We start from the raw sequence: 72,089 nt of genomic DNA on the forward strand, positions 1-72,089 counted from the left end.
ACCTCACCTCTGGAATTCAGCTCTTTTGTCCATGTTTGGACCAAGGCTGTAATGAGGTCTGGAGCCGAGTGGTCCTGGTGGAACCCAAACTGAGCATCGTTGAGCAGGTTATTTGTGAGTAAGTGCCGCTTGATAGCACTGTCGATGACACCTTCCATTACTTTGCTGATGATGAGAGTAGACTGATGGGGCGGTAATTGGCTGGATTGGATTTGTCCTGCTTTTTGTGGACAGGACATACCTGGGCAATTTTCCACATTGTCGGGTAGATGCCAGTGTTGTAGCTGTTTTGGAACAGCTTGGCTAGAGGTGCAGCTAGTTCTGGAGCACAAGTCTTCAGCACTACAGCTGGGATGTTGTCAGGGCCCTTAGCCTTTGCTGTATCCAGTGCACTCATCCGTTTCTTGATATCACGTGGAGTGAATCGAATTGGCCGAAGACTGGCTTCTGTGATGGTGGGGATGTCGGGAGGAGGCAGAGATGGATCATCCACTCAGCACTTCTGGCTGAAGATGGTTGCAAATGCTTCAGCCTTGTCTTTTGCACTCATGTGCTGGACTCCAGCATCATTGAGCCTCCTCCTCTCGTTAGTTGTTTAATTGTCCACCACCATTCACGACTGGATGTGACAGGACTGCAGAGCTTTGATTTGATCAGTTGGTTGTGGAATCGCTTAGCTGTCTATAGCATGTTCCTTCCACTGTTTAGCATGCATGCGGTCCTGAGTTGTAGCTTCACCAGGTTGGTACCTCATTTTTAGGTGCACCTGGTGCTCTTCTGCACTCCTCATTGAACCAGGGTTGATCCCCTGGTTTGTTGGTAATGGTAGAGTGAGGAATATGTCAGACCATGAGGTTACAGATTGTGCTGGAATACAATTCTGTTGTTGCTGGTGGCCCACAGCACCTCATGGATGCCCAGTTTTGAGCTGCTAGATCTGTTCTGAATCTATCCCATTTAGCATGGTGGATGGTGTCCTCAGTGCGAAGACGGGACTTCTGCGCCACGAGGACTGTGCGGTGGTCACTCCTACCAATACGGTCATGGACAGATGCATTTGCGACAGGTAGATTGGTGAGGACGAGGTCAAGTAAGTTTTTCCCCTCACCACCTGCCGCAGGCTCAGTCTGGCAGCTATGTTCTTTAGGACTCGGCCAGCTCGGTCAGTAGTGGTGCTACCGAGCCACTCTTGGTGATGGACATTGAAGTCCCCCACCTAGAGTACATTCTGTGCCCTTGCTACCCTCAGTGCTTCCTCCAAGTGGTGTTCAACATGGAGGAGGACTGATTCATCAGCTGAAGGAGGGCAGCAGGTGGTATTCAGCAGGAGGTTTCCTTGCCCATGTTTGACCTGATGCCATGAGATTTCATGGGGTCCAGAGTCAATGTTGAGGACTCCCAGGGCCACTCCCTCTTGACTATATATCACTGTACCGCCACCTCTGGTGGGTCTGTCCTGCCCGTGGGACAGGACATACCCAGGGATGGTGATGGAAGAGTCTGGGACATTGGCTGAAAGGTATGATTCTATGTCAGGCTGTTGCTTGACTAGTCTGTGGGACAGCTCTCCCAATTTTGTCAGAAGTCCCCAGATGTTAGTGAGGAGGACTTTGCAGGGTCGACTGGGCTTGGTTTGCCGTTGTTGTGTCCGGTGCCTAGTGGTCCGATGCCAGGTGGTTTGTCCGGTTTTATTCTTATGAACTTTTTTTAAGCGAGATTGTACAACCGAGTGGCTTGCTGGGCTATTTCAGAGGGAAATTAAGAATCAACAACATTGCTGTGGGTCTGGAGTCACACATAGGCCAGACCGGGTAAGGACGGCAGGTTTCCTTCCCTAAAAGGACATTTGTGAGCCAGATGGGTTTTTACGACAATCCCGTAGTTTCATGGCCACCATTACTGATATATATTTCTTGCCAATTAAAATACTAGCAAGAGGTATTTCTATGGAGGGCCAAGTCAGATGCCCGTGAATAAGTAACTTGTAGCAACAATTCGGCCTGATAGAATCGGACTGGTTGGGTTAAGTAGCCTGTTACCAAGTTGTAACTTCTATGTATTTCTTGCTATCACCTAGTTATTTAATGACCAATTCCTACTTGAAAGGCAATGCTGGTAGAGTCTTCAAAAGCATATGAACAGCACCCAGAAGAAATGCAATGTCTAGTAAAGTGCTCTGCCACCTTCATTTCACAAGATAGGGTAATCTACCTGAAGCTCAGAGTACCCACCACATTTACTCTCAGACTGCTCAGAACCATCGTGGCAAATACGTCAAGGTAATTCCTAATATCCCCTGGCTGCCACCAGTGCCAAAAGCCAACTGAAGGCCAATGAGACACTACAATTGGCCGTTTATAGCCAAAAGGCACAATGCAGAAAGAATCCTTAAAAAATTGATGACTACAGAACTGCTTATTTTCTGAAGAGAAGAGGAGTTAACATTCCAGGAGTCGACCCTCTCAGAACGGACAGGTTAATGTTCCTACATAGACTCTCTCTGTTCTCTCCACAGATATTAACTGATCTCCTGAGTGCTTCCAACACTTTCTACTTTTATTTCAGATTTCCAGTATCTGCAGTTTTTTGCTCTTCATTTGGATTTTCTCATGTGGCTTAATGGCTAAAGGCACGTACTCGGGCCAAGTTTCTGTCACCATTATCTTAATTGAAGCCACTACTGAACTCAAAATAATCATTATGGATGATGTTGAAGGCTGTGTCAACAGTAGCAACAGAATCTCTAGCATAGATGGTAGATTGTCTGGCAATTTACTGGAGTCAGCCTGCTAAACCCAGAGACTGACTATGTTTGAGGCCAATGGTGTAGCAAGTTGTGAATACCCTGAGAGGCCTGGACATCTCCTCCCTAGTTATATATGAGTTGGCACAGAACATTACTCAAATAGGGGAATCAAATGCAGTGCTTGTCTGACTAGAGTCTGGAGGTATGCTTTTTAGCATAACCAAAACCAAAGATTTCTCCACACCTGGAGGAATCAAGCTAAGCCACCTTAGGTAGACTTTTCAATTGAGGTAAAATGGGCCGAAATGCTAAGCTTAAATTTTTGTAAGTTGTAATACCGAAGACGGTCTGTAAAGGATGTTAATGCATCAGTTGCCAGTAAGGATCCATGCCACTTCATACAAATTTTGAGAACAGGAGCTGTCTAGTCCAAGGGAGAATCAACCAAGATTGAACCAATCAAGCTAAAGTCTGATGCAGGAATAGTAAGACATGCAGTAGTGGCAATCACAAAATAGCATGAGTGATAAAATGGAACTGTCCAAAATTTATAGAACTATTGCTACACTGCAGATAACTGAGCTACATTGAATTACAATGAGCAATTGCCAAATAACAAATGGTGTAAACAGGTAACAATCAAAGAACAAGAGCAAAGAGCTAAGTGTGTAGTTCAGTGATGACATGCATACATATAAATAAATGACAGAATGGGAAATATCACCATGATAAAGATAACTTTATGTAAAGTTGTTAAAAGGATCTTATCAGTTCAAGAGATCATCTGTGGAGGGAAAAAGGTTACTTTATGTGGAAGCTGAACAAATGAAGAATGGGATATTATACATTTAACACCAGTATTTAGGCTTTTAAGAAGTACTAAGTGACTTTTAAGACCTGAACAAAGATACTGCCACTGCACTGCAGAACGTATCAAGTAATAGAGGCAAAAAGAGAAACGATTTACTCGGAATAGCAACTGGACAAAGTTTTAGGTTAATATGAAGGTTTGGCCTTGCCATGCTCACTAGTTTGAAATATGAAATGCAACAGTAAAAGCATGCTAATGTATTCAACTAGCCTCTTTTGAGCTGCTAAAACTGGAAAGTACAATTTATTCATTTTTGTCTGCTCTTTTTTGGAAGAGAGAAGGGAGGCTACAAAACAAGCCAATATAAACCAATGACTGACTGTACACTACATTAAGACTTCATTTGTTTTATTTAGTAAGTTGTTAATTGCCAAACACAGCCAAAATACACTTAAAGTGGCACATTAAAATGGTTCAGTGGAATTAACAAATACTATGAATGAGAGAGGCTCATTAATTTCTAGGTATTATATAAATGAACACTATTTCTACAATATTACAAACGTGACAGTTTTTAACCTTAATTGCACGTGTACCAGTGTATGCATTTAAAAACTCAGTAAATACATATAATTGTCACATGACTGTAAACACACGGCACGTTATTGTTGAAGTGTCATGGAGTGGTAAGAATCGTGCGCATTCTCCACTGGGGAATGTGGCGGGGGTGGGGGGGGGGAAGAGAAGACAGACAGCAACCCCCAAATAAATGTATCCTTATGCCATTGCCTAATTCAGCATCAGATCAGGAATCTACATGGAAGCATGAAAACCACACGGAATGTTGGAGAAAAAGGAATATTACTTGGCGAGTGAGGGGGAAGAAGTGTACTACGAAAGGAACAATTAAAAAAATCAAATTAAGATGGAGGCATATGCTGCAACTTTAAAATGTCACCTTCAAATATGTCATCAGTGCCCTAGAATTTTGGAGAATACTTGCATTAAAATTCAGAAGCAAGTTGTATATGAAGTTGGAATTACAAATGCATGGGAAAAAAAAAAGTGAAGCGATTTCAAATCTTAGCATTTTCAAGAAGGCAGAATAGCAATTTATGTTGTATATAGTTAACAGTTGTGTCTATCCACGCTGGTCAAAGTTTAGTAAAACTAAATTTTTTAAATAGTGCCAAGTTGTCAGTCTTAAATCTTTATGCTGAGAGCTTGAAATATCTGGTACAATAGGATCAGAATATAATAAGCCTCAATATTTCATGCTGCACTTAACAGTGAAGTACTTAAGTCTAAGGGTAACCAGTTAGGTTGTGAGCCAGTCTTTTAAAAAGTTTATTTGGAGTTACAAAAGTAAAATATCCCTTTTCTAATGCAGAAATATTAAACTTTGTCCTTATAGATCTTAAACAAGATTGTAAAAATCAAAGTTTATATTAGCACAATATTCGGCTTGTGGGATATTAACAAAACATTAGGAATTCAGAGGCTACCTGTAAGCATTTACAACACCAATATTAACTGCCACAAAAAAAATGTAAAGAACCACTAAGGTGTCAAGAGCAGATAGTGTGATATCTATGCAAGTAATTCAATCATGAACCAGACATCAATAGTAAACAATTTAATTACAATAGATCTTATTTGTAATTAAGAAAATAATTCCAGTTAATACAGTTCAAGCACTTTCCTGCTTACAAGTTTAGACTTTAGTTATCAAAACCAAACAGGTAACCACAATAATGAAGACTAATGGGTTTCATCTTAATTAACGTACAAAAATTACAAAAATCGCAATTTGCAAAGTTTACTATGAAACTACAATTGAAGAGAATTAGCATTATTTTTAACACTGCATTCTAGCAAAACACAAACGGGGGCAATTTTCAACTTCAGCGGCAGCAAAAAACTGGCAGTCCGTTATTTAGATTGATTTTTAGTTCCATTGAAGTTAATGAAAAGAAGAAAAAAAGTCAGGCAGGGTGTAGAATGGACACTTGATCCACTACTGCTAGTTTTTTTACCCCTGAAGTTAAAAATTACCCCCATGCCTCCACATCCCCCTAATTCTGGTTTAGCGATAAAGGTGGGAAGCGGAAGGACACCTTAAACAATACAGCAAAAAGAAAGAGTGAATGAAACTCCACCTGTTTTCATTATTACATTTATCTGTCTATAAGTAAACCAAATACACCAAACCACTTAGATGGCTGGTTTTATTTTTATGTAGTCTAAGCATCAATAACTTACAGCTTACTAATTTTGTCAGAAGTACCACAGATACCAGCAAAACTTCTGTACTTTCTGCTATTCAGATTTACAGTTCTCCCCAGGATCTAACAACTAGAGTTCTATACATTAAAGGGTATAATGGCTAAGTAATATCACTGGACATTGCTTACTGTATTTAGAAATAACAGTAAATGTTACTTATACAAATAAGATCCAATGACCATTATACTCAACTGCATGCTCTGTTGTAGCAAGTCATGGGAGTATGCTTCCACCATACTATTAGAATAGGACAGGCAAGTTAATTTCCATTACCAAAAGGAACATTTGAACAGGTTTCAATGAAATTATAAATTTCTCATTTATTTAGTTGTTCTAGATGACTGGTCAATAAATTACAGGTAATGAAAGGCAAGCAAGAGCTCAATTAAAATAATAGAACTATGTACTTTTGTCTGGTAAACAATAAATGCAATAGCTAGTCAGGGCATAAATTAAACACCAGCTGATGCATGACTTTGCTCAATGAACTTTTGTACAACCAGTCTAACATTGATTTTACTCATTCTAATTCTTACCTAATATTTAGGATATCAAATCACATCATCTGTCTAATATGACTAATTAGAGACCTGTGATTCAGACATCAGGACAATCTTAATATTATGAATTATTCTTGTATGGAATCCATGTAGCAATATTTGAAGGTGAAACTTTCCTCAATGATAGCATGATCACATTCGTAAGGACAAAAAAAAGTGAGAAATAACGTTTGCACGATGCATTTTAAAGTAATTCTTCAGTTAGAATTACGAATTAAATGTGAAAACGACTGTTGGTACCCCCATGCATATGTACACTGAATTGAACCACAGCAGCTTTTTTAACTTCTTCCTTCATTATCTCTTAATGTGCTAATTAAAATAATGAGTCAATATATAGAGTTCATTCAGCAAAATAGGGATCAATGCAGAAAAGCATAGCCCACCTGATAAAAACCTGTTTAAGTATTTCCTTTTAAAAAACAATACGACAACTAACTTTAAATGTGGAGAATAAAATAACCATAGTTTACCTTAATCTTGTTAATATATACTGGGCCATCATGCACCTGTTTTTACAGTTACATTAGTCATTATTTTTCAGTTACAAATCAAAATCACTTCACACGTACAATGTAGAACACCTAGTGTGCCCGATTTTTATATTAATGGTTTGTCAGTTACTGACTGCTTTTGTATCCTAAGCACTCAGACAAGGAGAGTTATGTAGCTGTGCAAGGTTGAGATTTTCTGATCTTTTGTAATGATAGGTGGTGTTCCTTCCACAATCCACATACTGATACCTTTCAAGTGAAACCTGCTCTGTATGTCCAAAGTAGGATGTAGTAACAGTTGCTCTGAAAGGAAGAGAAATAATTGGTGAAACAATGTAATCCATAATTTAAAAAAAATAGGAATGTCATTTATACCGATTTTAGTTAATGGTACTTAGATTACCAATACTTTTTATGGTCAACTTTCATTTCCTGGTTTCTCTTTGCACACATTAGTTTCTGTTCACTTTTAGACTTCAAGTCAGTTGTTCTGTACAAGAACATGACTCATTGAAGAATTAAAGAGGGCGCGAGAGTGTGCAAAAAAGAATCTCCTTTTCTTGGTTTCTAGGTTGGACCCACTCTTTAGGACTGTGGGCAATTTGCATATGACTCATTGTTCAATTAAACTAGAATAGCTAGCTTGAAACAATCAATTTGTTGATTTCCTAAAATGTACATCAATGAACAATTATTTCAAGTCAATGGCCTCCTGGGGTTTTTCCATTGTTTCACAGCTACAACCACCTTCATAAATAAGCTGTATGGTGCTGCATAGCTTCATCTGTGACCACCTCACAGCAGCTAATTAATATTTCAACTTACCACAGTAGCCAGCCTGGCTTTACCTTTGCTGTCTTAAATGTTGTGTTTACCGCCACAGAAATATTAATTTTAAAAATCTACTTCTAGCAATTTCCATTTTCAATATCAGCCATGGCTCAGCAGTAGTACTATCACCTTGAGTATAAATGATGTGGAGATGCCGGTGATGGACTGGGGTTGACAATTGTAAACAATTTTACAACACCAAGTTATAGTCCAGCAATTTTATTTTAAATTCACAAGCTTTCGGAGGCTTCCTCCTTCGTCAGGTGAACGATGTGAACGTTCACCTGACGAAGGAGGAAGCCTCCGAAAGCTTGTGAATTTAAAATAAAATTGCTGGACTATAACTTGGTGTTGTAAAATTGTTTACAATTGAGTATAAAGGTTGTGGGCTCAAGCCCAACTCAAGACTTCAGCAGGTAATCTAGGCTGATACTTCAATGTAGTAGTGAGGGAGTGCTGCATTGTTGGAGGTGCTTTTGGATGAGATGTTAAACCAAAGCCTCATCTGTTCTCTTAAGTTGTAGTAAAAGATCCTATGACACTATTTGAAAAGGAGAGTTCCCCTGGTGTCATTAATCTCATTGCTGTTTATGGTGCTTTGCCATGCATAAATTGGCTGCCACGTTTCCCTACAACAGTGACTACACTTCAAAAATGTTTCATTGGCTGTGAAGCACTTAAAAGACATCTTGAGTTCATAAAAGGCACTGTATTAATGCAAGTTCTTTCTATCTACGTTGGCAACTGTCGAGTCATAGATCATAGAAAATTTACGGCACAGAAGGAGGTAATTTGGCCCGTTGTGTCCGCGCCGGCCGAAAATGAGCCACCCAGCTTAATCCCACTTTCCAGCATTTGGTCCGTAGCCATGTAGGTTACGGCACTTCAGGTGCACATCCAAGTACTTTTTAAATGAGTTGAGGGTTTCTGCCTCTACCACCCTTTCAGGCAGTGAGTTCCAGATCCCCACCACCCTCTGGGTGAAAAAAATTTCCTCTGCACCCCTCTAATCCTTCTATCAATCACTTTAAATCTATGCCCCCTGGTCATTGACCCCTTTGCTAAGGGAAATAAGTCTTCCCTATCCACTCTATCTAGTCCTCAATTTTATATACCTCAATTAAATCTCCCCTCAGCCTCCTCTGTTCCAAGGAAAACAAGCCCAGCCTATCCAATCTTTCCTCATAGCTAAAATTCTCCAGTCCTGGCAACATCCTCGTAAATCTCCTCTGCACCCTCTCTAGTGCAATTACATCCTTCCTGTAATGTGGTGACCAGAACTGTACGCAGTACTCAAGCCATGGCCCAGTGTTTTGTACAGTTCTAGCATAACCTCTCTGCTCTTATATTCTATGCCTCGGCTAATAAAGGAAAGTATTCCATATGCCTTCTTAACCACCTGTCCTGCTACCTTCAGGGATCTGTGGACATGCACTCCAAGGTCCCTCTGCTCCTCTACACCTCAGTATCCTCCCATTTATTGTGTAATTCCTTGCCTTGTTTGCCCTCGCCAAATGCATTCTCACATTTCTCTGGATTAAATTCCATTTGCCACTTTTCTGCCCACCTGACCAGTCCATTGATATCTTCCTGCAGTCTACAGCTTTCCTTCTCACCATCAACCACACGGCCAATTTTTGTATCATCTGCAAATTTCTTAATCATGCCCCCTACATTTAAGTCCAAATCATTTATAACACAAAAAGCAAGGGACCTAGTACTGAGCCCTGTGGAACCCCACTGGAAACAGCATTCCAGTCATAAAAACTGGAATGCTGTTTCCAGTGGGGTTCATCCCGACCATTATCCTTTGCTTCCTGCCACTGAGCTAATTTTGGATCCAACTTGCCACTCTCCCTTGGATCCCATAGGCTTGTACCTTTTTGACGTGCCTGCCATGTGGGACCTCGTCAAAAGCCTTGCTAAAATCCATGTAGATATCAAATGCACTACCCTCATCGACCCTCCTTGTTACCTCCTCAAAAAATTGAATCATGTTAGATGGTCAGACACAACCTTCCCTTAACAAATCCATACTGACTATCCTCGATTACTCTGTGCCTTTCAAAGTGACGGTTTATCCTGTCCCTCAGAATTGATTGCAATAATTTGCCCACCAACGTTAGACTGACTGGCCTGTAATTACTCGGTCTATCCCTCGCTCCCTTTTTAAGCAACGGTACAACATTAGCAGTCCTCCAAACATAAAAACATAAGGAATAGGAGCAGGAGTAGGCCAATCGGCCCCTTGAGCCTGCTCCGCCATTCAATAAGATAATGGCTGATCTGATCCTAACCTCAAATCTAAAGAACACAAGTAGGAGCAGGACCCAGCCACTCAGCCCCTGGGCCCGCTCCGCCACCCACAGGGCCTTGACCGATCCGAACTCAGCTTCATGTCCAATTTCCTGCCCACTCCCCGTAACCCCTAATTCCCTTTACTTCTAGGAAACTGTCTATTTCTGTTTTAAATTTATTTAATGATGTAGCTTCCACAGCTTCCTGGGGCAGCAAATTCCACAGACCTACTACCCTCTGAGTGAAGAAGTTTCTCCTCATCTCAGTTTTGAAAGAGCAGCCCCTTATTCTAAGATTATGCCCCCTAGTTCTAGTTTCACCCATCCTTGGGAACATCCTTACGCATCCACCCGATCAAGCCCCTTCACAATCTTATGTTTCAATAATTGTAAACAATTTTACAACACCAAGTTATAGTCCAACAATTTTTATTTGAAATCTACAAGCTTTCGGAGGCTTCCTCCTTCCTCAGGTAAATGTTCAGGAGCTCCTCGAAGCCTACGCATTTATACATATAGAATACATGGTGTTTACAGACTGCCCCTGCAACTGCCCGTTGCCAAGGCAATCACCGTGTTCAGACAGAGAGGTGTCACCTACAGAACCCCCGAATACACATTCAACAAAAAAACAAACAGGAAAAAAAGAGAGGCAGAAACATCCGGAAGGCAGAGAAAGCCAGCAAATGACCCATTATATTAAAAACAAATAGCTTTTGTTCACTGGTGGGGTAACGTGTAGCGTGACATGAACCCAAGATCCCGGTTGAGGCCGTCCTCATGGGTGCGGAACTTGGCTATCAATTTCTGCAGGGTTGTGTGGTTACCCTGCCACGGTAACCGCTGCAAGACATGCCAGATCATCGACACAGATACCACCATCACACGAGAGGACACCACCCACCAGGTGCATGGTTCATACTCCTGTGACTCGGCCAACGTTGTCTACCTCATACGTTGCAGGAAAGGATGCCCCGGAGCATGGTACATTGGCGAGACCATGCAGACACTGCGACAACGGATGAACGGACACCGCGCAACAATCGCCAGACAGGAGAGTTCCCTCCCAGTCGGGGAACACTTCAGCAGTCAGGGACATTCAGCCACCGATCTTCGGGTAAGCGTTCTCCAAGGCGGCCTTTGAGACACACGACAACGCAAAATCGTCGAGCAGAAATTGATAGCCAAGTTCCGCACCCATGAGGACGGCCTCAACCGGGATCTTGGGTTCATGTCACGCTACACGTTACCCCACCAGTGAACAAAAGCTATCTGTTTTTAATATAATGGGTCATTTGCTGGCTTTCTCTGCCTTCCGGATGTTTCTGCCTCTCTTTTTTTTCCTGTTTGTTTTTTTGTTGAATGTGTATTCGGGGGTTCTGTAGGTGACACCTCTCTGTCTGAACACGGTGATTGCCTTGGCAACGGGCAGTTGCAGGGGCAGTCTGTAAACACCATGTATTGTTCTATATGTATAAATGCATAGGCTTCGAGGAGCTCCTGAACATTTACCCGAGGAAGGAGGAAGCCTCCGAAAGCTTGTAGATTTCAAATAAAAATTGTTGGACTATAACTTGGTGTTGTAAAATTGTTTACAATTGTCAACCCCAGTCCATCACCAGCATCTCCACATTGTGTTTCAATAAGATCGCCTCTCATTCTTCTGAACTCCAATGAGTAGAGTCCCAATCTACTCAACCTCTCCTCATATGTCCACCCCCTCATCCCCGGGATTAACACAGTGAACCTTCTTTGTACTGCCTCGAGAGCAAGTATGTCTTTTCTTAAGTATGGACACCAAAACTGTATGCAGTATTCCAGGTGCGGTCTCACCAATACATTATATAATTGCAGCAATACCTCCCTGTTTTTATATTCTATCCCCCTAGCAATAAAAGCCAACATTCCGACACCACGCCTGTATCCAGTGAGGATTGGAAAATGATGCTGAGCCTCTGCTATTTACTTCCTTGCTTCTTTTAACAGCCTGGGATACATTTTATCCAGCCCTGGTGATTTATCTACTTTCAAAAGAAGCAAATCCCCTTAATACTTCCTCTCACTATGTTTATCCCATACAACATTTCACACTCCTCCTCAACTACAATGTCTGCCTCGTCCCTCTCGTTTCTGAAGACAGACACAAAATATTCATTAAGAACCATACCAACATCTTCTGCCTCCAGACATCGGTTAGCTTTTGGGTGTCTAATAGGCCCCACTCTTGCTTTAGTTATCCTCTTGCTCTTAATGGATTTATAAAACATCTTTGGGTTTTCTTTGATTTTATTTGCCAATATTTTTTCATGCCTGCTCTTTGCTTTCCTAATTTCTTTTGAATTTCACCACTGCACTGTCTACACCCCTCTAGGCTTTCTGCAGTATTGAGTTCTCGGTGTCTGACATAAGCCTTCCTTTTCTGCCTCATCCTACCCTGTATCCTCCTTGATATGCAGGGGGCTCTAGAATTGGCAGTCCCACCTTTTTTTCTTTGTGGGAACATGTTTACTCTGAACCCCTTGAATGCCTCCCACTGCTCTGACATTGATTTACCTTCAAGTAGCTCCTTCCAGTCCATTTTTGCTAAATCACTTCTCACCTTAGTAAAATTGGCCTTTCCCCAATTGAGAACTTTTGGTCTATCTTTGTCCTTTTCCATAACTATGCTAAAACTAACTGAATTATGATCACTACCACCAAAATGCTCTCCCGCTGCTACTCCTTCCACCTGCCCAGCTTTATTGCCTAAAACTAAATCCAGAACTGCTCCCTCTCCTGTTGGGCTTGCTATGTACTGGCTAAAAAAGTTCTCCTGAATGCAATTTAAGAATTTTGTGCCCGCTATGCCCTTCACACTGTTTGTATCCCAGTTAATATCAGGGTAGTTGAAATCCCATACTATTACTGCCCTATTGTTTTTGCACTTCTGAGATTTGCCTCCATATTCGCTCTGGTACAACGTCCATATCCAAGAATAGGATGAAAAATTGTGGCGCTGCCTTTGCTATTTCCTCTCTGACTTCCCTCAACATTCGAAGATATGTGCCATCAAGTCTTGTGCCCTTTTAACCAATAATAAACGTCTTATGTTCAATTTCTGTGTTTCAGCACTTTTACAATATGGATATTTTTCTTCACATTTTAACAGGAGTATAAAGCACATTTTAAATCAAACTCATGCATTTAATATTTTACTGGCTTTCCAACATACTTACTGCATCATAATCACAATGTTATGTACTTTGATTGATGTCAGTGTGCAGTAGTCACTGTAACAATGAAGAAATACCAGTGAGTTTAAGAGTTAACAGCCACAATGGAAAGGCATTTTCAGCTAAAACGTCAATGTAATTTGCAAAACATTGCAATAAAAATCATGTACATTTGTTCTGGCTCCTCTCCCTCTTTGGCATTTAAGAGCATTAAATCCACTTGCCTCAGTTGGATCAGCTTCATCAATTTTCAGTTAAGTCCACAGCTGTAGTTATGGTTTTAAGTTCCATCAGTAGCAAGCACGAGTTCATATTCTACTATGTATTGAGTTTTTAGTTGGGGCTGTCAGTCATTGAAAATTACTATCTTGGAACTAAAACACATTAAGAGTCAGCTCTTCATTAATCCCACACGGGTGGGATTATGGCAGGTAGGCTTGTTGGGCCTGGAGGAAACACTCCTGCTCCTCCAGGCCCACAGGTAGTGCAATAGAGGCACTTACCTGCTGATTCGAGCCTTCTTGCCTCCTCTTATGTGGTGAGATTCAGAAGGCCTGGGAATCCCGGCCCCCAAGAGTTAAAAATAAAAACCTGTCAAAATGGAGGCAGCCTCCTTAAAAGATTTCACTGACCCACCCGCCTGAGAGTGGATTGGCCGCCTGCCCCTCGATCCTCCTCCGTTAAAACCGGAAGTGGGCGGGTTGGAGTCGGGTTTTACTTCTTCACGATTTTTTACCTTCCCACCCGCCCCCAACCCACCCGTTCGTGGGGTTAAAATTTGCCCCCATGTGCCTCCTCAATGCAGAACAGCAATCAACAAATCTAACAGAATGTTTAACCATATAGTCAAAACAGTAGAATACATGTCAAGATAAGTTGTGATCAAACTGTACAGTGATCTGATCAGACCATACCTTGAATACAATGTTCAGTTCTAGTCACTAAGAAACAAGGGAGATATTCAAGTGCAGAGAAGAGTCACAAGGCTGATCCCCAGTGTCAGGGTCTAAATTATGAGGAAAGACTGAAGAACTAGGGCTTTTCAGCCTGGAAAGGAGCCATCCAAGAAGTGATTTTATAGTGAATTATATGTAAGAAGTTAACCCAGAATACTACTTTAAAATTGTGCAAGTAGGATAAAGGGACACAGGTTCAAAACTATTAAAATGTAATTTTAGGATGGATATCAGGAAGTTATTCTTTATGCAGGCAACGATCAACACTTGAAATGGATTACTGGGTACAGTGGAGACAAAAACCCTAGAACCCCAAGAGCTCTAGGAAGTCACACCACTAGCAGTACAACAAATTCCTTTAACGAACTTAGTATTTTGCAGACTTAACTAATCACGAATTGACTGGAAAAGTAATTTTCTTCATGAAAATTTGTTTTACATACACATCACCTGCATCAGTGCTTCAAGTACACAGCATTCAGATCTCATTCATCAGACTTTAGTCTGAGCAAAATCTATGCTTCTGTTTGTCAAATTACATAAATACTTTCATTTGAAATAAGTCGATTGAAACAAGACAAGTTTTAGTGATTGTTTATTTGAAATGTTACTTACTACATGTAGTTCATTTGATCTCCTATTACAGTATGAACGGAATAGTCAATCTGCAAAAGAAAGTAAATTACTTTTATAATAGCAAATTACTAAGGGGAAAAGCACAGGTTAGATGCAGCATAAATCTCTTCTACACTATGCTTGATACAGAAGTAAAAATATTCTATTCTTCCATACTTAAGCACAGATCTTCATATTAGAAGATTACTTTAGGCAATGGGTTCAAACAGAGCAGCAATAGATCCCACGTTACTAATGTAGTTAATTCAATCTTCTTACAAAAGAAAAAATATATATAGGAAAGGATAGTGGTCAGCTTTGTTGATATGCAAATGAATATCCACTCAGAAAACACAGTAGATCAAAGAGAATTCCTGATACATCAGTAAACTCAGATCTCATTTGGGGAAATTTTCACACAAATTCAATTTAATCAATCTTTGGTTCCAAAAGGGAAGATTATGCTGAAGCAAATTTTAAAAGCAGAAATAGTCCATTATCACTAAAGATTACCTGCTTCATATCTAGAGGTCCAATTTTTGTAATATTGCTTATCCGTGATTTCCCAATAACTGTTTTCGAAAACTGCACTTGAGCACTAATGTTGGTCACATCCACTGAATAGAAGTTGTTATTAGTGATATTTAAAGTGCTCTGCAAAGGACAGAACAATGGTCGGAATGAAAAGCAATTTCACTGTAACACATTCATGTAATATACAAAATGGTTATAACACAGAACTTTGCACTTTTGTGACAGATAAACACTTAGTATTTCCTCATAACAGTTTCAACCTTTCACATGCTATTCAGAGAAGATTTTGAATTGCACAACTTTAATTACGGAATTACAATTTCAGAAACTGTAAAGGGCGCGGTGGGGGGGGGGTGAAGAGGGGAGGAGAGGAGAGAAAAAAAAGACAAGCTAGGATTCCACACAGCTTGCTTCAGAGACCCTGGGCTTGGGATGAAGAGGAAAAAATATCAACCCAAAAATACCACTCCTGATTACTATTTGGTGACCTCTGTTGTAAGTGTAAAGAAAGTTTATTCTCAGTAATGGGTCATAGGGGGTGAAAGAAATCAAAGAACACAAGAGAAGTAACTCCAGGGATAACAGACAATAATACTAAAATTGATGGTATTTAGATAGTATACTCATTATCTACAAGTAGGGATTAAGCTACAAATTCCAGAAAATCCTCATGCTCTTCCCTCCTTAAACAAAGATTTCAAGACCACCAAATACAACCAGGCAGAACTAACAACCAAAGTATGTACACAGTTAAATTTCCGAGTGCCAATAACAAAGGTTATGATGGGACACAAGCCAGGGCTAGTACCAATACCAATTAAGAAGTTACTGATTTCAAGATAGGCCATCAAACTGTTACCAAAATGTATCAACTACATTCTTCAGGCAGATATTCCCACCCACCTCATTTTTTTTCCTTGGGAGTGAGGGAAGAAGAGAAAGAAAAGGAGATCAGGGGTGAGGCGATGTTTGGAAACTTCAGGTATCCTGGGTGAAGGTAGGCCATTCAACGAGATCATGGCTGATCTGTGACCTAACTCCATCTACCCACCGTAGCCCCATATCACTTAATATCTTTGGGTGACAAAAATTAATCTCAGATTTAAAATTAACGATTGAGCTAGCATCAATTGCTGTTTGAGGAAGATAGTTCCACACTTCTACTACATTTTACATGTAGAAGTATTTCCTAACTTCACTCCTGTAAGTCCTGGCTCTAATTTTTAGGCAATGTCCTAGTCCTAGACTCCCCAACCAGCAGAAATAAATAGTTTCTCTCTATCTACCCTATCGATTCCCCTTAATATCTTGAAAACTTCAATCAAATCACCAATTAATCATCTAAATTCCAGGGAATACAACTCTAGTTTGACAACAGTGATGTATGCTGACAAATCAAGGACATGTTGTTTTGAAACAAATACCAGCCGAGACAACTACAGCACCATGATCAGGTTTGTCAGTTGGTAAATTCCTGACCAAGGTGCAGGTTATAACAATTTTGGAAGAAGTCCAAGACAACATCTTTGTCCTTGAACGTAAAAGACAGTGCTCTAGCATTTCACTACACTGGAGTCATCACAACCTAGGTCAAAGGGAAAGATCTGGAAAAAAAAACAGGACAGTGATTAAGAGCTAATTCTGCCAACCAATAACACAAAAAGATACAGATCCCATCTCAACTAGTACACAAGACAAATTGGATTATGATGTTTCCCTGTACTAAGGAAACCAAGAAGGACCGCAGACCCAATTAAAAGGTGTATCGAGTGAAGCTATCCCATCCTCAATGAAAAGCTTCGGAGATAGTAGGAGCAAAATGTTTTGGCATGTATCTTCAGAATGTTAAGTTTTCATTATCTAATAAGGAATCGGCCAGAAATTTAAGAGCACGCAGTAAAGGCTCAATCATGGGGATCTTTTCTTGAAATTGCATAGATGAGTTAAGATACTTTCTCATTTATTGAGAATTACCTGTATTAACAGCAAAAAAAAAATGTACCAAAGTACCTTATATACAGTCATCTTAAAAAAGATTTTATTTGTTAATCAACTTTTACCAATTTAACAGTTCAAGGCTTACCGTGATGTTGAGATAAACCACCCGGTGGACTTGGTCATAACTGACATAAATGGACTTTACACCAACATAACTCACATCAATAGATCGTGGGAAGAGGAAGAATACTGCTAGTCCAGAAAGCAGCAAACAAAGAATTACTGATGAGGTCACATACAGTTTCCTGCAAAATACAAGAATTTAAATATTAAGAAAACAGCATATATGTTGTGATGTTCAACAATTGGATTAAATTAAGTGAAAGTTCAGTATTCTGCAAGCTTTGATGATTGCTGATTGATAATGACAGCACACACATTTTGGATCCATCAGTCACTGCTCAATTGTTGATGGCTTCCACCGTTCTTTTTTCCATGCACTTATCTATAATCCATTATATATTAAATTTGGTTTGTATGTTTCATTGAAAACTCAAAGACCTGCAGTATCTGCTATCCTACGATTACACAATCTGGCCACTGGATTCCCACAAACTACTCAATATGCTTTCAGAAATCTTTTTCTTCACCCATTTATTTCTCCTCAGCAAGTGAAATTTCTAATGTTCAAAATACAGATTTAAACAACATTTTAAAAAAGTTATTAAAAAAATAACACGAGTAAATCTATCCACTTGCCTTTTGTATCTTTTAATGCCTTCTTTAAGTTTTTACTTGAATGCCTCAGTCTCTCCCAAAAGCCCAGGCTTTGACTTGGTATTTTTGCCTAGAGTGGTGACTGAGTTGAATGTGTATTTTGCAGTCTTAGCATGTGCAATGTGCCTAATTTCCCTGAATGCACAGTACTGGTCAGTCAACTATACTGATGGAATATTTTTCTCCATCTTCTAGCACTTCCTATTTAGTAACTTTTCTTCAATTAATTGTGAAAAACAAGAGAATAAATTTCAAAAGCATTATGGAAGTAAAAAAAGATAAGGAGATAGTGGGAAGGTGAAGTGGTAGGGGACATGATGGGAATGAGGGCGTTTGGGGAAGGAAGCCACTGAGGAACACTTTTTCCTCACTACTCCATCTCAAGTGCAGCCTGCAACTAATGGTGGCTCCTTTCACCAGGTGCTTCCTTAAATCACTGTGAAAAACAGTCAGAATACAAAAAGACACCTTTCCCACCTGATGTCGCACAAGGATGTTACCAGAAAACATGTAAGCACCCATGGCACATTGCTCCTCTCCCCCTTTATCCAAGGTCTAGTACTGAGTGCGACATTGTTCCTGCCATATGCCCAGAAAACCGTCCCAACAGCCTAGTCAATCAAACCTCCATGCAAGCTGGCAAAATCAGAAAACAACAGCTAATCTACCAGTTCTCACCACCCCCTCCCACTTCAAATACCAACAAAATCCCCAGTTGTGTCAGCAGGTCCGTGACTGAAGTGCTAATTCTACTCACTGATAAAAGATTTGCATTTATATAGTGCCTTTCAAGACCTCAGGACATCCCACGCTTTACAGCCAATAAAGTACCTTTGAAGTGTAGTCACTGTTATAATGTAGGAAACATGGCAGCCAATTTGCACACAGCAAGCTCCCACAAACAGCAATGTGACAATGACCAGATAATCTGTTTTAGTGATGTTGGTTGAGGGATAAATATTGGCCAGAACTCTGGAGAATTCCCTGCGCTTCTTTGAAATAGCGTCATGGGATCTTCTACTTCCACCTGAGGGCAGACAAGGCCTCGGTTTAACGCCTCATCTGAAAGACGGCACCTCTAATACAGCACTCCCTCAGGACTGCGCTAGAGTGTCAACCTAGATTTTGTGCTCAAGTCTGGAGTGGGACTCGAACCCACAACCTTCTGACTCAGAGGCGAGAGTGCTACCAACTGAGCCATAGCTGATGCACCTGCTGCAGCAGTGATCCACAATGGGACGCCCCAGCTTTGGAGGTGGGCACCACTGCCGAAAGCACTCACCTGTCCAAATCCTGCTAACAGCCCCAGTGACTCTTCCTTACTACATCTCACCAACCACACCCCACCCACCCCCCCCCAGCCGATTGCTCTGATCACTCACAAGACCATCAACAGCTCAACATGCATGCCTGCCTCCCCACGAAGATAAGATAGAAGTGCTGCTTCTAATAGCAACTTTGTCCTCTGGAAAATAAAACTTAGCCCAAGCACAAGACTCCTCAAAATAAACGCCATAGAGAATTCAGACTCGAGCAACCTCTTCCCATGCCTAAACAACCAACTAAAGCCCAACTGCCTGATGTCCCACAAAGCAACTATAGCAACACAAACCTCAATGCCACCTAGAGGACCATGACTTACAACTTCCGAGAACATGGAACCATTATAGGGTGGCTCCCAGCCACAAAGTGGCCACCTGGTCCCCAACCCAAAGACACCACAGAAATTTCTTGTCTACTGTTGTACCATCCAGGCCCGAGGCACAGAGTTCCTAAAACTCCAAATTACAAACTCCCTGGTGAAACACTAGATAGAAAGTAGAAAGCCACTCCTAGAAGGTGATGAAAAGATAGCAGCATTGTAAGGCAAAATGACCCATTTACAAAGGAATAAGGCAATAACTACAATCAGATAAGGTAGGGATCTTGCCTAACAGGGGTACTGTAATCATTTTCATTTATCTTTGTGGCTATTTCCTGACCCTTCCCAATAAGTCAGTCATTTGGTCAATATCATGCCATTTCATATATGCTCTCCCAAACACTTTTCTCCAATTGGTGGTAAGAGTCTTCAACTGTCTTGGTCCCACACTGAATGTTCTTTCTAAAGCTCGGTTTTGCTACCACTCTCCCCTCCAATAGATTCTTCAAAATGTATCTCTGACCATGCCTTCAGTCACCTCACTTTTCCTACAACTACTCAGCAGCCAGTTTCACCTCTGTGAAGTACTTCAGACTTATTACATTAAAAAGTGCTATAAAAATGTAAGACATTAGATAAAATTTAAGAAATGCACAGCTAGTCAATCAATGTCCGTAAAGAGAATACAGGTTAACATAGCATCATAGAATGATACGGCACAGAATAAGGCCATTCGGTCCATCGTGCCTGCTCTTTAGTAGAGCAATCCAATTAGTCCGACTCCCCTGCTTTTTCCTCATAACAATATAATTTTTTTTTCCTTTAAGTACTCATCCAATTTCCTTTTGAAAGTTATTATTGAATCTGCTGCCATCACCCTTTCAGGCAGTGCATTCCCGATCATTACAACTGGTTACCTAAAAAAGCGTTTCTTTATGTTGCCTCTGGTTCTTTTGCCAATCACCTTCAATCCGTGTCCTATATCCATTAACATGTAGCTTATAACTAAATTTTAAAAACTAAACTTAATTTAATTAATCTAATTAAACAAGGTAAACAATTTGCTGAACACTAAATTAATTAATTAATTAAATAAATGGGAGATCAGGAGATGTGCTGCAGCTGCAATGTGTGGGAACTTGGACATTTTTGTCCAGGGCAACTACATCTGCAGTAAGCGTTTGCAGCTCGAGGAACTTCGGCTCGGAGTTGAGGAGCTGGAGTCCGAGCTGCGGACACTGCAAAACATCAGGGAGGGAGAAAGCTACCTGGACTTTTGCTCCAGGAGGCAGCCACACCCCTTAGATGAATTGACACGTGGTCAGGGACAGGGGTGTGTGACTGCGAGTGAGGCAGGTACGGGGATCCAGGAGGTAGTATTGCAGGAGCCTCAGTCCCTGCGTTTGTCCAATAGCAACATTCGTGCCAGACAATGACCATCTCCAACAAGAGAGTCTTACCACCTCCCCTTGACATTCAACGGCATTACCATCGCCGAATCCCCCACCATCAACATCCTGGGGGTCACCACTGACCAGAAACCTAACTGGACCAGCCATATAAATACTGTGGCTACAAGAGCAGGTCAGAGGCTGGGTATTCTGTGGCGAGTGACTCACCTCCTGACTCCCCAAAGCCTTTCCACCATCTACAAGGCACAAGTTAGGAGTATGATGGAATACTCTCCACTTGCCTGGATGAGTGCAGCTCCAACAACACTCTAGAAGCTCAACACCATCCAGGACAAAGCAGCCTAAACATTCACTCCCTTCACCACTGGCGCACTGTGGCTGCAGTGTGTACCATCCACAGGATGCGCTGTAGCAACTCGCCAAGGCTTCTTCGACAGCACCTCCCAAACCTGCGACCTCTACCACCTAGAAGGACAAGGGCAGCAGGCACATGGGAACACCACCACCTGCACGATCCTTCAAGTCACACACCATCCCGTCTTGGAAATATATCACCGTTCCTTTATCGTCGCTGGGTCAAAATCCTGGAACTCCCTTCCTAACAGCACTGTGGGAGAACCTTCACCACACGGACTGCAGCGGTTCAAGGCGGCGGCTCACCACCACCTTCTCAAGGGCAATTAGGGATGGGCAATAAATGCTGGCCTCGCCAGCGACGCCCACATCTCATGAACGAATAAAAAAAAAGATTTGAGGTTCTTGCAACCTTTGTGGATAAGTGCTGGGACTGCAGGAGGATGAGCAAACTGGCCACGGCACTGTGGTACAGGAAGTCGTTCAAGTGGAGGGTGTAAAAAGGAAGGTGGTTGTAGTAGGCAACAGTATATTTAGGGAGATAGACACTGTTCTCTGCAGCCAAGTGCATGAGTCCCAAAGGCTATGTTGCCTACCCGGTGCCAGGGTTAAGGACATCTCCTCGGGCTGCAGAAGAACTTGGAGTGGGAGGGGGAGGATCCAGTTGTCGTGATCCACGTAGGTACCAACGATATAGGTAGGACCAAGAAAAAAGGTTCTGCTGATAGTCCCTAGCAGCTCAAACCCTAAATTAAAAAGCAGAACCACAAAGGTAATAATCTCTGATTATCTGAGCCACAAGCAAATTGGCATAGGGTCAATAAAATCAGAGAGATGAATGCGTGGCTCAAAGATTGGTGTGGGAGGAGTGGGTTTCGATTCGTGGGTTACTGGCACCAGTACTGGGGAAAGAGAGCTGTTCCGTTGGGACGGACTACACCTGAACTATGCTGGGACTAGAGTTCTAGCGAATCGAATAACTAAGGAGGTAGATAGGGCTTTAAACTAAATGTGTGTGGCGCGGGGTGGGGGTGGTGTAGAAAAATCTAGACTGCTAAAAGAGAAAAGACAAAGAAGAAGTGCAGGAAAGTGAATGAGGTAAGGATAACCAGATTGTGTCAGGAAGGGACAGAGCGTACAAACAAAAGACAACAAATATAGGGTCCGGAGAAGAAAAAAATGGTAATAAGACAAATAGGGTCAAAGCGCAAAAAATGTCTAAAAATGTTAAAAAGAAAAATCTAATGGCACTGTATCTGAATTCACAAAGCATTCATAATAAGGTAGATGAATTAACAGCACAAATAGATGTAAACGGATATGATCTAATAGCAATTACAGAGACATGGCTGCAGGGTGACCAAGGCTGGGAGCTGAATATCCAAGGGTATTCGATATTTAGGAAAGACAAGCAAAAAGTAAAAGGAGGTGGGGTGGCATTGTTGAGAGTAAACTTGCAAGGTACATAAAAGTGGACTGTAAAAGCTTCAACAAGTATGTAAAAAGAAAAATGAAACAGAGAAAGATTAGTGAAGACAAATGTAGGTCCCTTACAGTCAGAAATGGGAGAATTTATAAATGGGGAAAAAGGGAAATGGCAGAACAATTAAACAAATACATTGGTTCTGTCTTCACAGAAGAGGACACAAATAACTTCCCAGAAATACTAGGGAACCAAGGGACTAGTGAGAAGGAGGAATTAAAGGAAATTAGTATTAGTAAAAAAAAAGTACTGGAGAAATTAACGGGACTGAAAACCGATAAATCCCTAGGACCTGATAATCTGCATCCCAAAGTACTAAAAGAGGTAGCCATGGAAATAGTGGATGTATTTAGTTATCATCTTCAAAAATTCTACAGATTATGGAACAGTTCCTGCAGATTGGAGGGTGGCAAATGTATCCCCACTATTTAAAAAAGGGAGAGAAAACAGGGAACTATAGACCAGTTAGCCTAACATCAGTAGTACGGAAAAAAAAAGGATGTGATAACAGGACATTTAGAAAATATCAACGGGATTAGACAAAGTCAACATGGATTTATAAAAGGGAAATCATGTTTGACAAACCTACTGGAGCTTTTTGAGGATGTAACTGGTAGAATAGATAAGGGAGAATCAGTGGATGTGGTTTATTTGGATTTTCAGAAGGCCTTTGATAAACTCCCACATAAGAGGTTAGTGTGCAAAATTAAAGCACATGGGATTGGTGGTAATATACTGGCATGGATTGAAAATTGGTTAACAGACAGGAAACAGAGTAGGAATAAATGGGTCTTTTTCAGGATGGCAGGCAGTGACTAGTGGGGTACCACAGGAATCAGTGCTTGGGCCCCAGCTAGTCACAATATATATCAGTGATTTGGAGGAGGAAACCAAATGTAATATTTCCAAGTTAACGACACAAAACTAGGTGGGATCATGAGTTGTGAGAAGGATGCAAAGAGGCTTCAAGGCGATTTAGACAAGTTGAGTGAGTGGGCAAATACATGGCAGATGCAGTATAATGTGGATAAATGTGAAGTTACACACTTCGGAAGGAAAAACAGAAAGGCAGAGTATTATTTAAATGGTGATAGATTAGGGAATGTTGATGGACAAAGGGACTTGGGTGTCCTTGCACACCAGTCACTGAAAGCAAACACGCAGGTGCAGAAAGCAGTTAGGAAGGCAAATGGTTTTGTTGGCCTTCATTGCAAGAGGATTTGGGTATAGGAGCAAGGATGACTTGCTGCAATTATACAGGGCCTTGGTGAGACTACACCTGGAGTATTGTGTGCAGTTTTGGTCTCTTTACCCAAGAAAGGATATACTTGCCACAGAGGGAGTGCAGCAAAGGTTCACCAGACTGATCCCTGGGATGGCAGGACTGTCATATGAGGAGAGATTGGGTCGACTCGGCCTGTATTCACTCGAGTTTAGAAGAATTAGAGGGGATCTCATTGAACCTGTACTCCTAGATCTCTTTGTTCTATAACTCTCCCCAACGCCCGATTCAATCTACCAAAATGCATCCCCTCACATTTATCTAAATTAAACTCCATCTGCCATTCATCGGCCCACTGGCCCAATTTATCAAGATCCCGTTGCAATCCTAGATAACCTTCTTCACTGTCCACAATGCTACCAATCTTGGTATCATCTGCAAACTTACTAACCATGCCTCCTAAATTCTCATCCAAATCATTAATATAAACAACAAATAACAGCGGACCCAGCACCGATCCCTGAGGCACACCGCTGGTCACAGGCCTCCAGTTTGAAAAACAACCCTCTACAACCACCCTTTGTCTTCTGTCGTCAAGCCAATTTTGTATCCAATTGGCCACCTCACCTTGGATCCCATGAGATTTAACCTTATGTAACAACCTACCATGCGGTACCTTGTCAAAGGCTTTGCTAAAGTCCATGTAGACCACGTCTACTGCACAGCCCTCATCTATCTTCTTGGTTACCCCTTCAAACAACTCAATCAAATTCGTGAGACATGATTTTCCTCTCACAAAACCATGCTGACTGTTCCTAATCAGTCCCTGCCTCTCCAAATGCCTGTAGATCCTGTCTCTCAGAATACCCTCGAACAACTTACCCACTACAGATGTCTGGCTCACCGGTCTGTAGTTCCCAGGCTTTTCCCTGCCGCCCTTCTTAAACAAAGGCACAACATTTGCTACCCTCCAATCTTCAGGCACCTCACCTGTAGCTGTCGATAATTCAAATATCTCTGCTCGGGGACCCGCAATTTCCTCCCTAACCTCCCATAACGTCCTGGGATACATTTCATCAGGTCCTGGAGATTTATCTACCTTGATGCGCGTTAAGACTTCCAGCACCTCCCCTTCTGTAATATGTACACTCCTCAAGACATCACTATTTATTTCCCCAAGTTCCCTAACATCCATGCCTTTCTCAACCGTAAATACCGATGTGAAATATTCATTCAGGATCTCACCCATCTCTTGTGGTTCCGCACATAGATGACCTTGTTGATCCTTAAGAGGCCCTACTCTCTCCCTAGTTACTCTTTTGCCCTTTATGTATTTGTAGAAGCTCTTTGGGTTCTCCTTTGCCTTATCTGCCAAAGCAATCTCATGTCCCCTTTTTGCCCTTCTGATTTCTCTCTTAACTCTACTCCGGCAATCTCTATACACTTCAAGGGATCCACTTGATCCCAGCTGTCTATGCACGTCATATGCCTCCTTCTTTTTGACTAGGACCTCAATCTCCCTAGTCATCCAAGGTTCCCTACTTCTACCAGCTTTGCCCTTCACTTTATAAGGAATGTGTTTACCCTGAACCCTGGTTAACACACTTTTGAAAGCCTCCCACTTACCAGACATCCCTTTGCCTGCCACTAATATAGATTGTAAATAGCTAAGGCCCAAGTGCTGATCCTTGCGGTATCCACCAGTTACAGCCTGCCAACCTGAAAATGACCTGTTTATCCCTACTGTTTTCTGTCCATTAACCAATCCTCTATCCATGCTAATATATGTTACTCCCAACCCCATGAGCCCTTATCTTGCGTAACAACCTTATATGTGGCACTTTATCGAATGCCTTTTGAAAATCCAGATATACTACATCCACTGGTTCCCCTTTATCTACCCTACCAGTTACATCCTCAAAAAACTAATAAATTTGTCAAACACGATTTCTCTTTCATAAAACCATGCTGACTCTGCCTGTTCTAAGTGCCCCGTTACCACTTCTTAATAATGGATTCCAGCATTTTTCCCAACGACTGAGGTCGGGCTAACTGGCCTGTAGTTCCCTGTTTTCTCTCTCCCTCCTTTCTTGCGGGGTTACATTTACTACCTTCCAATCTGCTGGGACCATTCTAGAATCTAGGGAATTTTCAAAGAACGTAACCAATGCATCCACTAACGACAAATCAAGTTTTAAAAGAAAGCAGTTTTCAGAATAATTCAGCAAACTCGTAACCTAACTAGACACCAGCACACAGCTCATGTAGTCCAGATCCCTTCCATCAAAAATGGTAGTGAATTCCACATAATGTTTTGTTTTACTTTTTTTTTTAAAAAAAGAAAAAAGTTGAAAAATAATCAGCTCCATACAGACCAGCAGCTCTCAAGTTCATTCACTGGTCTGTGCTGAGCTAGCTAACCTTGGCCAAAGCAGCAGTGAAGACACTACAATTGGCTTCAATGCCATTCGGTTTGAGGAGAAATTTGCTTATGATTGTCACAAGATCATGGTACAGTAAGCCCTGCTGGAGTCAGCAGTGATGCCCCCATGATAGAATAGCCTGTTAACACACACTAGTTATAAATGAATGATGTGAGATGGTGGGGACAATTGGCACCCATGTCACCGTACTCCAGTAAAGACTTAACTCCTCCAATTGCGTGAGCGAGGCGAGAAAATTGGCAAGAAAAGAAATTAGCTTTTTGGCAGTGCGCCAGGCATTGTGATTCTACTCTGAGGCACTTATTGGGTGACAGGTCATTGTGTTTGCTGACAAAGTAGTGCAAATCAGAAATCCTCTCAGTCGAAAACATGAGTATTGGTCTTAAATGATGGGACTTAGCAAGAAGGTATACTGCTTGATGAACTGCCTGAAAGGGTTGTGGAGGCAGGAACCCTCACAACATTCAAGAAGCATTTGGATGAGCACTTGAAATGCCATAGCATACAAGGCTACGGACCAAATGCTGGAATATGGGATTAGAGTAGACAGGGCTGATGGCCGGCGCGGACACGATGGGCCGAAGGGCCTCTATCCGTGCTGTATAACTCTAAAAGACAATGATGTCGGACAGGCCTTTAAAATCCTATTTGGTAACTTATAATTCAAAATAGAGCTTTACACAATTTTGCACATTATTCCATGACAAGTCAACATACCACAAGCTCTATTGTTCCTTAAAATTTTAAGGAGAACTTACGTTCGTCTTGGTCTCAGCCGCTGATCACTATAAGGAATCAAGGCCACAAGCTGGTTTTCTTGATCTAAATGAAAAAACAAAATTAATTCTGGCCAGAACTACAATAAATAGATTTGTTTCTTTAAATACCAATAAAACCTGTTCAAAAGGAGGAAAGGCTGGTTAGAGCACTTTCCTATCAATTTATTATTTTTTAAAAAAGATATTATTTCCAATTAACAGCAGTTTCATAAACTTCTTTGGAGAGCAATTTGGACGTTCCCAAGCTGGGAAATGTTAATATAAGTTGGATACTAAAATTTCTCAGATCAGTCCTCCAGGTTCAGTCTGAAGCATTTTATGATTGTGTTTTTCAAGTATCAAATATCAGATTATCTGTTCCAATTTGCTGTTTTAATATAGTAAAATCAATTTCTCTATTACAACATGTATAGAAAACCCCAACTGACAAACAGAAAATTTACCAAGTTAATTTGTAATACCAGGAAAACGGCCACGAAGTCCGCCGGATTATCATAAAAGCTCAACTGGTTCACTAATGTCCTTCAGGAATGCACCTGCCACCCCAACCCAATCATATGACTCTAGTACCACATGACATGGTTGACTCAATGCCCTCAGGGGCAACCAGGGATGGACAATAAATACTGCCTTGTCTGTATTGCCCACAGCCCAAGAATTAAAATACTTTAGATTAGTGCATCATGTCCTAGGACGTCCCAAAGCACTTCAAAATCATTTAAAGTCCAATCACTGTTGGCACACACAGCATCCAATTTCCACCCAGCTTAGTTCACAAACAGCAAGATATAGAGATGTCTAGTTAATCTATTTTTTGGTTGCATTGTTGAGGGGGAATGCTTGTTGGCCAGGACACCAGCAGAACTCCCTGCTCTTCTTTCTTTGGGATCTTTTACATCTATCCGAGCAAGCAGATACATTTTCCGTTTAATGTCATCCAAAAGGCTGCACCTCAGACATTGCAGCACTCCCTCCACAGCTAATATTGTATGCAGTACAGCATCTATTAATATATTAAAAATATATCTGTAAGCACTTCCCGTCTTACCTCTAGCTGTCATATTCCATTATAAATTCATATGGCCAGAGTTGTAATGGTAACTGCCTATGTAAACTTGTCACATTAATTACACCCTTCCTGCCAGCCTAGTATTTATAGTACCAAAGTTTTGGGTCACCCCGTTCCTCAGCCAGAGAAATTCCTACGCTCCAACCAGTTCTATTTCTTGCTATTCAAAATGCTGTTAAGCTTGATTTTTAACTATAAATAATATTTCAAAGTATTTTATAAAAATGAGGACAGAACTGATTACTTTCAAATGGGCACTAAATTACATCTGCACACCCAGCTCCAATTATTCCCCACTTCAGGTAAACACCACACATGGTCTCCACTCCAAGTGCAAAAGCATGGCAGATCGGCTAATATATTAAAAAAGTCTTACGCCCGTGCGCACTTCCTGTCAACTTTTACCATTATAAATTCCTTTGTCCATATTTATAATGGAAACTATGTAAACTTGTTATGTAACTCCACCCATCTGCCAGTGGTGGCACTGTAACACCACGGTTTTGCATCTCCCAGCTCCTCAGCCTGTACTGCAGACGAACTCATACAATCCAACCAACTTTATTTCTCTGCTTCCCAAGCTGCTGTAAGTTTAATGTAACTATGAAAAATATGAAATTAAAATATTATACAAAAAAGGGACAGAATGTATGACTTTAAAATGGGCACAAAATCCACATCTGGTCCAATTATCCCCAACCTCTAATGCCATTCCACCTGAAGACTACACTTGACTCCCCATGTGAAACGCCAGGTGAGACTGACTAATAAAAACAATTTTCCTATTGTTTTACAGGTTTATTACAACTAGTGAAAAAGTGCAAAATTTTGCTCGGTTAGGGAAAAATATCCATCAGAAAAGCTTTTTTCCCTCATTATTGTTTTTCCACAGGGTAAAGAAATCCCAGGAATTAATGTTTTTAAAATCTACAAAGAATCTGATTTCGTTAGTGGTAATGAAAGAAAAAAGCCTGTCACAATGCAATTTTAATCATGATCTTTCAGTATTGCTCAGGCAAGCAAAAAGCAACTTCATTATAAATACCAAAAAACAACCTTTGTGCGAAACAGCTCAACAAAAATCCTAACTTGCCCAGGAGGCACATTTCCAGCTACTTCTTGTAGAAGAAGGAGTCAGATTAGAGTATTCCTAGATTCTTCTCCAACAATGCAGTATGCCCAATTCTCACAAACTCACTCACTACGAGTATTTGTTTTTTTTTAAATATAAAAGTGATTGCTAGAAAGGCTTACCTTGTTTGGCATCCAATCAAGTAAAGTTTTACAAGTATTGTTGGAAATTGTTTGACACAAACATTGCACATCCAACATTTTTATTGTATTAGTTCCTTCACAAGACCCTAATAAATTTATTGCGCATAGAATCATAGAAAATTATGGCACAGAAGGAGGCTATTCGGCCCATCGTGTCCCGTGCCAGCCGAAAGAGCTATCTTGCTTAATCCCACTTTCCAGCACTTGGTCTGTAGCCCTGTAAGTTACGGCACTTCAAGTGCTCATCCAAGTACTTTTTAAATTGGTTGAGAGTTTCTGCCTCTACCACCCTTTCAGGCAGTGAGTTCCAGACACCCACCACCCTCTGGGTGAAAAAAATTATCCTCAGCTCCCCTTTAATCCTTCTACCAATCCATTCTACTTTTAAATCTATGTCCCTTCGTCACTGACTCCGCTGCTAAGGGAAATAGGTCCTCCCTATCCACTCTATCTAGTCCAGTCATAATTTTATAAACCTCAATTAAATCTCCCCTCAGCCTCCTTTGTTCCAAAGGAAACAACCCCAGCCTGTCCAATCTTTTCTCATAGCTAAAATTTTCCAGCCCTGGCAACATGCTTGTAAATCTCCTCTATACCCTCTCTAGTGCAATCATATCTTTCCTGTAATGTGGTGACCAGAACTGTATGCAGTACTCAAGCTGTGGCCTAACCAATGTTTTATACAGTTCTAGCATAACCTCCCTGCTCTTATACTCTCTGCCTCAGCTAATAAAGGAAAGTATCCCATATGCCTTTTTAACCACCTTAATTTACCCATCCTGCTACCTTCAGGGATCTGTGGACACTCCAAGGTCCCTCTGTTCCTCTACACCGCTCAGTATCCTCCCATTTATTGTGTACTCCCTTGCCTTGTTCGCCCTCCCCAAATACATTACCTAATAGTTCTCTGGATCGAATTCCATTTGCCACTTTTCTGTCCACCTGACCAGTCCATTGATATCTTCCTGCAGTCTACAGCTTTCCTCCTCATTAACAACCACATGGCCAATTTTTGTATCATCTGCAAGCTTCCTGATCAAACATGCACTCAGCAATGTACACAGGTTTTATGTTACAACCACTAAGCTCATTTCAAAAAATGACCATAAATACCTGTAAAAATAACATTTTTTTTAATAGATCCAGTTATTAAAATCATACGGTTTGTATTTTGGAAAACATGCCAACAAGAAGAGGTTTAGAGGCTGAGTTTCTAGTTTCAGAGCTAAACCAGAAAATATGAGCAACATGTGTAGTATAATTTCAGTCTAGCCTCGAAGAGGAAAGAACTCAAAAGAGGAACGATGACACAGCAGGTTTCTCCCAACATATTGACACTGGGTATCCTAAATGTTAAACTTAAAACTCATTTACTATTGCAGCTTTATACAAACCCTTTCAAATTTTATCCAACTTCATAGATTATAGCAAAATTCCCCGAACCATTTACATTATAGCCGGAAAACCATGAATAAAATGTAAATATGCATGTTCAATATTTTTATTTGCCCCCATCTCCCTTTTCATGAGCCTTAAATAAGTATGCTTTGAAACTTTGGACTGAACTTTCTTCCCTTTCACTATTTAGTTGCTCTATGACCAAGGTTTTTCATGCCAAAGCCTTATAAACTGTGCATACTTAAATCGCTGTAATCTACAGGGCTTTGAAACATTCATCACCTAACTACTACATTGGAACCTATCTTAATATATTTATCTTTTGTTTAAAGCAATTGCACATGTGTAAATACTGCACGTGCGGTTACTGTTGGCCAGGACATTCCCCAATTCTGGGTGAAGGTACGTACAAACCACCAATGCCAAAGCAGATTGGTGGTTGTACAGGCAGGAGGACAGAGATCCATCTGTCCACCGTTACACCCAAAAATAAAGTCAGGCTTCACATGGTGTGGGTCCTGCGTCCCCATTACAAGTTTAATACTGCCATTAACATTTTAAAATTAACAGAATCAATAGATAAAATACACACAGAATAGACCTGAAATTACCAAAAGAAAGTGCTTCTGTATTAGCAAGTCTGGCCATTAACATTTTAAAATGTTAATGGCAGTTTCAACATAAATAACTCACTTAATCTGTTACCCTGAAAAGGTAATGGTTTATTCATTATATCTGCATGATGTTTCACAAGTTGTCAAAATACATCTTAAGCTTCAGTAGGAAATGGTGTTCAATGGAGCTGTTTTTACATTTGAAATGAAAATTGTTAAGCATGGTCAATTATATGGCTGGATATAGTCTTGTTGACTTCAAAAGGACATTCAGTGGATAACTGAACTTTGTCGCAGTTGTCCAGTTTCTCCCCAAATCCTAAGATTGGGATCTGAGAGAATGGACTGGAGATCATAGGCTTATGTCAAATGCATGACAGTTTGATTTCAAAATGACAGATAGTTTTGGAGACTGCAAAAGGAGAAAGCGGTTGCAGTGTAATTAAAGATTCATTATTCAAAAAGGAATTGACTTTTACTGTATTCCAGCAGACATTATTGGAACGGTTAAATTAGCACCTTACAGGCTTTGCTCATCAGGTTTATGTTGAACTTTATTGGATTGACAGCATCTAGCCTCTTAAGTCAGAAGGTTGTAGGTTCAAGACCCACTGCAGGATTTGAGCACATAATCTAGGCTGACACCTCCAAGTCAGTACTGAAGAAGTGCTAAATCATCAGAAGTGCTGCTTTTGGATGAGATAATAAACCTAGGCCTCATCTGTCTGTTCAGGTTGACATAAATGATCCCATAGCACAATTCGAAGAGGAGTGGGGAGTTCTCAGTGTCCTGGCCAAGACTCATCCCTCAATCAACACCACCAAAAAAAGATTAACTGGTCATTTATCTCATTAGCTTGCTGTAGGATCTTGCTGTGTGAAAAATGGCTGTTGTGTATGCCTACAAAATAACAGTGACTACAACTCAAAACTAATTTGCTGGCTGTGAAAGGCGTTATATAAATGACAGTTCTTTTCAAAGAAAACCAGACATTTGAAGTTTTAAATGTGATATTTCCTACCTTGAGTGACTTAAACACAATGTGCATGTTAAACCACACAGTGACTGCTGGCTGTGATATTCTCCAATGTCTGATAAAGGTCTGCACAAACCAGCAAAAACCAAAGCACACTGGGCCAGACTTGCTAATACAGAAGCACTTTCTTTTGGTAATTTCAGGTCTATTCTGTGTGTATTTTATCTATTGATTCTGTTAATTTTCCAGCCAAAAGGATTAACTGGAGAACACCTTCAAATTGACACCAAGTTAAAAAATCTCAAATCGAATCCAAATTTACAATGGATTGAACCTATACAAACCAACAACATCTTAAGAACATACCCAAATGTAAAATGTCAGAGTGATATACCTTAAATACTGTGCAAAAGAGATTTACCATTAACATATAGAGGGAGCCCTGAAAAATAAACATCTGTGGGAAAGCAGGACGACAATAATAGTATTCTTCCAAGTTTATAACATTTTTAAACTAGGTTTACAATAGATGCCATTACAATATGACAAGTGAATGCCAAGACTGCATGTTGAGATGCTCAATTCTATCCCAACCTGCAGTTCGTAAGCTTAAATGTCTACTACAGGAATGTAGTATTAAGTTCCTCAGACAGGTATGCATTAGCAACCACCAAACAGTACAATTAAAACCCTTAGTAGCTGCTAAAGTGAACTTGTCCACTTTATAAAATACTTCAGATGTAGTCATGCAATTTTCTTTTATAGGTCAATAGGCAAATTGTACAGTAGGTACATGAAAGTTTCTAAAGTGAGTGACAATATTCACCTCTTGGAATTCTTCCTGTTCCTTGACATGTTGGACAGGTAACACTGTCTCGACCTGTGAATTCCACATACGGAAACTGTGAAACATCCCCATTTCTACCAGAGTCTTCACTGTGATTGGTTGAAATATCCAGTTTATCCCTGTCCGTAATTGATGTGCAGGACTCCCGGCTTTCACTCATGTGTTTGTGCAGTGGTAAGCGAGATAAATTTTTCCCCATGGTTCAATAATCACTTGAGGGAAAAAGATTAAAAGCAAGTTGTTAACTTAAGTACACATGGGACCCAGAAACTCTACCAATAAATCCAGTAGCAAACATAATCTTCATTTGTATATCTCTAATTGAAACTCCAACTGAAACAGGATTGATACATCAAGAAGAATTTGTAAAACCATGATAGCAGAGGCATCATTACCATGGGTTAAAACCATCAAGACAGCTGTTTCACTAAAGCGATGTTAGCAAACTGTTGACCATCAATCTAATTTATACGGGGCTCCATATTTACATATGGGACAATCAAACTGCTCGTTTATTGGTTTCAAACATTCATAAACTTTAGCCAGAACAGAGTAATTAGACAAAGAGTCATAGAATTTAGTAACTTCTGCAGAAATTTTTCCTTGTCACCTTTTCTTCCCGTTTTCTTTCCCCAGTGTAACTGTATTAGAATCAACGAGCGGGTATGAGTGCCTGGCGTTTTGATGTCAGCAACCAATCTTCCATCCTCTTTATATACACTTCTATAAGGCCATAAGAGATAGAAGCAATAGGTGGTCATTCGGCCCCTCGAGCCTGCTCTGCCATTCAATGAGATCGTGGCTGATCTGATTTTTACCTCAACTCCACTTTCCTGCCTTTTCCCCATATCCTTTGACTCCCTTGCTGATCAAAAATTTGTCTAACTCAGCCTTGAATGTATTTAACGACTCAGCCTCCACAGCTTTTTGGGGTAAAGAATTCCAAAGATTCACAAACCTCTGGGAGAAGAAATTCCTCCTCATTTCCGTCTTAAACGGGCGACCCCTTATTCTGAGACTATGCCCCCTAGTTTTAGATTCCCCCACGAGGGGTAACGTCCTCTCAGCATCTACCCTATCGAGTCCCCTCAGAATCTTGTATGTTTCGATAAAATCTCCTCTCATTCTTCTAAACTCCAATGAGTATAGACCCAACCTATTCAATCTTTCCTCATAAGACAACCCTTCCATACCCGGAATCAACCGAGTGAACCTTCTCTGAACTGCCTCCAATGCAAGTATGTCCTTCCTTAAATAAAAGGGCACCAGAACTGTACACAGTACTCCAGGTGTGGTCTCACCAGCACCCTGTACAGTTGTAGCATGACTTCCCTGCATCCATCCCCCTAGAAATAAAGGCCAATATTCCGTTTGCCTTCCGGATTACCTGCTGCACCTGTATGTTGACTTTTTATGTTTCATATACCAGGACACCCAGATCCCTCTGTACCGCAGCATTTTGTAGTATTCCTCCATTCAAATAATATTTTGCTTTTTTATTTTTCCTCCCAAAGTGGACGACTTCACATTTTCCCACATTATATTCCATCTGCCAAATTTTTGCCCACTTAACCTGTCAATATCCCTTTGCAGGCACTGTCCTCGTCGCAACTTGCTTTTCTACCCATCTTTGTATCATCAGCAAATTTGGCCACAAGACACGCTGTTCCTTCATCCAAGTCATTGATATATATTGTAAATAGTTGAGGCCCCAGCACTGAGCCCTGCGGCACCCCACTAGTTACAGATTTCCATTTTGAAAATGACCCTTTTATCCCGACTCTTTGTTTTCAGTTAGTCAATCCTCTATCCATGCCAGTATATTACCTCCCAACACCATGAGCTCTTATCTTGTGCAGTAATCTTTTATGTGGCATCTTATCGAATGCCTTTTGGAAATCCAAATATACTGCATCCATTGGTTCCCCTTTATGCACTCTGCCCGTTACTTCCGCAAAGAACTCTAATAAATTTGTCAGACATGATTTTCCCTTCATAAAACCATGTTGTCTCTCCTTGATTGTATTATGAGTCTCCAAATGTCCTGCTACTACTTCCTTAATAATGCATTTTCCCAATGACAGATGTTAGCCTAACTGGTCTATAGTTACCTGCTCTGTCTCATTCCCTTCTTGAATAGGGGTGTTTCGTTTGCGGTTTTCCAATCTGCTGGGACCTTTCCAAAATCTATTGAATTCTGGAAGATTACAACCAATGCATCCACTATCTCGGAGGCCACTTCCTTCAAGACCCTTGCATGCTAGCCATCAGGTCCAGGGGACTTGTCAGCCTTTAGACCCATTAGTTTACCTAGTACTTTTTCTCTAGTTATAGTGATTGTTTTTAGTTCCTCCCTCCCCTTTGCCCCTTGATTTTTTACTATTATTGGTATATTATTAGTGTCTTCTACTGTGAAGACAGATACAAAATATATTTTCAATTCCTCTGCCATTTCCTTGTTTTCCATTATTATTTCCCCAGTCTCATCCTCTAAGGGACCAATGTTTAATTTAGTTACCCTCTTCCTTTTTATATACTTGTAGAAGCTTTTACTGTCAGTTTTTATATTTCTTGCTAGTTTACTCTCAATTTATTTTCTCCCTCTTTATTATTCTTTTAGTCATCCTTTGCTGTTTTTTTAAAGTTTTCCCAATCTTCGGGCTTACCAGTAATCTTTACCATGTTGTATGCTTTTTCTTTTAACCCGACACCATCCTTTACTTCCTTAGTAGCCATGGTTGGTTCACCCTTTTTGTGGAGTCTTTCCTCCTAACAGGGATATATTTTTGTTGCGCGTCATAAAATATATTTTTAAATGTTTGCCACTGCTTATCCACTATCATACCATCTAATCTGTTTACCCAGTCCACTTGAGCCAATTCCACCCTCATTCCTTTATAATTGCCCTTATTTAAGTTTAATACAGTAGTTTCAGACCCAAGATCTTCGCTCTCAAACTGGATGTGAAATTCTATCACGTTATGATCACTGCTTCCCAAGGGATCCTTTACTTTGAGATCATTAGTTAATCCTGTTTCGTTACCCATTACCAGATCCAAAACGGCCAGTTCCCTGGTTGGTTCCCCGACGTATTGGTCTAAGAAATAGTCCCTTTTACACTCTATGAACACCTCCTCGGGGCTATTTTTGCCAAATGTGATTTGTCCAATCTATGTGAAAGTTAAAATCGCCCATGATTATTGCATTACCTTTTTTACAAGCCCCTCTTATTTCCTGATTAATATTTTGCCCTACAGTGTAGCTACTGTTAGGGGGCCTATATACTACTCCCACCAGTGATCTTTCGCTTGCTATTTCTTACCTCCACCCAAATTGATTCGACATCTTGGTCTTCTGAGCCAAGATCATTTCTCACTATTATACCAATTTCATCCTTTATTAACAGAGCTACCCCACCACCTTTACCTTTTTTCCTATCCTTCCGAAATGTTAAATAACACTGAATATTTAGCTCCCAACCTTTGTCACCTTGCAACCACGTCTCTGTAATAGCCACGAGATCATACCCATTTGTTTCTATTTGTGACGTCAATTCATCTATCTTATTGCGAATGCTGCGTGCAGATAAACAACCTTTAATTTTGTCTTTTTACCATTCTTTCCTACCCCAGCCCCATTTGCTAGTGCACTCTTATGTTGGTACGCTCTATCCCTTCCTGACACACACTGTTTATCATTACTCCCATCACTTTCCTGTACTACTTCCTTGTCTTTTCTCTTTATCAATCCAAACTTCGCCCTACCTGAGCCCTCCCCCCCTCTATTTAGTTTAAAGCCTTCTCTACCGCCCTAATTATTCGGTTCTCAATCAGCATTCTTTTTACAATTTGGACTATTCTGCATCTGAAGTGCACAAAGTGTGAAATGTGTGGGGACTCGACAACTTGTTTGATTTTAAATCCTTAATAAAATAGTTTTGGATAAACTCAAGTCTGGTTTAGTGAGAATGTGCAAGGTATGACATGCATGCCCGATTAACAAACTACAAATCAATGGGGATTAGAACATTAGTGTCAGGTAACACCATTCAAGTTCGGAACATCAGGTATTGGCAGATCAGCTATGGATCACCTACTAAAATATTTAGCTGCCACTTGAACTGCTTCACCTGGCTAGAAGGTTTGTTAGACATCTCGGTATTGTAACAGCTTTTTGTGGAAACAGATAAGCAGCACATAAGAACTCAAAGCCTACAACTTGTTTGATTTTAAATCCTTAATAAAATAGTTTTGGATAAACTCAAGTCTGGTTTAGTGAGAATGTGCAAGGTATGACATACATGCTTTTAAGCAGTTTAAAATGCACGTTTTCTAAACAAAGTCACTAGTTCAATACCTTTTTATACAGTATTTAAAGTATATATATATATTCAGATTGAGATGTCCCCAAATCATATTTAAAATGATCAATAGTCCAGGAGAAATATATCCACTATAAAGCAAGAACAAGCTAGCCAGTAATGACACACCATGGATGAATAAAGAAATAAGGGCAAAATTGAAACTAAAGAACAAGGCATACACGAAGTACACAGACAACAAAGGAGAGGCTGACAAAAGGGAATACAAAAAAGGTAGGAAAAAAGTCAAAAAAGTAATTAGGAATGCAAAGAGAAACTACGAAATTAAATTATCAAGGAATATAAAAATAGTAAAGTACTCTACAGTGACATAAATAACCAAATCAGGATAGGGCCACTAAAGGATGCACACGATAAACTTGCAGGTAATGACAGCGAAATGGCAGAAATATTAAATAATTACTTTGCCTCAGTATTTACCAGGGAAACTAACATGGTGGGCATGACATTAGAAGAGATCAAAGATGATAAAGACATTTAAGATAGGAAGGGGGGAGATAATTGATAAACTAATCAAATGTAGAGAGGATAAAACCCCTGGTCCGGATGGATTGTATCCACGCATATTAAAAGAAATTTGGGAAGATAGCAGAGGCACTATTACATATAAATATTCATTGGAAAAGTGAATAGTGCTAGAGCATTGGCGGACAGCTAATGTAGGAATATAGGAACAGGAGTAGGCCATTCAGCCCCTCGTGCCTGCTCCGCCATTTGATAAGATCATGGCTGATCTGTGATCTAACTCCATATACCTGCCTTTGGCCCATATCCCTTAATACCTCTGGTTGCCAAAAAGCTATCTATCTCAGATTTAAATTTAGCAATTGAGCTAGTATCAATTGCCATTTGCGGAAGAGAGTTCCAAACTTCTACCACCCTTTGTGTGTAGAAATGTTTTCTAATCGCGCTCCTGAAAGGTCTGGCTCTAATTTTTAGACTGTGCCCCCTACTCCTAAAATCCCCAACCAGCGGAAATAGTTTCTCTCTATCCACCCTATCTGTTCCCCTTAATATCTTATAAACTTCGATCAGATCACCCCTTAACCTTCGAAACTCTAGAGAATACAACCCCAATTTGTGTAATCTCTCCTCGTAACTTAACCCTTGAAGTCTGGGTATCATTCTAGTAAACCTACGCTGCACTCCCTCCAAGGCCAATATGTCCTTCCGAAGGTGCGGTGCCCAGAACTGCTCACAGTACTCCAGGTGCGGTCTATCCAGGGTTTTGTATAGCTGCAGCATAACGTCTGCCCCCTTGTACTCTAGTCCTCTAGATATAAAGGCCAACATTCCATTTGCCTTCTTGATTATTTTCTGCACCTGTTCATGACACTTCAATGATCTATGTACCTGAACCCCTAAGTCCCTTTGGACAGCCACTGTTTTTAAACTTTTTACCATTTAGAAAGTACCCTGTTCTATCCATTTTTGATCCAAAGTGGATGACCTCACATTTGTCTACATTGAATTCCATTTGCCACAGTTTTGTCCATCCACCTAATCTATCAATATCGCCTTGTAATTTTATGTTTTCATTTACACTGCTTACAATACCACCAATCTTTGTGTCATCAGAAAAATTAGATACGAGACTTTCTATGCCTTCATCTAAGTCGTTAATAAATATTGTGAATAATTGAGGCCCCAAGACAGATCCCTGCGGGACTCCACTAGTCACATCCTGCCAATGTGAGTACCTTCCCATTATCTCTACTCTCTGTCGCCTTTCGCTCAGTCAACTTCCTAACCAAGTCCGTACTTTTCCCTCGATTCCATGGGCTTCTATCTCAGCTAACAGTCTCTTATGTGGGACCTTATCAAATGCCTTCTGGAAGTCCATATAAATAACATCCATTGGCATTCCCCTGTCCACTACTTTAGTCACCTCTTCAAAAAATTCAATCAGGTTTGTCAGGCACGACCTACCTTTCACAAATCCATGCTGGCTCTCTCTGATTAACTGAACACCGAGAATTTTCAGTCACCCTATCTTTAATTATAGACTCCAGCATTTTCCCCACAACAGATGTTAGGCTAACTGGTCTATAATTCCCCGGTTTCCCTCTCTCTCCCTTCTTAAAAAGCGGAGTGATACATGCAATTTTCCAATCTAGAGGGACAGTTCCTGAATCTAGAGAACTTTGAAAGATTATAGTTAGGGCATCCGCAATGTGCTCACCTACTTCCTTTAAAACCCTAGGATGGAAATCATCTGGTCCTGGGGATTTGTCACTTTAGTGCTATTATTTTCTTCATTACTGTTGCTTTACTTATGTTAATTCTATTGAGTCCCTGTCCCCGATTCAATATAAGTTTTCTTGGGATTTCCGGCATGCTATTCTCTTTTTCGACTGTAAATACTGACGCAAAGTAATTGTTCAACATGTCCGCCATTTACCCATTGTCAATGACAATATCCCCACTTTCAGTTTTTAAAGGGCCAACACTGCTCCTGACCACCCTCTTTTTAATATAACTATAAAAGTTCTTCATATTGTTTTTGATATCCCTTGCGAGTTTCTTTTCATACTCTCTTTTTGTAGCCCTTACTATCTGTTTTGTGACCCTTTGTTGATCTTTGCATCTTTCCCATTCACCAGGATCTGTGCCATTTTTTGCCTTTTTGTATGCCCTTTCCTTATGTCTTATACTGTCCCTTACCTCTTCAGTTGTCCAAGGCTGTTTTTTTTTGGCAAGTAGAGTTCTTGCCCCTCAGGGGTATAAACCGATTCTGTATCATGTTAAAAGTTTCTTTAAACATTTCCCACTTATCATCAGTCGTTTTACCCATTAACAGACTTGACCAGTTTACCGTGGACAGTCTCTGTCTCATCCCATTGAAGTCAGCCTTACCCAAGTCTAGAATCTTAGCAGCTGATTCACTTTTTTCCCTTTCAAACACTACATCGAACTCGATCATGTTATGATCACTATTGGATAGAAGTTCACGCACAGTTAAGCCGTTAACTAAATCTGGTTCATTACTCGTTACTAAATCTAGAATGGCTTGCCCCCTTGTTACTTCTAGGACATACTGCTGTAGAAAACTATCCCGGACACACAAGAAATTCAGTACCTTTCTGACAGTTGCTAGTCTGCTTTTCCCAATCTATGTGAAGGTTAAAGTCCCCCATTAAGACCACTATGCCTTTCTTACACGCTTGTCTATTCTCTGCATTTATACAATCTAGCACTTCAGTGCTGCTGCCAGGGCTCCTATATACAACTCCCACTATAGTCTTAGATCCTTTCCTATTTCTCAATTCAACCCATAAGGTCTCTGTTGGCTGCTTACCTCTCGTTATATCCCCCTTTATCATTGATGTGATTTTATCTCTAATCATTAAGGCTACTCCTCCCCCTCTTCCATATCTCTCCTGTAGACCTTATAACCTGGTATAATTAGTTCCCAATCCTGACCATCCTGCAGCCAAGTCTCAGTAATAGCTATCATGTGTGGAAATGCATAAAGAGATCCCTGACCATATTAACTCTCTCTAATACACCTAACTCACGAATGTAGAAATGCATGATGGATATTTGACCATATTAACTGACCAGCTAATTCAATTTAAAGCGCACAATAGTTTCTCACGAAAACACATAGAAGCACAATTGTGTGATTACTTTGAGCTTTCTCATGCTGATAGCTGTCTGACTAACAGAAATGAATGACCAAATAGCCTTGAGACTAGCTATAGACTTACTGATAATAAAAAGACAGTTTCTTAGGGAAAAAGCACTTTCCCAGGCCTGCATCCAAAATATCGAGACAGCCATGGGAACCAGAGGGTGGGTTCCCCATTTTGATTGACTAACTACCTGAGCCAATAAAGAATGTACGTGTACGCCCATATTCTATGACAGGTGGGCGTCGTTACTGAACTGTATAAACGGGAGCTGTTTCTTGAACTCAGCGAAGACGTAGCTTCAACCATTGTTTTGAGGCACTCTTCCACTTGTACAAGTTTCTTAATAAATTCTCGCTTGTCTTAAGTGTTTGGTGTTAATATTACTTATTCTATACAATGCATTAAGTTTAAGTTTTCGACACGTCATACCCTCCAATTTGAATTTGAACCTGTAGTTCATTTAATTTATTCCTTATACTCCGTGCATTTGTATATAGAACTCTTAGTTGGGCCACACACCCTCGCCTGACCTTCAGCTTTGATGCTGGGTTAATCGCCTTACGCCTTCTAGTTTTTATTTTATCTGTTGTGCCTAAAGTACACTTTCTTTCCGCTGCTCTACACTTTTCCCTTTCACTTGTTCTTGAACAACTGTTGGTACTATTTGTATTGTAGATTTCCCCTATATTCCTATATTTAAAAGAAAAGAGATAGAACAAGTCCAGGGAACAATAGACCAATTAGTTTAATGTCAGTGGTAGGAAAGATAATGGAATCCTTACTCAAAGATGTAATAGAAAAACAGAGAAACTGAAAATATAAGGAATAATAGTCTTAAAAAGGGAAGATCATTATTGACCAACCTTACTGAATTCTTTGAAGTATAACAGAAAGGGTTGACAAGGGGAATGCAGTAGATGTAATATATTTGGATTTTCAAAAAGCCTTTGATGAGGTATACCGCATAGTAGACTCATGACTAAGGTCAGAGCATGTGGAGTCAGGGGAGAAATAGCAAAATGGATAGCAAGCTGGCTACAAAACAGAAAACAGAGTAGGGGTTGAAGGTAGTTACTCAGATTGGCAAAAGGTGGGAAGTGGTGTTCCACAAGGAACAGTGTTGTTCACTATTTGCATAAACAATTTGGACTCGGGATTCGGAAGTACAATTGCAAAGTTTGCCACCAAATTGGGTGGTATAGTTAATAACGAGGAGGACTGCTACAAAATACAGAAAGACATTGATAAAATTGCAGAATGGGCATGTAATTGGCAAATGAATTTCAATACAAGTGTGAGGTGGTACATTTTAGTAGGGAGAATAAGGAGGCCACATATTCCTTGGAAAATAAGAGTCTAAATGGGGTAGAGGAGCATAGGGATTGGGAGTACAGATACACAAATCACTAGTAGCGAGGTAGGTTAATAAGGCCATAAAAAAAAGCAAAGCACTGGGGTTCATTTCTGGAGGGATAGAATTGAAAAGCACAGAAATTATGTTAAACTTGTATAGAACCTTGGTTAGACTTGGAGGTACTGTGCAGAGTTCTGGTCTCCATATTATAAAAAGGATATAGAGGCACTGGAGAAGGTGCAAAAAAGATTTACTAGGATGATACCAGAACTGAGAGGTTATACCTATCAGGAAAGATTGAACAGGCTGGGGCTCTTTTCTCTAGATAAGAAAAAAAAGAGAAGGTTGAGGGGTGACCTGATAGAGGCCTTTAAGATTATGAAAGGGTTTGATAGGATAGAGGTAGAGAAGATATTTCCACTTGCAGGGGAGACAAGAACTGGGGCCATAAGTATAAGATAGACGCTAATAAATCCAATTGGTAATTCTGGAGAAACGTCTTTACCGAGAGAGTGGTTAGAATGTAGAACTTGCTACCACAAAAAGTAGTTGAGGTGACTAGATGCGTTTAAGGGGAAGCTTGATAAACATGAGGGAGAAAAGAATATAAGTATATGCTGATAGGGTTAGATGAAGTAGGGAGGGAGGAGGCTCGTGTGGAGCATAAACCCCGGCATAGACCAGTTGGGCTGAATGGCCTGTTTCTTTGCAGTAGATTCTATGTTTAATGTGCTGCTGCATTTGGTTGAAGTTTTCAACAGAAATTGGCTTAGAGTTGCCACAGAATAGTACAGGGCCTTGAATTTAGATTAATTACTCTGATCAGAGCCAATTGCTCTTAACACGCAAATAGGTGGAAATTTAATGTTCAATGAATTCTTATATTTTCAGATAAATGTTCCCATTTTTGACTCAAGTATTTAAACAAGTTTCCAACAGAAACAGGGGGAAAAAAGTACTCTTAAAAAGGTTTGTATACAAATCAAGAACTTTTAAATTTAGTTTTAGCTGCTTTTAGAGAATCCAAAGTCCCAACTTACAAATGTAAACAATTTTACAACACCAAGTTATAGTCCAGCAATTTTATTTTAAATTCACAAGCTTTCGGAGGCTTCCTCCTTCCTCAGGTAAATGTTTGCAGGGGAGACAAGAACAGCAACGCGAAATGCAATATACTTCAATGTACGAGTAATTCTATTTGCTTCCAGATTTGCTTGAATGGTAAATATCGCTTGAAATACAGAAACCACTTGGACAGCAAAATCTGCCACTGTACCATTTCTTCCCTTTTAAGATAGCAAAGCATACAAACTGAATACTTTGCAAGGAAGGCTGCACTATTTTGTATCAACTGTACTTCAATAGTCATAAAAATCAACTGTAAATTGTACTTTGTTTGACCAACCAGGAAAAGCACATAGGCACACAAGTTTCAAACATTTAAAAGTTGCATTCTGATGGATTGGAATTTCTAGTAATTGCAGATAACTTAGCTGCAACTAAGCCAATCACAAAAAGTATGCGCATTTGTATGTTCCTAAGAAATAAACTAAGTGCTAAATATCACTGTCCTACAAACTCCAATATATTCATCTATATTGAAATTCAAAATTGGTTTATTGCCTGCTACAGACAGAACCACCTCTTCTCTTCCCCCATCATAGGAACCATTGTGTAAAATCCTATTTAAGATATTACAGACCACTGATGTCTTTAAAAACACAGAAGGTCAAACACAGGAAACTTGTTAAACCTTGTAAAATGGTACATACATACATGCATACAGAATATACATAAATGCAATATACTTTACACTACTGGGTAGGTATATTCTATAGGCCTCTGGCTAATGGGAAGGATATAGAGGAGCAAATTTGCAGGGAAATTACAGAGGGGTGCAAAAGCCACAGAGTAATGATAACGGGGGATTTCAACTATCCTAATATAGACTGGGATAACAATAATGAGGGACGAAGGGGAGGAATTTTTGAAATGTGTTCAGGATAACTTTCTCGACCAGTACATTTCCGGCCCAACGAGGAAGGAGGCATTGCTGGACTTGGTTCGAGGGAATGAAATGGGCCAAGTGGAGCAAGTGTCAGTGGGGGAGCATTTAGGGAGCAGCGATCATAGTATCATAAGGTTTAGAATAGCTATGGAAAAGGACTGTGACCACTCTAAAGTAAAAAATACTCAATTGGAGGAGGACCAATTTCAGTGGGATGAGAACAGATCTGGCCCGGGTAAATTGGAATCAAAGATTGGTAGACAAAACTGTAAGTGAACAGTTGGCGGCCTTTAAAGAGATGATTCAGGTACAGACAAGGAGCATTCCAACGAGGGAGAAAGGTAGGGCAACTAAAGCCAGAGCTCTCTGGATGACAAAGGAGACAGAGAGTAAGATGAAGTGGAAAAAAGCAGTGTATGACAAGTGTCAGGTTGATAACGTAAGTGGGAACCAGGCAGAATATAGAAAGTTCAGAGGGGAAGTGAAAGAGGGAATAAGAGGGGCAAGAGTATAAGAATAGACTAGCAGACAACATAAATGGGAATCCAAAAGTCTTCTACAGACATGTTAACAGTAAATGGATATTAAGAGGAAGGGTGGGGCCAATTAGGGACCATAAAGGAGAGCTACTCATGGAGGCAGTGGGCATGGCTGAGGTACTAAATGAGTACTTTGCATCGGTCTTTACCAAGAAAGAAGATACCGCCAGAGTCTTGGTAAAGGAAGATATAGTTAAGATACTGGATGGGCTAAAAATTGAGAAGGAAGTACTAGAAAGGTTAGCTGTACTTAAACTAGATAAGTCACCTGGTCTGGATGGGATGCACCCTAGGTTGCTGAGGGAAGGAAGGGGGGGGAATTTGCAGAGGTACAGGCCATAATCTTCCAAACATCCTTAGATACGGGGGTGGTGCCAGAAGACTGGAGAATTGCAAAGGTTACACCCTTGTTCAAAAGGGTGTAAAGATAAACCCAACAACTACAGGTGGTGGGGAAACTTTTGGAAATTATAATTCACGACAGAATTAACAGTCACTTGGACGAGTGCGGATTGATTAAGGAAAGCCAGCACGGATTTGTTAAAGGCAAATCGTGTTTAACTAACCTGATAGAGTTTTTTGATGTGGTAACAGAGGGTAGATGAGGGCGATACAGTTGATGTGGTGAATATGGATTTTCAAAAAGCGTTTGATAAAGTGCCACATGGTAGGCTTGCTATTAAGATTGCAGCTCATGGAATAAAGGGGCAATAGCAACATGGTTACAGAATTGGGTAAGGGACAGGAAACAGTAGTGCTAAACGGTTGTTTTTCAGACTGGAGGGAGGTGTGCAGTGGTGTTCCCCAGGGGTTGCTGCTGGGACCACTGCTTTTCTTGATATATACTAATGACTTGGACTTATGAGTACAGGGCACAACTTCAAAATTTGCAGATGAGAAAACTTGGAAGGGTAGTGAACAATGAGGAGGATAGTGTTGGACTTCAAAAGGATATAGACATGCTGGTGGCATGGGCGAACACGTGGCAGATGAAGTTTAATGCGAAAAAATGCGAGGTGATGCATTTCAGTAGGAAGAATGAGGAGAAGCAATATAAACTAGAGGGCACAATTCTAAATGGGGTAGAAGAGGAGGGTTCTGGAGGTATAGGTGCACAAATCGTTAACGGTGGCAGGACAGGTTGAGAAAGCGGTTAAAAAAAGCATACGGGGTCCTGGCTTTATAAAGAGAGGCACAGGGTACAAAAGTACAGAAGTCGTGATGAACCTTTATAAAACACAGGTTAGGCCACAACTGGAGTATTGCGTCCAGTTCTGGGCATCGCACTTTAGGAAGGATGTGCAGGCCTTAGAGAGGGTGCAGAAGTGATTTACGAGAATGATTCCAGGGATGAGGGACTTAAATTACGTGGATAGACTGGAGAAGCTGGGATTGTTCTACTTGGAACAGAGAAGGTTGAGAGGAGATTTGATTGAGGTATTCAAAATCATGAAGGATCTAGACAGATTAGATAGAGTAACTTTTCCCATTCACGGAAGGGTCAAGAACCAGAGGGTATAGATTTAAGGTGATTGTTAAAAGAACCAAAAGGTGACATGAGGAAAAACTTTTTTTTTTAAACACAGTGAGTGGTTGGGATTTGGAATGCACTGCCCGAGGGAGTGGTGGAGGCAGATTCAATCATGGCCTTCAAAAGGGAACTGGATAAGTACTTGAAACAAAAAAATGTGCAGGGCTATGGGGAGTGGGACTAGCTGGATTGCTCGTGCATAGAGCCGGCACGGACTCGATGGGCCAAATGGCCTCCTTCCGTGCTGTAACCTATGATTCTAGGATAAATATGTTTCAAAATTTCCTATTTAAAAACGCCAGGAATAGAAGAGTTCTGTTTAGGAAAAAAGTGATTTTAAAAAAGTTAAATAACAATGAAATCTAGTAAAATTAGATTAAAAACAAGTTGAGCTTCCTAGAACACTTACTGCAACAATTGGAGCTGCATGGGTAACTAATATTTTACTATACTGTAGAAAACCTATTTAAAACAAAAGCTTAGGAAAATACATGTAGTCAGAAAGATGAAGCACTTAAGGATTCAGTAAAAGGCAGTTTAAAAATATATAAACATTCAAATAGTCTGAAATTAAAATGGACTAAGTCTTGTGAAATGGCTATATATAAAAATGCATGTACTTAAAAAAAAAAGCTAAAAAGGCAGTGCCAAAAATAAGATGGAATGAAAAATATAAAATGGATTGAATCTTGACATGATCACACTATGTATGCCTTCTAAGTTACAGTCTTAGAATCCAAAGGATCAAATAAATGAAATGTAACAGCAGGTGAAAAGAACATGTTAATACATTTTAGAGAAAAACAAAGCATAGTCAATCAGAAGAGCTTGCCAATAGCTCAGTAGTCAGCAGTAGCTTCTAACCTTCAGGCAATGGAGGTAATACTACAAGAAGCTACCTAGAGGCATGGGTCAGCTCCTTCTGATCAATCACATACTATACCGCAACTCTCACCCTACAGACCAGCTTGCTACTAGCGGTTGCTAATATAGACTAGTAGATATCTGAGTAAGTCAGCATGTGTGCTGTTTTTAGAAGGACAGGATATTATCCCACGATGTATTATTCTGCTGCTACCAGATACATGTCCCTTTAAGGCTACAAGGTGTTATTCTGTCTTCTTGAATTTGATTAGAAGCTGATTGGCTTTATTTAAAGTGACTCCTGAGCTCAATTTGAGGCTAGGAGCATTTGCATATATGACTCAAACGCAACAGGCAAAACACCCACCTCGTCATAATGAGATTAATTTCATGCTGAATCAGCGAATACAATGAACTCTGTACAGGTCCCAACCACTGAACCCATCCAAAAGGTCCTCCCAGGAGCAAAACATGCTCAATCAGGTAACACGTCCTCAATTTACAAATAAAAGGTCATTAACTTTAAAAGGCACAGCTACACAAATACAACAAATGAGATCAGTGAGATGAGTGCAAGTGTTGGCAAATTACCTTTCGTCATTAAACATTTCCACTTTAAAACTGCATTAGAAGCAAGGAAATAATTAAGTATTTGCCCAAAGACTTGACAGCTGTGTTTATGTTCGACCCCTTTTTTTAAAAAAAAAGAAAAAGTCTATTAGAGAAAACACGAAAATGATAAATCACGAACCTCCGATAAATTAACTTCACCACGGCGTGCCCTGTAGAATACACCGTAGACGACAGAAGCCTCAAAAACACACAGCAATCTATTAATAACAAAAAGGCCACTCCAGAATAGTTTTCCCGTTCCCACCTCCCTCATGAATACCGAATGCTCCTCACGCGTGCAAACATGCGCATCAAATGGAGAGGACGACAATGTGGCTGCGCGTTGCCGGGAGTCGGTGCACAAACCCCGGCCCAGACCCCCCCTCCCCAGCCTGCGGCAGCGGCAGCGGCAGCTCGCCGACACAATCTCCGAGACAGGCGGGTGCAGCTCACGCACCGCCGCCGGGAGGGCCGGGAGCCGCGGTCGGTCGGTCTGTCGATCCGCCGGTGTTAATATCAGCGAATCTCCGCCACCCGCACCCTACCTCGGCCCGATACCCAGCGGCTGAAGATTCTTTCGTTGGTCGGAGGCGAGGCCGCCGCCGCCGCCGCCGCTCGCGATATGAATTCGTTAATTTTAAAACGCACTCCGTTTCTCCCAGACGATGTTTACCTTTTTTTTTGCCCCGTATGTGCACCCGCTCCCTCTCCTGTTGGCCGTTAGAGTGGCGGCACGTGATCATGGGATTACGTCACAGTGATTCTTGCATCAATTCAAGGCACGCGTTTTATTGTTTGAAGCTCGCTTGATATTTAAACTTAAAACTTAATGTGATGATCTAGAATTTTCAAGGTCTAAAGTGAGATTCTACAAAGGCATCTGATAAATCCAGTAGCCAAAACCCCAGTCAGGGTTTGCTGTTCATTTTCCAGGTACACCGACTTAACATAGATCTCAAGTCAAGGATAGACACCCTCCAGGGTACTGTGATTTGGGACTCGCTTATAAGAATGATCTAAGATCTGAGTCAAAATGATGTAAGGTAAGAAGGTAAAAAGACACACAAATGTAACATGAATACACAGGTTGATGTTCACAAATGGGAATCTCAGGCAAGTTATTATAGATAGATATGATAAAATGTCAGTCACCATTCAAGGGATTCTCTTTCGTGGTGTTCACTTTAAAAAATCCATATCTCACTGATTTTCTTAAAATTCCTGAATTACTTGTTATTTTGTACTAGAATGCATTGCTTTTTTTCCCAATTGTCTCTTAATCTGATGAAAACGATGCACAGATCCTTTGGTACGTCTCACTGCCTTATCACAAATAATTTGTCAAATACTTTGTGTTGAAGGTAGTGCCCCTTTAAAGCTGTGCAAAGTTGGGAGAAATCACCCAATAACAATTTTAACACCTGGGGGAAGAATTTCTCTTGGCACCTTTATGGTATATTAAAATCCCAAGTTTAATTTAGCACATTCACAAGCACTATTTTATTGAGCACTCTCTGCAAGATTGTATGCATTACATCTAATGTTCAGCTGAGCTATTCAAAACGTACTAGGAACCAGTGTTGAGCCATTTGTTAAGCTGCTACTCATGCACGTAAGTAATGCAAACCTTCAAATGTTAGCTGCTGTTGGATAATGTGCACTGCTCCAGTGCTTTTTGTTATGAGTGGCTCAGATGCTATATTGTAAACAATTTTACAACACCAACGATGTTCACCTGACGAAGGAGGAAGCCTCCGAAAGCTTGTGAATTTAAAATAAAATTGCTGGACTATAACTTGGTGTTGTAAAATTGTTTACAATTATCAACCCCAGTCCATCACCGGCATCTCCACATCAGATGCTATAGACAGAGCTAAGCGATTCCACAACCAATGGATCAGATCAAAGCTCTGCAGTCTTGCCACATCCAATCGTGAATGGTGGTGGATAATTAAACAACTAACGGGATGAGGAGGCTCTGTAAACATCCCCATCCTCAATGATGGTGGAGTCCAGCACATGAGTGCAAAAGACAAGGCTGAAGCGTTTGCAACCATCTTCGGCCAGAAGTGCGGAGTGGATGATCCATCTCGGCCTCCTCCCGATATCCCCACCATTACATGAAGCCAGTCTTCAGCCAATTCGATTCACTCCACGTGATATCAAGAAATGGCTGAGTGCACTGGATACAGCAAAGGCTATGGGCCCCGACAACATCCCGGCTGTAGTGATGAAGAATTGTGCTCCAGAACTAGCTGCGTCTCTAGCCAAGCTGTTCCAGTACAGCTACAACACTGGCATCTACCTGACAATGTGGAAAATTGCCCAGGTATGTCCTGTCCACAAAAAGCAGGACAAATCCAATCCGGCCAATTACCGCCCCATCAGTCTACTCTCAATCATCAGCAAAGTGATGGAAGGTGTCGTCGTCAGTGCTATCAAGCAGCACTTACTCTCCAATAACCTGCTCACCGATGCTCAGTTTGGGTTCCGCCAGGACCACTCGGCTCCAGACCTCATTACAGCCTTGGTCCAAACATGGACAAAAGAGCTGAATTCCAGAGGTGAGGTGAGAGTGGCTGCCCTTGACATCAAGGCAGCATTTGACCGAGTGTGGCACCAAGGAGCCCTAGTAAAATTGAAGTCAATAGGAATCAGGGTGAAAACTCTCCAGTGGCTGGAGTCACACCTAGCACAAAGGAAAATGGTAATGGTTGTTGGAGGCCAATCATCTCAGCCCCAGGACATTGCTGCAGGAGTTCCTCAGGGCAGTGTCCTAGGCCCAACCATCTTCAGCTGCTTCATCAATGACCTTCCCTCCATCATAAGGTCAGAAATGGGGATGTTTGCTGATGATTGCACAGTGTTCAGTTCCATTCGCAACGCCTCAAATAATGAAGCAGTCCGAGCCCGCATGCAGCAAGACCTGGACAACATCCAGGCTTGGGCTGATAAGTGGCAAGTAACATTCGCGCCAGACAAGTGCCAGGCAATGATCATCTCCAAGAAGAGAGAGTCTAACCATCTCCCCTTGACATTCAACAGCATTACCATCGCCAAATCCCCCACCATCAACATCCTGGGCGTCACCATTGACCAGAAACTTAACTGGACCAGCTTTATAAATACTGTGGCTACAAGAGCAGGTCAGAGGCTGGGTATTCTGTGGCGAGTGACTCACCTCCTGACTCCCCAAAGCCTTTCCACCATCTACAAGGCGTAAGTCAGGAGTGTGATGGAATACTCTCCACTTGCCTGGATGAGCGCAGCTCCAACAACACTTAAGAAGCTCGACACCATCCAGGTTCAAGCAGTCCGCTTGATTGGCACCCCGTCCACCAACCTAAACATTCACTCCCTTCACCACCAACGCACTGTGGCTGCAGTGTGTACCATCCACAGGATGCACTGCAGCAACTCGCCAAGGCTTCTTCGACAGCACCTCCCAAACCCGCGACCTCTACCACCGAGAAGGACAAGGGCGGCAGGCACATGGGAACAACACCACCTGCACGTTCCCCTCCAAGTCACACACCATCCCGACTTGGAAATATATCGCCGTTCCTTCATCGTCGCTGGGTCAAAATCCTGGAACTCCCTTCCGAACAGCACTGTGGGAGAACCTTCACCTCACGGATTGCAGCGGTTCAAGAAGGCGGCTCACCACCACCTTCTCAAGGGCAATTGCGGATGGGCAATAAATGCTGGCCTCGCCAGCGATGCCCACATCCCATGAACGAATAAAAAAAAGATGAAAGTGTGAGAAACCTGATATATCCAAAATGTCCTGTAGTAGCTCATGTTCACTATGCCAACCATTCTGCTTTTTGCATATAAAAAAATTTAGTTTTAGTAAAATAATTATTTGCAGGAGTTGTCCTTTTCATACAGCTTACTACCAACTACATGAGAGATATATTGACTCATGCAATGTATCAGAATGTTTTCAAAATTATAAGGACGGAATCATATAACATGCCTCAACAGGAAGTATGTATTTGGCATTGTCATTGACACCGTCAATGGTTACAGCATGGAAGGAGGCCATTCAGCCCATTGAGTCCGTGCTGGCTCTCTGCAAGAGCAAACCAACTAGTCCCACGCCCTCGCCCTTTCCCCGTAGCCCTGCAATTTTTTTTCTTTCAAGTACTAATCCAATTCCTTTTTGAAATTGAATCTTCCTCCACCACACTTTCAGGCAGTGCATTCCAGATCATAACCACTTGCTGCACAAAAAGTTTTCCCTCATGTCACCTTTGGTTGTTTTATCTTAAATCTGTGTCCTCTGGTTCTCAACCGTTCCGCCAATGGGAACAGTTTCTATCTACTCTGTCTAGACCCCACATGATTTTGAACACCTCTATCAAATCTCCTGTCAACCTTCTCTGCTCTAAGGAGAACAACCCCAGCTTCTCCAGTCTCTCCACGTAACTGAAGTCCCTCATCTCTGGAACCATTCTAGTAAACCTTTTCATCACCCTCTCTAGGGCTTTCACATCCTTCCTAAAGTGCGGTGCCCAGAATTGGACACAATATTCCAGTTGAAAAGATTCATCATAACCTCCTTGCTTCTGTACTCTATGCCTCTATTTATAAAGCCCAGGATCCGTATGCTTTTTTAACCGCTTTCTCAACTTGCCCTGCTACTTTTAATGACCTGTGCATATATACCCCCAGGTTCCTGCACCCCGTTTAGAATTGTACCCTTTAGTTTATATTGCCTCTCTTTGTTTTTCCTACAAAAATGTATCACTTCGCACTTCTTTGCGTTAAATTTCATCTGCCCTGTGCAAGCCGCAAGACCATTTTAGCGTGCTGTCTCTGTCCTCTTGAAGTCTATCACTATCCTCCTCACTGTTCACTACACTTCCAAGTTTTGTGTCATCTGCAAATTTTGAAATTATGCCCTGTGCGCCCAAGTCCAAGTCATTAATATATACCAAGAAAAGCAGTGGTCCTAGTACCGACCCCGGGGAACCACTGTATACCTTCCTCCAGTCCGAAAATCAACCGTTCAACACTACTCTCTGATTCCTATTACTTAGCCAATTTTGTAACCATGCTGCCACTGCCCCTTTTATTCCATGGGCTTCAACTGTGCTGACAAGCCTATTATGTGGCACTTTATCAAATGCCTTTTGGAAGTCCATATACACCACATCAACCGCACTGCCCTCATCAACCCTCTCTTAACTCATCAAAAAACTCAATCAGCCTTTAACAAATCTGTGCTGGCTTTCCTTAATTAATCCACACTTGTCCAAGTGACTGTTAATTTTGTCCCGGATTATTGTTTCTAAAAGCTTCCCCACCACCGAGGTTAAACTGACTGGCCTGTAGTTGCTGGGTCTATCCTTACACCCTTTTTTGAACAAGGGTGTAACATTTGCAATTCTCCAGTCCTCTGGCACCACCCCCGTATCCAAGGATGATTGAAAGATTATGGCCAGTAGCTCTGCAATTTCCACCCTTACTTCCCTCAGCAACATAGGATGCTTCTCATTCAGACTTGGTGACTTATCTATTTTAATGTAAGGAATCTTACAACACCAGGTTATAGTCCAACAGTTTTATTTGAAAATCACAAGCTTTCTGTAGTACTATATATGCGGTACCCTTCATGGAATCCCACACTCACCTGACGAAGGAGAAAGCCTCCGAAAGCTTGTGATTTTCAAATAAAACTGTTGGACTATAAACTGGTGTTGTAAGATTCCTTACATTTGTCCACCCCAGTCCATCACCGGCATCTCCACATCATGATTTTTTAAGCACAGTTCCTTTATTTCTTAAATGGCTGCATGCTAACGCATAGTTGCTTACTCACCCTCTTACCTCTGCTGTCTTTAGACTGTCTTTAGTTATAATGCAACCCAAAATATAGCTTCAAATTCCATTATTTAGGTGGTCAGTCATTCAAAGGATTCAAAACTGCATTGGGCCACACAAATACAGCTGCCAAACAAACAGGTAAGCAGCCCCACAGGCTGTTTGCAATTGAATGGAGTGGCTTAACCTTTGATCAGTTGCAAACATTTTGAATGACCTGTTAGATGGGACTCCACCCAAGGATTATGGCAGCAATAAATCTATGCATATCAACCAATCTGAGTGTGAGTATTCCTTGAATACAATGAGTATTCCCTGCAGCCTGCAGAAATAGATAGCAGTAGCCAGTTTTGACCCCATGGAAGTTAAATTGGGCCATGAAGCGTCCGTATTTCAGGCGCTATGTGGCTTCCTAAGGCCCCAAAATGGCAGGCATGAAGCATATGCACACTTACGACCGGAAGTGCGACGGCAGTCATATGGGGTAAGGACAAGCGAGGCGTCCTTTACCATTGCCTGAAACAGGCGTTAGTCCATTTGCATATGTAAATGGACTAACGCCTGCTTCAGGTCCCTGCTCCGACATTGGTTTTCCACGAGGCAGCCAGTGTCAGTGCTGGCTGCCTCGGGGAAAATCAACCCTAAACAAATTTTTAAAAAGTAAGTACTTACCATCACCATCTCGATCCCTGCCGGTCCCTGTCTTCAAGGGGTTAGAAAGATCATTGAAATCTGTTTGCAATTCACCTGACTGGATTTTTTCAGAAATTTTTGCCTTGGAAATCACTATATTTCTGCTTTAAAACCTTTAAGAAGTCCAGGGATGGACTGCACAGTGCACAAGTTGGGAGCTATCCTGGCCAATCTATTCTGGTTGGAGCAAGAGGAGCAGCAGCATCAGCTAGCTGGGAACCTCAGGGAGCTGAAGTTTGGGCTCTGAGGAGACCACAAAGGAGGATGGCTAGTGACACACTCTCCTATTGTGAGGACACGGCTGCCGCGGCCATGGAGGTGAACATATGTTCCATCGAAGACTGCAGATGCCTTGCACCAGAATGCTGCATAAGCTGAAAGCAGAACCCTCCATACTCTCAGACACGGCATAGCAGCTCCTAGCATTTGACTTTCCAATACCTCATACAATTGCAGGAATGCAGAAAGCAGTTTTCTTTTGAAATCTGGGCCCCTAAGTCGGCATCTCTTTCCTCTTCAGCAGAGCTAGGATCTAAGCTTTTTTTATCAGCGATCCACCTCCTGGGCTGTCCTTCCTATTAGTCCCTGTTCCTGTTCTTTTGTAATCTGTGATTTGTCTTGTGCAGACTCCTCTAATTCACTATCCATCTCACAAGAGGTGCTGATTTCTGTGCTGGTGCTTGGGAAGGATGGAACAAGTGCCAGTGCTTCTTCAGGAAGATTGTCCCCTCTGAGTTGTGTTCTGCAGGGTCCAGGTTCCTGCTTTCCATCGTGCCGACATATGCCCAGTGCTGCTACTTTAATATTCATGCTTTACTTTTGTGTTCTTTTTTAAATCATATAATTTCTTTAGGACCTGCCACCAGATTCCCCAGGTAACAGCAACAACATTGACTGTCACTTCCTGTCAGTCCAGTCGCCTACCTTTGCATTTTTTATGCGCTGTTTGCCTATTAGAAATCCGTTCACTTCACTCCATTACAGCTCTGACCAGTGCTTCTAGGGTCTGATATGTAAATCAGGTTTCTTGTATTTGTTGATCCATTTCTCACTAATTTGTGCTCTCCACAGCTGGATGAATGAACGTTTTGACATTTATACTGGTTAAGTGGCTTGTTAGCTGCTTGAGACGTGTTGAAGGATCATTAATACTGGTGCTTTCTGACACCTCTAAACTGCATGTTCCTGCATCTTCTGTGGAAGATGCACCACAGAAACCTGTGGGCATGCAGCTCGTGATTTTCCATCTATTTATTTTAATGGGTCGAAGATTATGAGCTGTCTGCCTGTGATTTCCTGTGATGCTCTCCCTGCTAGTGCAAAAGTCAGAATTGACCCTATAGTCCTAGATGAGGACAGGATTGGACTTCATTGTGATGCCCATCATAGCTGAATAGTGAGCTGTCATTCACTGACTTGATGAATGGCTGCTTTGACGAGGCATTGGAGGGCTGCTATCATCTACTGTGCTGTACTCCAACATGGTTATATTAAAATATTTGACAACAAAAAATTTAGATGGGTATGGGGAAATGGCATGGGAATAGGACTAAGTGGACAGCTGTTTCAGAGGGCTGGCACATTCATGATGCGATAAATGGCCTCTTACTGTGCTGTAAAATTCTATAATTTTATGATTCTGTTGCTCTTTGGAGTGAGGGGTGGTAAAGGAAAAAGCGAGTAGCAGGATTTAATGGCTGTGATAAATTTTCATACATTGCATATATAAAAAAGCATAAGATAAGAAAAGACCATTCAGACAATTAAGCCTGCTTCTTCCATAAACCATATACAATGTATATTACCACACCTTCACTATTCAGCTCTATCTGGCAATCTTCGACAGAAAACATCCTGCCTTCGCTCAGTTTTAGCAGCACATAAACTATCATCCTCTGTGAATTATTTGATTATCTCAGTCTATATCTAACCCTGTAATATTCAATCCCATTCTCAACCAAATATTTAAGCAACACTCTTTAAAGAAGTTAATCAATACTGCTTTTGCTGGGAGTCTGTTGTACATGTTCACTGTGAAAAGAAAAGACATTTTCTTGTCTTGCTTGATGCACATTAATTTTGAACATTTGTTCTTCAGTTCTGTTCTCACAGCCTACATCAAATAGCTTGCATTTATCTATACTACCTATGCCTCTTAGCATTTTAAAACCTTTTCAAGCTTATTCAGTTGAATGAATAGTATAAAATACAATTAGTGCTTCAAAGATTAATCTATTGAGATAAAGGTAATGGATGAACGGACGTCAAGATTTGGGTTACAAACATTGAAGATACATGGAGTGGACATCACTGATTACTGAGATCAAATATGTGGGCTGGACTTCAATCATAATGAATATTAAGTACTCAGTTGTAAAAATTAAGTGATTTTTTTCCACATGCAGGTTTAGACTTTAATCTGCATATATTACAGCGATTGATAGGATTCCTTCTCTGTGGTGTCTCAACCACAGTTATAGATGTTCCCTTGTGTCTTGGTAATTTCTTGTGTTTTCGTAAAACATTGCACATTAGTCTTGTATTTGTCATGTGTGTCTTTCATTAGAAGAAGTCTTTAACCCTGTTATAATGACAAACAGATGTTAGATTCATCCCAAAATTGACAGAAAAATGATTTTTGCCTAGATTGTTTCACTTATGAATTCCAAATCAGCTCAGGCATAAATGGTACCCATTCGTGATTTATGAGCATCAGACTTTGGGTCCGAGCACAGACTCAGCAGGCGGTGAAGTGGCAGGATTAACACCTCCATTACAGTATTGCATGCCTTCAGTGGTACTCGATGAAAGAAGGCATGCCAAGGAGATCAGTAGCTAATAAAGTGAATGGCCTGATTGCAAGTGCTGATTCCCACAGGAACTTTTGGGATCAGCCTCATTTTAATGGAGGGGTGGCAATTTCCCAGCCCATACTGGGCCTGGCGCTAGGAGCTCACCGAGGGAAGGAGAGGGCAGAAATTGTGTGAGCACTGCTTGAAGCTGCTGGAAAACTCTAAACGGAAGTAAAATAAATGGCCACATATGGGGGGGAAATTTATTTAGCCTTCAGAATCATAGAATGGTTACAGCACAGAAGGAGGCCATTCGGCCCGTCGAGCCCGTGCCGGCTCTCTGCAAGAGCAATCCAGTTAGTCCCACTCCCCCGCCCTTTCCTCGTAGCCCTGCAGATTTTTTCCCTTCAACTATAGGCCAGTCAGTTTAACCTCGGTGGTGGGGAAACTTTTAGAAACGATAATCTGGGACAGAATTAACAGACACTTGGACGAGTGTGGATTGATTAGGGAAAGCCAGCACGGATTTGTTAAAGGCAAATCATGTTTAACGAACCTGATAGAGTTTTTTGATGAGGTAACAGAGAGGGTAGATGAGGGCAATGCAATTGATGTGGTGTATATGGACTTTCAAAAGGTGTTTGATAAAGTGCCATATCATAGGCTTATCATCAAGATTGCGGCCCATGGAATAAAGCGGGTAGTCGCAACATGGATACAGAATTGGCTAAGTGACAGGAAACAGAGAGTAGTGGTGAACGGTTGTTTTTTGGACTGGAGGGAGGTGTATAGTGGTGTTCCCCAGGGGTCGGTGCTGGGACTACTGCTTTTCTTGATATATAGTAATGACTTGGACTTAGGTGTACAGGGCACAATTTCAAAATTTGCATATGACACAAAACTTGGAAGGGTAGTAAACAGTGAGGAGGATAGTGATAGACTTCAAGAGGACATAGACAGGCTGGTGGCATAGGTGGACACGTGCCAGATGAAATTTAACGCAGAAAATTGCGAAGTGATACATTTCGGTAGAAGGAACGAAGAGCGGCAATATAAACTAGAGGGCACAACTCTAAAAGGGAGACAGTAACAGAGAGATCTGGGGGTATATGTGCACAAATCGTTGAAGGTGGCAGGGCAGGTTGAGAAAGTGGTAAAAAAGCATACGGGATCCTGGGCTTTGTAAATAGAGGCATAGAGTACAAAAGTATGAAAGTCACGATGAACCTTTATAAAACACTGGTTCAGCCACAACTGGAGTATTGTGTCCAGTTCTGGGCACCGCACTTCAGGAAAGATGTGCAGGCCTTAGAGAGGGTGCAGAAGAGATTTACTAGAATGATTCCAGGGATGAGGGACTTTAGTTACGTGGATGGACTGGAGAAGCTGGAGTTGTTCGCCTTGGAACAGAGATGGTTGCGAGGAGATTTGATCGAGGTATTCAAAATCATGAAGGGTCTGGACAGAGTAGATAGAGAGAAACTGTTCCCATTGGCAGAAGGGTCAAGAACCAGAGGACATAGATTTAAGGTGATTGGCAAAAGAACCAAAAGTAACATAAGGAAATCTTTTTTACACAGCGAGTGATTAGGATCTAGAATGCACTGCCTGAGGGGGTGGTGGAGGCAGATTCAATCATGGCCTTCAAAAGGGAACTGGATAAGTACTTCAAAGGAAAAAAATTGCAGGGCTACGGGGATAGGGTGGGGGAGTGGGACTAGCTGGATTGCTCTTGCATTGAGCTGGCGCAGATTCGATGGGACGAATGGCTCCGTCCGTGCTGTAACCTTTCTATGATTCTAAGTACTTATCTAATTGCCTTTTGAAATCCATGATTGAATCTGCCTCAACCACCCTTTCAGATCATAACCACTCGCTGGGCAAAAAAATTTCCTCATGTCGCCTTTCGTTCTTTTGCCAATCACCTTTAATCTGTGTCCTCTGGTTCTTGACCCTTCCGCCAATGGGAACATTTTTTCTCTATCTACTCTGTCTAGACCCCTCATGATTTTGTACACCTCTATCAAATCCCCTCTCAACCTTCTCTGCTCTAAGGAGAACAACCCCAGCTTTCCAGTCTATCCACATAACTGAAGTCCCTCATCCTTGGAACCATTCTAGTAAATCTTTTCTGCACCCTCTCTGAGGCCTTCGCATCTTCCTAAAGTGTGGTGCCCAGAATTGGACACAGTACTCCAGTTGTGGCCGAACCAGTGTTTTATAAAGGTTCATCATAACCTCCTTGCTTTTGTACTCTATACCTCTATTTGAAGTCAGTGGGAATCAGGGGGAAAACTCTCCAGTGGCTGGAGTCATACCTAGCACAAAGGAAGATAGTAGTGGTTGTTGGAGGCCAATCATCTCAGCCCCAGGGCATTGCTGCAGGAGTTCCTCAGGGCAGTGTCCTAGGCCCAACCATCTTCAGCTGCTTCATCAATGACCTTCCCTCCATCATAAGGTCAGAAATGGGGATGTTCGCTGATGATTGCACAGTGTTCAGTTCCATTCGCAACCCCTCAAATAACGAAGCAGTCCGAGCCCGCATGCAGCAAGACCTGGACAACATCCAAGCTTGGGCTGATAAGTGGCAAGTAACATTCGAGCCAGATGAATGCCAGGCAATGACCATCTCCAACAAGAGAGAGTCTAACCACCTCCCCTTGACATTTAACGGCATTACCATCGCCAAATCCCCCACCATCAACATCCTGGGGGTCACCATTGACCAGAAACTTAACTGGACCAGCCATATAAATACTGTGGCTACAAGAGCAGGTCAGAGGCTGGGTATTCCGCGGCGAGTGACTCACCTCCTGACTCCCCAAAGCCTTTCCACCATCTACAAGGCACAAGTCAGGAGTGTGATGGAATACTCTCCACTTGCTTGGATGAGTGCAGCTCCAACAACACTCAGGACAATGCAGCCCGCCTGATTTGCACCCCATCCACCACCCTAAACATTCATTCCCTTCACCACCGGCGTACCATGGCTGCAGTGTGTACCATCCACAGGATGCACTGCAGCAACTCGCCAAGGCTTCTTCGACAGCTCCTCCCAAACCCGCGACCTCTACCACCTAGAAGGACAATAGCAGCAGGCACATGAGAACAACACCACCTGCACGTTCCCCTCCAAGTCACACACCATCCCGACTTGGAAATATATTGCCGTTCCCTCATCGTCGCTGGGTCAAAATTCTGGAACTCCCTTCCTAACAGCACTGTGGGAGAACCGTCACCACACAGACTGCAGCGGTTCAAGAAGGCGGCTCACTACCACCTTCTCAAGGGCAATTAGGGATGGGTAATAAATGCCGGCCTCGCCAGCAACGTCCACATCCCATGAACGAATATTAAAAAATTTATAAAGCCTAGGACCCTGTATGCTTTTTATCTGCTTTCTCAACCTGACGCCACCCTCAATGACCTTGCACATATACACCCAGGTGTCTCTGTTCCTGCACCCCCTTTAGAATTGTATCCTTTAGTTTGTATTGTCTCTCCTTGTTCTTCCTACCAAAATGTATCACTTTGCACTTCTATGCATTAAATTTCATCTGCCACGTGTCCGCCCATTAAAAAGGCAGCAGGTATTTTTAATGGTTATTTCAGCCTTTTCATAGGTTGTTTGAGGCTAAATATTAGCTGGAAAAACCCAGTGACTGCTACAATGAATACAGAGGAGGAAATTAAGTTTGTGATTGAGTAGCACAATACTTAAATGCCAAGCTTGATGGGTGGGCAAGATGGAGGTGGTGTTGCATTAAGGGGTTGCAAGGATGTTAGCTTAGTTTGCCACTCCACTGTACCTTCCCCACAGGACAGCAGTGTGGTATGCCTGGAAGGTGACAAGGCAGAGAAGTTGATGTCACTGATGACCATGACTGCTATTAACAGTACCAGCCTTATCATTCAGGTTGGCTACGGCTGCGCCTGCAGCAGATTGCATAGATATGCATCTGGCTCTCTGCTGAACCAGAGCCCATGGAGCAAGTTCCTTATGGCGATAGCTTGTTAGGCGTTTCAGGACCTGTAGATGTAATTGGTGCATCACGGGAAATGTGGCCAATCAGACTCTGCTAAGTATTAATCTCCCTAGCATACCTTCTTTCATCGAGTACATTGTAAAGCATTAAATACTGTAATAGAAGTGTTTTTAAACCACCCCCAGCATTAAGGGTAGTCAAGGCTTCACAAATTTCATGGATGCCCTGGACTTTGTGGAATCCTGCCATTTAGAAAAAGTGCATTGCCCTCTCATGCCATTATCAGTTGTCCAAGGGGAAAGTGATGTTTGTTTGCCCTGCAAAGCAACACATCAGTCACGTGAGGCATAGAAGTTCAGGGCTGAACTGATCTTGACAGCCACTGGCAGTGCTATGTCTGTGGTGAAGTATGGCAGCAGGTCATATTACACCATAGAATACAATTCTGTCACAGGATCCCTGGTGAATTTCAGCCTACACAGACAGAGTTCTCAGACAAATCAAGCTAAGCGAGCATCTGCCTTATGTGTGGTTTGAAGATTAATGGTGAACGTGCGCTGTCCACCTCTATTACATTCTTATATGCCTGGCATCTCCCAGTACTCCTCCTCCTCTTCCTCCAAAAAACATAAATATAGCAGGATCCCCAAAGGCAAATCTAATGTAAAAATGTCTACAACCAAAGCAAAATATGACAGTGTTAGAACCCTTGGCACAAAGCTTTCTCACCAATTAAGTAGGCAAAAAGTAGCAAAAAAAATCTCCAAAAAAGACTTACAAAGCATCCTACAAAAACAATACTTTGGGGTCGATTTTAGGATGGCCAAGTGGCTGCGTTCGTGGCGGGGGACTCTGAAAATTCGGGATTCTCGGGGCGGGTCTGGAGCCTGGCTCCGACATGCCCACTTCCGGGTTCCCCAATGATGCGCTTAGATGCGCGCGCAGCCCCCGCATGCGGAACTCCCTTCGGCAATTAAAGCCGGCGGGATCCCACTTAAGGCAATTATTTTGATACTTCAGGTTGTTAGCAGACCTGATTTGGAGGATATTTTAGGAGGGGTGGGATTTTCATCCAAACTGAGATTATTTCCCGTACTGGGGGAAACATTCCCAGTTGAAATAGACATGTTGCAGCCACCAGCCTGTTGGAGCTGCAAAGGTCCATTTGACAGGTGGTGGTGGGGGGGGGGGAGACCCTCACTCATTGCAGGAGGCCACTCTCACTTTGGACAAAGTTTGGCCTGCACCACCCTCCTCCTAACACAAAAAATCACCAACTTGCAACCTCAACCCCGGTGTGTAGATACATTTACCTACCTTGCGGACCCCCTCAAACTTCCATCTTCCGGATGGGGGCCGCCATAGCTGCAGTCATGACCTCCTCGGAGGACGAACAGCATCACCAGCCTTGCCGGCCACGCCGTCCATCTCTGACATGTGGAGCTCCACAACACAATGCTGTGACACATCCACCTGCACAGCAGGAGGGAGGGCAACCACAGAGAGAGATGCGTCGCAGAAGACACTACCCTCGCCACAGGGTCTACAGATCGATGCTTAGCTTCCTGGACCTCTCTGAGGAGCAGTGCACACGGAGGCTCAGAGTCACTGGACATGTAGTTGTGGACATCTGCAGCCTCCTTGATGCCGAGCTGCTCCCGGCTGGCCCGAGCACCATCTTCTTACCTGTCGCTATCAAAGTCACCACTGCTCTCAACAACTTCTCCTCCGCATCCTTCCAGGGTGCCACTGGGGACATTGCCGGCGTCTCTCAGTCGTCTGCACAAAAGAGCCCTGCAAATACACCTGCACCCACTCTGCAGTGACACAATGGGTGGCATCAGGTGTGGGTCTTCATGTTGATCCTCAGGAAAAGGAATTATTGCACAAACCAGACAAGATTTGCAAAGACGTGGCAGATTTTAATGTGCTTTGCAAAACAAACGAAAGTAAATCAAAAACATGACATTTTGTCTTACACCCTTGTGCATCCCCTTTGTGCTCACAAAACCTTCGCCATACATTTACGGGAACCCCTACGTGGTGCTACCCCTGCGGCTTCAGCAGAGGTAGTGGCAGTTGCTCTTGTCCATGCCCTGACCGATGAGATGCTTTGCGCGGACACCCCCTGGGTTTTGGTGCCCGTGGGGTCCCCTCCAAAGACTGCTCCACCTGCACCTGTGCAGGGGCAGACTCGGCCACCTGGAGAGGAGGCAGCATTGCGAGTACTGGTTAAGAGGGGGGCAACGGGTGAGACGTGGGAGCGCTTTGAGTGGCGTCCCCACTTCCATGTCCCCTTTCGCCATCATCCCTCTCCTGGCCCAGGCCCACATCACTCCTTCCACCCTGCGGGACGACAGTTTGGAGGACTTGTGTGAAGCCTTGGAAGGCCAGTTGTGATGTATCTATCAGCCTGTTTAAGGTGGCAGAATTTTGCTCACCCTGAATCCGAATGGCCATTGTCAGGGCCTGAATGGACTCATTGTTGAGCCGTTCTTGAAGCTCGATGGAGGCTAGCCTTTCCTTCATTGCAGACGTTCCCGCACCTACCCACGACACTATCTCAGAGATGCTTTCACGTCCCTGTGACAGTATTCCACTCATGCAGGAGTTAGACTTCTCCATCCTCTGCGTGATTGTGGAGAGTGCGTGTGGCAACTGTTCCAGTCCGTCGGCAATGTGCTGCTGCCACTCGATGACTCTCCTTTTCATGGCTGGCCCCCAGGGTTCAGCATCTGGGTCCAGCTGAGCAGAGCCTGGAGAAGAGTGCCCCCACTGACGCGGACTCTCCACGGCTGCCTCTGCCACCAGGGTCTGCTCATGCTCACATGTGCTTGGTGATTCACCATGTGCAAGCCCAACTAAGTGAGGACGGGGACCCACCGAGGTGTGTGTATCTGCGCTGGTGGATGGCTGGCTCAGATGTGATGATGCATCCTCAGAGGCCGGCAGGTCCTCTGAGGAATCGCCCTCCACAGTCACGGCGGTCGCAGATGGCCCTGCAAGAGAACAGAAAGCAATATTAGGCATGTGGACAGATGTTGAGGTGCTTCAGAAGCCAAGTGATGCTAAGATCATTCGCTATCATGAGTGCTGAGTGTTAGATTTCTGTCACCAGCCGCTTGTGCGCTCCCAGTCTCGGCATCTGCCACGGACAGGCACTCCAGAGTCCAGCTTACTTCCAATGCCAGCTGCTCCGCTTCCATTAAGACCACCTGGTGTGGCGGGCCCCCTCCGGTCCTTGCCCTCTCCCGGGCATTCTGGCATCTCTTGTCCTAACAAGGCAAAACATAGAGAGGCGTGATTGAGTGATGGTTGCATAGTGACCCGCTGCATGCATTGGTGGGGGTGGGGGTGAGCGTGAGGGAGATGCATGGGAGGGTGCGTATGAGACATGGTCATGAAATTGTATGAGGATTGGGTTGCGTGGTAGTGTTCGAATGGGAACTGGGGTGCTGAGTAAATGCAGGCAAGGTGAGGATGATGGTTGAATGGATGTGAGGAGTGATGCGAGAGCGTTGTGGTGGCAGTGCAGAAGGAGTTGTGTGGTGGTGGAGGTGACGTGGAAGACGGTGTGTGGGCGAATGCGTAAGTTTACTCACTTTGGCTGACCTGGTTAGGTCATTAAAGCGCTTCCCGCAATGGACCCAGGTTCGTGGCACATTGCCGCTGCTGGTGACCTCCTCGGCCACCTCGAGCCAGGCTTTCTTGGTGGCAGAAGGAGGCCACCTCCTCCCATCAAATGGGGAAATAAATTTCCCTCCTCCTCCTCACCCCATCGAGCAGCACCTGGAGTGAGGAGTCAGAAAACCTTGGAGCAGCCTTGCCTCTGGCCTGCTCCATGCTCCAAAAATGGTTGTTTGCTGCAGGAGGAGCATTGGAGGACTGCCCCTTTAAATAGGGCTCCTCCTGCTGACAGCCACGCGCCCAGTCGACCCCCCCCCCCCCCCCCCCGCTGCCAACCCGCCTCCTTCCTAATATCGGGCCCCTTGTCTTCCTATCTGCCCCATTAAATCATTACTTTTGCATCCAATACTTTACTGGCAATCCTGGGTGACCTTTTTACACGGTCAAAATCATGATTCAGTTCACATACTGATTAAACACTGAGAAATTGTTGGGATGTTTAAATTACATAATCTGCCTCTTTCCTTCATCGGCATATTGAAATTAAGTAGGAGGGAGCTCCCTGCATTAGTCTAAAAGCCTGCTAGAAATGTGTGTGACACACAATAAGAGTGAAAATTTAGCCTGAGAGTCAGCTTGGCTCAGTGGTAGCATTCTTGCCTGTGAATTAGAAGGTTGTGGGTTTAAGTTCCACTCCAGAACTTGAGCACAAAATTTAGGTTGACACTTCGTGCAGTACTGTCAGAGGTGAGATGTTAAACTGAGATTTTGCCTGTGCTGGTGGATTTAAAACATACTATGGTGCTTTTTTGCTGAAGAGCAGGGAATTATCCTAGTTCCTGGGCAACATTCACTCCCAACCAACACTCATAAAAAAGATTAACCGGTCAATCATCTCATTGTTGTATGTGGGACCTTGCTGTGTACAAATTGGCTGCCGTGTTTGGCTATAAAAACAACATTGACTACAAAAGTAATTAATTGGTTGTGAAGAACATTGGGATGACCTGAGGATGTGAAAGACACTATATAAATGCTGATCTTTCTTTATAAGTGATCTCTACAAATGCTTTCAGTCAGTTATGATATGGATTATGCCCATTATGGGGTGTAATCAATCAATAAAGCAATAAAAAGTCTTCAGCACCTCTGGTGAGAGAAACAGGGTCAACGTTTCAAGTCGATGACCTTTCGTCAGACTTGGGAGACGTTAGAGATTTAACAGTTTATATGCAAGTACAGAGCCAGGGAAAGAAGTGGTGGGGGGGGCCCTCCTCCGCCCCACCCCCTCCCTTTCCTTGGCTCTGTACTTGCTTATAGACTGTTAAATCTCTAACTTCTTTCAGTTTTATCAAAAGGTTATAGACCTAAAACCTAAACTCTGTTTCTCTCTCCATAGATGCTGTCTGACCTGCTGAATATTTCCAGCACTTTCTGTTTTTATATCAAAGTCTTAAATTTAGGTGACAAGAGCACTTAACTGAAGCATAGATAAATGGAAGGAAAATTGGTGACTGTGTACTAGCAATTTCTTGAGATGCTCTCTATGTAAATGCTGCTCTCTGTTGACAGCTTCAGTTCAAGAAATCATCCCTTTTAAAAGCTATTTCATCAATATTCTTCAAAAAGGTGCATGTCGTTATATATTTATTTTCAAGTGAAGGTTGAATTTTAAAGAGTTTTTTCTTATTTTTAAAAAAAATCTGACTGATTTACGCTCTCAGTTTGGCTTGTCACTTATCCCAATAGTGATACTCTACCAAAGGGAAGTTTGACGATTTGCCTGTCTTGCTCCACAGAAACGATCATGATATTGGTATATCCAAAGAGTAGCTTGTGAATTTGATCTCATGGAATAAATTTTAACCCCGCAAACAGTTGGGTTGGAGGCGGGGGATGAAGGTAAAAATTGCAAAAAAGTAAAACCCGACCCCAATTCGTCACCAACCCACCCACTTCCGGTTTCAACAAAGGTGGGTCGAAGGGCGGGCGATCAACCTGCTCTCAGAAGGCGGGTCGGTCAGTGAAAGCTTTTAAGGAGGCTGCGGGCTTCCATTTTGAGAGGTTTTCTATTTTTAACTCCTGGGGACCGGAATTCCCAGGCCTTCCACTTCACGCCACATAAGAGGAGGCTGGAAACCCGGATCAGCAGGTAAGTACCTTTATTACACTGCTTGTGGGCCAGGAGGAGCAAGCCTACCTGCCATGATCCCACACACGCGATCGGCTGACACCTCCCCATGTCCGACCCTCCCCCACGATCTCTGACCCCCCATGACTGAGCCCCTGATGACCCCCCAATAACCCCCGACCCCGATGACTGACCTGCCCAATGACCCCCGACCCCCCCCCCCCCCATCTAGGACTTACCTACTGGCATTTGCTCCCTGGCTGTTCTCCTGTCCGACTAACAGCCAGCCTGCCAGTCTGGCTGGCCTGTCGGGGGGGAAACCTACAGGAAAAAAATGAAAGACGTCCTCACGTTAAAATCATAAGGACGTACAGGAAACCCGTACTTCCGGGTTTCCCGTCAGGAAATTTCCCCCCGCCCTCTTCCTGGCTCCCCATTAAAATTTACTCCCACATCACTGCAATCAACCTCTCCGTGTTGTGAGTATTTGTATGGTGGAGGATGAATTATGAGACCTACTCTTACAAAAATAACAGTTTAATCTGGTTTAGAACTTCATTCATTAAGATTTAGGGGCAAAAATCTGGATGTTGGAGATTTAGGTTTGTAACAAACCTATTTGGTATTAAATATGAAAAATAATTACAACCATGTGGGAACACTGAAGTTTCATCTAGCAATTCCCTGTTGAACATCATTTGTCAAGTTTAGCAAATTGTTTTGTGCCAATTACAGCAGAGCAGCGATCATTGCTGTTTATGAACTTAATAAGGCAGAAGTGAGATTCTTAACCATTTCTTAATAAATAAACATTATTCATAAAATAACGTGCACATCCATACATATATGTTTACCCGGATTGTGCACTCCTGACTGACCAGTCTACTAATATAAATTGGGCGCTGGGATTCAAAAGTGACTGAGGGTTCTGTTCTGCCAGAACTCCGCCCACCTACCATCACAACATAATTTTTGTGGGATAGGGACCAGCAGCATTGGAAGCGCATCCCTTCAATATGCAAGCATTTCATTGAAATATTAATTTAAGAGCAGGGATGCCCTACACACCAATTTCTGCTGTTCTGGCATTCAGAACATCAGACGTAAATCACTCCGATGTCAAATGGGCATCCAGGGTTGCTAGGTTGCTAGGCAGTGGTAAGTATATGGAAAGCCATAGAAAGGACACAGCGCTGTTAAGGTTTGTTAAGAGAAGCCAGATTAATCAGGCAGCATTATAGGAGAGCCAGACCATCCCAGCATACCCATCCAGCAGGATATATAGACCCAGGTACACTTTCCGAGACTTTTACCGGGAACTCTGAGGAGTTGAGCTCCAGTCATGAAGCGAGGAGCTCAGTTCACTGCTGAAGCCAGATCTGCAACCAGGGTCCACAGCATCCACAGCTCTGACGGTGGCAGAGAAAGTGACCACAACTCTCAACTTTTATGCCACATGCTTATTCCAGAGTCACAGGGGACTTTTGCCAGTTCAGCCAATTTGCTGTGCATTCATCTATAAGGCAAGTCACCAATGCCCTCTTGCTAGGGTAGCTCAATTTATACACTGAGAAAGCCATCCAATTTTTCAGTATTGCAGGATTCCTCATAGGGGCTATTGATTGCACCCATGTGGTTTTGCCTGTTTCAAATGTAACCTCCCATATTTAGATGAACCACGAACACTTCCATTCCCTAAATGTGCAGCTCATTTGTGATGTAAGGCATAGCTTCTTGCACATGAATCCATGACATACTGGCAGCTGTCATGATGCTTTTATACTTCATCAGTTCAGTGACTCAGCTCTATTTCAGCAGCAGGGGCTCGGACCAGAATGGGTGCTGGGTGACAAGGGATATACACTACTCCCATCGTTCATGATGCCTCTTCGTTGGACCACCAGTGCTGCAGAGGAGTGCTACAATGAAAGTCCGTGACCATGATAGTGTGAAAGTCAGTGACCATGTCAGCAAATTCAGGATATTGGAGCACCAAAGAAATCTGCCCAATCTCATGGGCATCAGTTACACTGTGACAGATAAAAGATTGGGAACAATGAAGACATACATCTTAGAGATTAATAACTTCATAATACATTTTGTGTAGATCAATGATTGGCTGCAATGCAGTCTAGCAGGCAAACAGCAAAGGTTCCATTGATTGGGGAAGGCAAGCAAGCAGAAGAGATGCACACAAAAGCTTGTGCCTTCCTGCCCTGTTCTAATGAAGTGACCTTCCACTAACTATACAAACATCAGGCGGTTTTCCACTCAGCCAGCGCAGTGTAGGAAGCATGGACCATTTTTTGGCCTGACCACAGGATTGGTTCTCATATCTTTCCCAGTGCTCATAGGCTGAAGAGAGGAGGGACTCACAGAGGGACACCAGGGAGTGAGTTGAAAGTAACTGTTAGCATCTCAAATTCACCATGGCTCTGCTCTGAGGCCATCTGGCTGCGAGAGAGGCTAGGACCAGAGATGCTGACTCTAGAATCAAAAGGGGAGATGCCAAGAACAGGAGTCACAGGGAGAAGTAGTACAAGTATAACACAATTCTGTATGGCCAGTATAACCAGACTGGTACAACAGAAACATTTTTAATCTACATGACTCACTGCCTGGTTAGTTACAAAATGGGCACAATACATTTGTCGCACTAGAATAGTTAACCACTAGAATCTGGCATTGCAGAAAAACAAGAGTTATTACAATTTAGTGACAAGAGGAAAACCCACTTAGATTCATACCAAGGTTTATTGCTTAATTTCAGAATGGGGCAGCATCATTTATTTCATTAAAATGATAAATTATTAATTGGTGAGCTGACAGGTCAAATAATTGCACATTTTGAACAGAATGAATTCAATAACCTGTTCTAATTGTTAATTTTTTCTGCAAAAATAGGCATTAGTACATTTTAAAAATTATTTTATTACTTTGAAAATGATTTTAAAAATTGTCTTAATGTCAATTATTTGGTTTATATGCTAAATTGTTTTCCTTTTTCAGAATATGAAAATGAGTGGTATTGGTTTTTTAAAATGTTACTTTATAATCCAGTTCTAGCTGCACCAAGAAGTAATACGACATAAACATTGACTGTTGTCTCATTAAAAATACACCACTATTCAGAGGTAAATATTTTAAAATGCCAATTCCAAATGAACATTAGGATCTTTGAAGTTTTGTAACAGTAATAAAATGTTGCAAATCTCACAACCTGTAGTTTTTTTTTACTCCAGTTAAAGTTAAAAGATGGATTTGGCCTTTTCATGTACTTAGCACTGTAGTTTGTATACTGTAAACCAACCCCTACTGACCTATTTTGGCTCCAATCCCAGCAAGACATAAATGTTTAATCAGCCCTTCTCTTCAGCTACAGCACGATAGACTCTCAGGGTGTACTTATTTCACTAAAGATCTAACCTTCTAAGTTAACTCTTCTTAGCTGCAGCTTATACATCCAGTGGTAAATGGTAATATAATTATTATAACATAATGCATAGTTGGCCTACCGTAACTGGCATTGCACATGTAGTTAACAATGACAGTTTAGATGTTTTTGCTTTCCACACATTTAAATGCTGTTCCATTTGCAGAGGTAGCACTGCATTGGCAGACTGTTTTATACTAATGCACCAATTGCTTCTTATGACACCCCTTGTGTTTTCATTTCATTGGATGGAACAGATCCAGATTTAGGCTTGTGGATTGTTCGTTGTTTTAGCTTTGTGGTCTTGATCAGATGCCTGTTGCGAAAAAAAGCACAGCTGCATTGCAGATACAGTGAGGACGAGAAGTCACTATGCAAATAGGCAAACGCTGACAGTTCCAATTACCATGGAATGATACAAGAAGGCGCTAGGACTGAAGTGAGAACCACTGCAAGCTGAAAGAAGAGCCTTCTTTACTGCAATCACTCACTGTGAAACGGTAAGGATCATATTTCTGCTGTGATTTAAAGAAGCTACTGTTGACTGCAGCACTGCGCAATGTCACTGTAATGCAATATTAGCACAAGAAGCACTTACCTGGTTGGCACAATCCTCAGCAATTTTCCCTCCTTTTTAACTTCAGTTCAAAAATATATTTGTTAAATAAATGCAGGGCAGAAGTTTCTTTTAACTGCGACTAATGCTACACTAATTGCCTATAATGAAGCTGTTAAGAGGTGTTTTAGTGCTGTAGAAAATGTTTCATGCATGATGGCATGAAATGTGAAAGTCATAATGAGCATCTCTTGTCCACTGGTGGAAGCCTGTTAAGGTAACATCAGTGAAGTATTATCTCTGCACTCAGCAGCGCTTCTTTGGATAGTTTTCTTTTTGCAATAAAGAGATATGCACATTCAAAATTCTTTCAACTGGGATCACTTTTGACTTTTATTGTCTGCTGTTAACGGGGCAGTAATGGCCACAAATAGAGTCGATAACCTTACCGCCTTGTTATCACCGATGAAGAGGCCAGTGACATTTTGATAGGGGCCTACTGTTGAGAGGCTGAAGCGCTTGCCTGAAACAAGAGGTAGGCCTCT

General features: G+C 42.0%; 1 protein-coding gene across 5 annotated transcripts; it reads right to left on the bottom strand.

Moving 5' to 3' along the window:
• Window positions 1–3,926: 3,926 nt before the first annotated feature.
• On the bottom strand, window positions 3,927–49,233 carry tmem106ba (transmembrane protein 106Ba). 5 transcript variants are annotated; one of them, XM_068003954.1, is made up of 9 exons: window positions 49,171–49,199; window positions 48,477–48,575; window positions 33,553–33,785; window positions 27,373–27,436; window positions 17,426–17,585; window positions 15,322–15,462; window positions 14,809–14,858; window positions 13,241–13,294; window positions 3,927–7,200 (listed from the first exon to the last, which is right to left on the bottom strand). In XM_068003954.1, exons 3-9 carry the CDS (start codon window positions 33,770–33,772, stop codon window positions 7,044–7,046), a joined length of 846 nt encoding a protein of 281 aa, XP_067860055.1. In that variant the 5' UTR covers window positions 33,773–33,785; window positions 48,477–48,575; window positions 49,171–49,199; the 3' UTR covers window positions 3,927–7,043. The 5 variants fall into 5 exon arrangements, with proteins under 5 accessions (XP_067860055.1, XP_067860045.1, XP_067860073.1 ...); XM_068003944.1 differs by lacking the exon at window positions 49,171–49,199 and adding an exon at window positions 49,043–49,163; XM_068003972.1 differs by lacking the exon at window positions 48,477–48,575 and having other exon boundaries at window positions 49,171–49,233.
• Window positions 49,234–72,089: the final 22,856 nt, after the last annotated feature.

The sequence above is a fragment of the Heptranchias perlo genome, chromosome 2, assembly GCF_035084215.1.
Source record: "Heptranchias perlo isolate sHepPer1 chromosome 2, sHepPer1.hap1, whole genome shotgun sequence".
Taxonomy (NCBI): domain Eukaryota; kingdom Metazoa; phylum Chordata; class Chondrichthyes; order Hexanchiformes; family Hexanchidae; genus Heptranchias; species Heptranchias perlo.

Coding starts and splice junctions, on each gene's coding strand:
- tmem106ba (XM_068003972.1), bottom strand. CDS start 33,772: ATGGGGAAAAATTTATCTCGCTTACCACTGCACAAACACATGAGTGAA. Junction 15,463..17,425: donor TGGTTTATCTCAACATCACG/GTAAGCCTTGAA, acceptor TGTCCTTTGCAG/AGCACTTTAAATATCACTAA. Junction 13,295..14,808: donor GATCAAATGAACTACATGTA/GTAAGTAACATT, acceptor TCATTGTTACAG/TGACTACTGCACACTGACAT.